The sequence below is a fragment of the Nicrophorus vespilloides genome, unplaced genomic scaffold, assembly GCF_001412225.1.
Source record: "Nicrophorus vespilloides isolate i.1.1-1 unplaced genomic scaffold, Nicve_v1.0, whole genome shotgun sequence".
In the NCBI taxonomy this organism is placed as follows: domain Eukaryota; kingdom Metazoa; phylum Arthropoda; class Insecta; order Coleoptera; family Silphidae; genus Nicrophorus; species Nicrophorus vespilloides.
The window spans coordinates 1-67,625 of NW_017095538.1; the positions used below are offsets into that span (position 1 = coordinate 1).

The window sequence follows — 67,625 nt, forward strand, 5'->3', positions numbered from 1 at the left end:
AATCCAAAAGATGCATATGAAATTTGGGGAATCCAGCAAATGTAGATACATTCCTGTGCTCTTTTCCATATTGCTGTTATGCGCGTTCCTTTTTTGAAAGGGGAGGCGCCAAATGATTACATACTTTTGAGGGAGGCGTTATAACTTCATGTTTGGAAACCACTGCCTTAAGATAATTACATCATCGACCACTCGTATGAAAGCTTAATGTCTCACCTTTCCATTGAGCCTATTAACATCTTTGTGTTTTTATCAAGTCGCCTGCTATAAGCTTTAGAAATTGTAAATTTCTCGACAACCCTTCCAACGAAATTATTTACATCTTCGTGTTGGCGTCGAGTCGCCTGCTACGAGCTGTAGAATTTGGAAGAAGTGAATAGCATTTTCTTAAAAATCGCTGTTTCGTTGTGATCCGACGAGTTTTCACGCTTTTTCTTAATTACACGAAAATTACGTATTTTTTGTTGAATTTCAGGATTGCTTAAGATAGGCGCCATTCTTACGCACCTTTTTATGAATCAAAAGTTGCGAAATGTTCGTCACGTGTGTTTATTTGGTTGTCTATAGTTGAACAATTTTTAAAACAAAAAAAGTCTAAATAATTCAGTAAATTCTCGAAATATCTATGCCAGAATTCGAAAGGTGGATGTCTCCAGTTTAGAATTCTTGTTGAATTATGTAAATATTTTGCTGGGTTATCCTAAAAGAAAATAAAACGTGAAGCGGTTACATTTCCAGCAATGAGACTTTTGATACACTTTATAAAGGGAAGACATTCAACTTAAATATGAGTACAACCTTTAGCGGTTGTCCAGTAATTCATGAAATGTTGGAAAAATCGAAAATCGTCGTTTCTGGGTTACAGAATAAACATAATATTAAAGACATAAATAAATTGTAATAGCGAAACTCTGATGAGAATGCTTTTTCAAGGAATAGGTAAATGTATAAAAATAAAGTAAAAGAGGATTTTAATTTTAGAAAAACATAATTTTAATGGACAAACATGCGCTAAAATGTCAGACATAATTTTTTCTTCTTATATATACGTTAAATATAGTAAGATAAATCCTTAAAATACATGACTTGACAATTTATTGATGATTGGAAATGCGGCGTTATTACAATACTCTACTATTTGGCCAATATAAACACAAACAGAAGTTACTTTCACAAATTCTTTTGGTAAATATATTATAAGAATGACAGAAATAGTTTGAGGGATGATAATAGATAGATGGGAGACGATGCGTTTAAATCAGTAATAGGAAGGTATTAATTATTATGTTTACAAAAATAAAACAAAAAATTAATATAAAATAATAATAATAAATCACAAAGTTTGGAGGAAGAGCTGTTTCAAAGCGGAGAAACAAAAAAAAAAAGAATAAAAATAATAACAAAAAAAAAACTAAGAATTCAAAAATATAATTTGAAACGAAATGAGGATTTCGTTTCACTTTTAAATAAATAAATAAATATACATGGATTATGCATAGTTTTTCTTTCTTTCTTCTTTTTCATTTGGGAATTGGAGTCTAGAATAGTCGTCAAAATATGAGAGAGAAGTCAGCTCCTACATGAAAATAGGAATCACTTGTGCGAACCCGGTACATAGAAAATACGTTCAAAAATAATAATATTCGTAATAATACTATGCATTTCTTTTTTCTCAAAGTGTTTGCTGCTTCAAAATCTCCAGTTTAGCTTTAACGTCCTGGAATTTCGGACGCTTTTCCGGATTCAAATCCCAAGCCTGTAGAACAAAAGGAATAATAATTATCAGTGCTACGATGCAATTAAAGCTGAGATTTTATTACCAGCCGCATAATTTCATAAACCTCAGGTGGACATCCTTCCGGAGCTTCCATTTTATAACCTTTCTCGACGTGCTTCACCACATCAGCTAATGGCTAAAAAACAACCACCTCAATTAAATTTAATTACACGCTTTACTGATGTTATACATACAATACGCGGATAGGGAACTCGTCCAAATGAATAAATTTCCCAAAGTAAAATCCCGAAGCTCCACATATCGGACTTGTTGGAGAATTTCTAAAAAAGAAAAACATTTTGTAAAAAAAATTAAGCTTTGAATATTTAATATTATTTAACTTACATTTTGTTTGAGAGCTTCGGGTGCAGTCCATTTAATGGGTAACTTGGCGGACTCTAAAGCAGTATTCTTTTCATTTCTGGCTAAGCCGAAATCAGAGACTTTGGCGACACCATTTTCCGAAATGAGAACGTTCCGCGCTGCTAAATCCCTATGTACAACGTGCATTCGTTCCAGGTATTCCATGCCTGCGCTGGTGTCGAAGGCGAAGTTAATCTGATCTCTCTTAGTAACATGAAGCCTGCCACGTGACCGCAAATAGTCTACTAAACTTCCTTTACTCATGTATTCGGTGACTAAGTAAATCTGGTCCTTTTTGCGAACCACGCCCAACAAATTAACTAGATTTTCATGATGTAAAGATCTGCAAACAAATACCATTGTTAAGATAAATTGTGCGTCTTATTTAGCAAAAGATACTTACTTCATCAAGATGGCTTCAGCTTCACTAGAATCTTTTAGTACTTTAACTGCGACCTTTTGCTTTTTCCATTCGCCCAGAAGGACTTCGCCGAACTCGCCTTTACCAATTTTCTCCAATGTCTGAAATGATTAGAAGTTGTTAAAGCGTATTCAACGATTTGAGAAATTGCTATTTACCTCCAGCTCCTGCTCAGCGATTATAAACAGATCATCGATGTGAGGAGAATTTTGAATCTGCAAAGGTTCCTTCTTCGGAATTTCTTTAGGTAGACAGTGGATAAGCTGCGTACATAACCCGTCCGCATCGTTCTTGTAATGCTCAATCAGCTTCTCGAGATTCTCAAAAAACTCTTCATCGTCTATAGTCAAATTTCTCTCATGGTACTTAACACGGTAATGTTCCACCTTATTTTGAAAGCATACACAGAGCGTGTAATCGCCTGGAAAATTCGTGGACTCCCTAACTAAAAACAGGCCATCGACGCGAGGTTGAAGTAGTAATTCGGCTTGATCACGCGATATTTTTCCATGAAACCATCTAAAACAATAAGATTGCGTTCACTGAGTTCGCACCGCAATTTTTCTTAATTACATCTAAATAGAAATTACTCCATGAAGATCATTATCAGTAATCGAAAATAATAATACCAGCAAACTAATAACAAGCGTGATGGAATATCTAAACTACTAATCAACCTAAAAGAAAAACTAAACTCTAACAATTTCTATCTAAAATAAGTGCAAGCAATTTCCTTCATTTCCTTGTCATTAATCTAATCGGATTCCTAATCTTATCTGCTTGAGAAAATTATTGGCTTTAAATGCTAAATTTNNNAAAAAACACAACACTGACTACTTTATTTGAAAATAATGAATTGTATAATAAAGAAAACATATATTAGTGCAGGTTATGGTTTGGTTAATTTCAGAAACATTTAGTTTACTAGAAAGAATGTGTTAAAACTAAAAATAAAACAATAATAAATAAAATACGTACGGCATAGAATTAAATTTAACATCAGTTCTAATAGGGCTTTGGACTCGGTTAACATTTACATCATGTCCATTGTTACCAAAATTTTTTAGGTTGCAATCGATGTTCATATTGTTTTGAGGTGCTAGTAAAAGATTGCAGTCATGCATGAGGTTTGTTGCATCTGGATTATGCTCTTGTGACTGAAAAAGGTTGTAACAAACATTGAAAGCTTCGCGTATACACAACATAGTCCAATTAACAAAAAGGGACTTAATCATCAGGCCTTATCAGAATAATAAATAAAATGGTGGAACACATTTAATCTAATATTGCAGAGATATGCTCAAGGTTGAAATGTATTGTAGTTAATTATTGTTTGTTTCAATTGCACTCAAGCACAAAATTGGTGAACACTGCTTCTTGCCAATTTTCTGTGTGCATATGGGGAACAGTGTAATCTGTATCAAATTGAATTCAATATCTTATCTAGGTGGGGGATAATCAGTTTTTGATATAATGGATAATGAAGATTACTCACCCAAGGCTCAGATGCTATGTGAGAAGTTGTGTCATGTGTTCGAATGCATTCACTGGGGTTGTTCCTCTTTATTCCTCTGGCAGGTACAATTGGAGGTACTGGTGAGGGAGCATTGCTTGTCGTCCACTGGCTCTCGACTTCCTGGAATGGAGAGACAATAGCTAGTGGTTGATACCTCTAAAATGAAATAGTAATATGAACAAAAGAGTGGCAGTGGCTAGCATTACTCAATTTTACCTGGCTGAGGGAGTTATGCAGATTCTGGCTGGTCATTCCGGAATGATTTACTTTCTGCTCAATTGCACATAATCTGGAAAGGTACAAATGGTGAGAACACACATTAGGGGTGGGCTTGGTAAGATTGTCAGTTTATGTCCTGGATGGTGTAGAAAGTGTAAAGAGTTTCAACTGCCAATTTGCGATGACAGTGGCGATATGTAAATAAGTATTTCGAAAATCGTCACAAATCGAGTGAGAATTTCTCCTGGCCTGACCCAATAAATATTCTATATATACATTGCACATACATAATATTTCGTCTTGTTTTCTGTTCTCACTCTCTCTCTCTCTCTCTCTCATACTTACTTCCTTGCACGCTTTTCTTTCTTCTTCTTTTTTTCTCTCGGTTCTTCGTTCTTTCGGGCACTTTTCTTGGTTATCAGTCGGTGGCTAAATCTAGTACACTTTTTAGCTTTCAACTAACCTTCGTTTGCTGGATACTAGACTGAGGACACCTGAGACCAGAACAACAACAATCACGACCCGAAACCGCCTAAATTTCGCACAAAAAAAACATTGACCCAAACGTCAGTGATGTTTAACCATCCACCATTTTCTTTTGATGGGCCCCAGAAGTTTTGATACAAATATATGTTGGCAACAACTGTATTCCCGCCCGTTTTGAAACTCTCACTCCCACCGTTATACAATCGTCCGGTTGTGTCATAAGATTGTTCTTTTATTTATGCTATTTCGGCTACTGTATGCACTGGATGTGGATTTACATCGAACTGCGTTTGACGAAATAACAATAAGAATCGTCGCATTACATAAACAACCGCACATGAATCATTTTCACATACACATCACCTTATGCATATTCAATACGCAATAGCGCATAAACAGATCCGGACTAACAACTTATCTTTTTTTTCAGAAACATCAATCGACAATCAACTTTTTCTTCTCAAATTATAACGAAACTTTCAAATAATCCGTCTTTCTTCCTTGAACGCAAATATATTATATTTATGAAATTTCCCCAAAAAAAATCATCATACAGGAAACTTTGTTTTGATTAATATAATCTTATTTAATTCACATTCATGATAAAACAAATAGTGAGGATTAATCTAAACCTGATATGTTTATAAATAACATTATATAATGTATTTTTAAAAACATTCAAAATCTAATCATTATTAAAGGTTTTTAAATTTCTAAAGTAATATAATTTATTAATCGGAATTATATATTAATTTTTGTTTATTTTATCTTTTATGTGACTATTGCAATAAACCTTATTATTATAATAAATAATGAATATACAATAAAAATATAGTATTTCACAAAATGAAAAAATCAATGAATCCGTCTCTGTGTAGAGCAAAATACGAAATATATTCATTAACAAACAAACATAATTGCTATGTAATCATATATAAACAGAATAATAATGCTAGGATGTCGTTATATCGTCATTTGCAAATTGAACGTTAGCATTTGTAATTATACGCCCTTCTGCATAATGAGATCAAAGTATTTCCCGAGTTAGGAAACAGCAGTTTCTTTTTTTTTCACGCAATATTCGTAATTCAAAACGAAGCTCTGGTTTCTATTACACGTGTTTTGTTATTTACTTGCTCACAATATGATCTCTCGCAGTAGAATATACGTAATCATATGCCTATCGATAACAACATATTCGTCTATCGTTTCCACGTTTCTAAACTATGAGAATACACAAAATAAGCAAATTAGTTTTGCTAATTATGCAAACAGATACGAGATTTCCATGCGTTGAAAAGAGAAAGTCTCGACAGTTTCTAAACATGTTTGTTTTGCTAATATCAACGACGTGATTCACTTTAATAAATTAGATATTCTTATACGAAAGAAATATTTCTTCAATTTTTGAAAAAATTTCAAATACAAGTTTTACATACTTTTATTTTATAAGTACTAAAGAAATTTTATAATACATTTGTAATATGTATAAATCTAGAGATTAGACAGTTTTAATCATTATTTATTAAATATAAACTTTGATTTTTACCTGCAACAATAAGTATTTTGTTTAAAAGTGGACTCTTTCCTCTTATGTGATTTGTGTAAACAAATCCGATACATCATATAAATAGACATAATGGAAAACATGTAGATTTTCTCTATGGTATTCATGTTTTATATAATTGCACCGAACAATTCTACACTGGTTACAATTAGGTACTGAAGGTGTGAATACTAAGTTAATAACTAAATTGTAATCCACATTTTTTCTTTTCAAGTGATTAATGAACAATGAATTTATCAAAAATCATGTCTTTTGCAAATATCGTTTTGACTCACCTCATAATAATGACTGTATGTAGTCCAGTATCAGCAGTTTCGTGAGTGCATATTATTTTAATTAAACGCGAAATATTTTAGCGACAGTTGTAGTTTCACTGCTAATTCGTTTTTAACTGATACCAGCTTAGACATTCAATACTTATAGAATAACGCTGACTAATCAACGTGTTTTAATCTACTTCCGACTACATTCATGAAAACCACAACTTGTTTCATTTGTACAAAATTTTCAGTAATTGCATTTCTGCGGAACATTTGACGCATACTTTCTCAATTTCTGCATCAAACCTTTCAAGGGTTAATGAATTGACAAATATTTATCATGAAAACTAATAACAATTATTACGTAAGTATAATTATTAGTAAATCCTACTATATTTTGTCGTATCTATTGTATAACTAATATTTATATTTGTTAGGGCCATGACTTTCCTCTTAATTATTACAAATCATATTTAACGTATCCATCAAATATACAAACGGATACATGTACTTGATTATTTAGAATAACTTGTGGAATATTCCCAACAACGGTTACACATTAAATTGTATAGTTGCGTCTATTTGTATCACCACTTAACAGCCTTCTGCAGCCCCTAAATATTTGGGCAGGATCATAAAACTTAGATAAAGAAACGGTTGTATTTTCCAAAAGGTCAAACCCTTACCTCCCACGCAGCCCCTTTTTGAAATGAACACATTTTTGTATTATATAATTTAGCCTTAGCTAAGGGTCGAACCGAGGAAGTCTTAGCTAAGGGGTCGAACTGAGAAGTTGGTCTTATTTGGGAGAGTCCAAGGAAGAGCACTTACTTCATAAACACTAACTTAAGAGGAGAATGTAACTCTTAGTAATAATCCATGAGATCATCTATTATATAGTTGACTTCTCAATAAAACTCCGATGTTTACAATAAAGTTAATTAAGAATATAGCATTTAATATTCATAAACCCTTCTAAGACTCCGCAACGACATAACTACGAGATAATCCACGGTGTCCAAGGATTTCTTAATCCCGGGACACAATTTGTATTTCATCTTAAGTTATAGAATGACCTTGTAAATTTTACCACGTCGACAATATTGAATCAACCTTGAAAATATTTACCTCTTAGCATCTTGAAATATGCAGATTTATAAAATTGTTGATTTCAGTTTTTCAATTTTGTAAATCTGTTATAGAACAATTGGTTATATTAAAAAACAAAATAAGTCATATTTAAAAAAAAACATATATATTTATTTATTATCTTTGTAAAGAAAAGTTGGTATATTTTTTTCTGAAGTAACTGAAAGATGGAAAATATTAATATAATACTCACCTGAACAAGAATAAAACTATTCTTTATCTGATTATGTGCACAGCATCTGGAAAAGAAGCAATTTAGAAAAATTGTTATATACGGTACTTTTAAGTAATGAAACTATGTTTTCAGTTCAGTTTTCAATTGAAAAATTAAATAAATAATATAATCAAAAATAAAACTCACCACAAAAAACATTAAAATGCGCACTGGATTTAAAATCTGTAAGCAAAGAAACAATAATAATTTAATATTGTATAAATACTTAAGCAAATGAATTGATTAAAGAATGAAACAATTTATCAGATTATTTATTGTCGCTCATGTACGATCAGACGGGAAAAGAAGACAAAATTTAAATAAAGAAATCATCATTCAATTGTCAGTTATATGAATAAAAATAAAAATAAACAAAATAAAACTCACCGGTTACAATATTAAAAGAAAGCAAAGTGGTCACAGGAAATAAACAATCTGCAAATAATAAAAGAAAAATGTTAATTATCTTGTTTAAGAAAAATATATATAAAATAAATTGTGAAACAAAAATATCAGATCATTAATTATCACTCATGTTTTTTCTCAGACGGGAAAAGAAGACAATGTTTAATGTGTGTTCATCAAATAAAACTATTTTCTATGAAACTTTGTATTAATTTAACTAGTTTTGTTAAAATTCAATTTGAATATATATTTGCATTATTTATGAAAGCTGATTAAATAATATAAATTATAACATACCAGACTATTGAATAATGGCATTTCATAATCATTTCCAACAGTTGGAATCTGTAAAGAAATAAACTAATTAAAACATTTCATTTAAAGAAAAGCAATAAGTTATCATTCTTAAGTATAAATCAGAGTTTAAATTATCAGTCATTATTTTCAGACGGGAAAAGAAGACAAAATTAAAATAAAAGTTCATCATAATAAATTAAGAGAGGAAAATTAATTAATTAACACAAGATAAAATACTCACATAAAACAAAAACGGAATTACTGAAATGAAACAATGTTTGGGCAACATTTTCGAGCTAGACTTTTTGGGTTAATCTGCTAGAAAATGTATGACCATGTTAATATTGCAAGGTTTCTACACAAATTCGATTAAGAGGTACACCGAATCTGTTCTAGTTACTTGCGGAGGTTTGGGTTTGCATAGATTACAGATGAGAAGGAATGAAACAAGTTAGTAGAGCAATGACATTTATTTTAAAAGTATAAAACCTGAGTGGTCCGGAATTATATCGATTACTCTAGGGTTTGCTTTTTTTAAATAATAAATTTATTTTTGTGCACTATGGGTGCTGGACTTGCTGTCGCGCATGCTGGCGGAACGACGCCTCTTAAGCTCCTCTTGTCTCTTCACTTTGTATTCCTTCTTGCGTTGGGCCAACAACTTAGCGTAGTTATCAGCTTCCTCCTTAGCCTTGACGACGCGCTTCTTCTTCAAGGAAATACGATGACGTTTGCGCTAAAAACAATAAGGGATGATTAGAATGTGGATCGATTTTATAATTATTTAGTTATTGACTTACTTGGAGAACTTGGGGAGTTACCAAACGCTGGATCTTGGGAGACTTGAAGCGCAGCTTCTTGCCTTCCTTAACTGGCAATGGACGCTTGACAACGTATTGACGTACATCGTCCTCTTTGCTCAAGTTGAACAGCTTACGGATTTTGGTTGCCCTCTTTGGACCCAACCTACGTGGAATAGTGGTGTCAGTCAAACCAGCAATGTCCTAAAAAAAATAATGTCTCATTTAGAAAAGCTTATGATCACATAGTTTGTAAAATTTAAGATATGATTAATTGATATGTTGGGACAATCATTCCACACTGTCCATATGTAAACAGTGTGTGGTAAGATGACACAATTACTATAACAGCATTTTTCTATCAAGATGCATAAAACAACAAACTGACGTGCAAAATGCTGTAGCTACTATCACATTGACAACAATTGAGTATTGAAGAATATTTTTACACATATTCTAATTTTTTTTGTATAATTACCTTCTCTCCTTTGCGAACAATCACTAAAGCAAGAACACTGAGATTTCCGTCAACAATGCATCCGCGGACTGACTTCCTTTTACGTTCACCAGTACGACGTGGTCTGTAGCAAGAGTGTCCCTTGGAAAGCAACAATCTAACACGACCGTTGGTGAGGACACCTTGCTTCATAGGGAAACCCTGTTTGTCATTGCCTCCAGCAATACGGAAGACATAACCTTTCCATTCGTCACCTAATGCATCGGCATCAACTTCTGTGCCCATGCGTTTCTCATAGAACATACGAATTTTATGTTCATCGACAATTTCGAAGAGTTTTTGGCATCCCGTGGCCGGGTACGAAATGTTCAGCTATAACAAAAACATAATTCATGATATACATTGTATATATAAACAACAAACAGTTATGGTATAAACAGTGCAGCTAAAGTTTGGCCCAAACACGTTTTAATCCACACTTTAGCTCATATTTTAACATGGACATTTAGACGATCTCGCGTTTCGATTTGTTTACGTGAACTCGTATTACGGACATGCAGGTTATGAAATTTCATCCGTGTTTATTTCGAACATCTCGCTGCACCAACACAATTTTTCACAAAAATTCCATTTCGCACGGTTCACATCATCGATAAACACGAATATTATCGAAAAATATCCATTAAATACACAAATATAACCAAATTTAATACATACCTTCATGATTATAACATGTATATCCCACTGAAAGCTAGCAGAAAAAGGAACGATGCCGGCAATGCAGATCGCTAAGCAACACAAATTTGTCTGGGGGTAGTGGTGGGGATATGCGTGATGGCGGCGCCGATCCGAAGAGCGGGAAATTTGAAACTTCTGGCAGTTATGTAAACTAAAGTAAACAGTAAACGATACCTGTAAAAAGTAAAGGTGGGGTGACCACTTCGCGATCGTCGGAAGCGCTATATCACGCTATATCATCAAACGGTATCATTCATTGTTGATGTGGAGTCAGCGTTGCATAACTGGTGAAAAGACTTTTCGAAATCGAAATCGAGACCGAGAGTATATGTAGGACTGGGTCGTACCATAAGGAGGATAGCATCCTCCAGTATAAAATTAAACTCCTTTCACCTCATCCCTGCTGGTACATTTGTCTGGTTATTTATTCATCAGCAGTTTCACCTATTAACCCAGACCAACCGTGGCCGCCTTCCCCGCAAAGCACGAAAATCCGCGCTTCTCATTTTCTGATTTCACTGTCACGCTGTGATCACGTTTAATTAGCTGCGACCTGCTAAACGCAACAATTCAATATCACGCCAACTTCTCTAATTGCATTTGACCATAACCAAAAACGAATATGAAATAAAAAACAACAACAATAAAAGAAAAGTGTAAGCGGAAGAAGAGAAATCGAAGAAGCACATTTATATTTTGAAATTCAATCTATGAAAATAACTTGACACAACTTCATTGTATCGATTTAATCACTTGATATATTACATATTATACTCCTTGTTTATGAAATATTTCTTGTAGATAACTCCAATATCAAAACAACTGATTGTATATTGATTAAAAAAAAAATAAATATTTATAGTAATAAAGACTTTTTGCAGCAAATCAATTTGGTTTTTATTTTCATATTGTGTTATTTTGTTGAGTTGTATTATGGTAATTTGTTGCATTTAAATGTTAATATTTTATTTAATTACTAATTTATATTGATAAAACCAAATTCTCACCTATTTATTATGTGCATTCTTCATAATACCAATGGTATATGGGTCTATCTCTTGCACGAATAGGCGACATCAATCTGAAAAAAAATGACTATTAAATTTTGAAAAACCGAACATATTAAAAATAGAGCGCATTCTTATTAACAAGTTTAATAATTGAAATATGAAAATTAAATGAACAATTTAATAATACTAGAAATAAAAACAATAACAATAAATATATATGCTCCTAAATAATTTAAAAATGTTATTGTAGCAATTTCCGATATAGTCGGGATTTTGTTACTTTTGGGATTTTGATATAGTCGGGATTTCGATAGACGGTATTTCGGTTGTCGATATAGACCCATGTTATCTTATACAAACGTCTAGTATGCAAGGTCATCGAGCAACGTTGTATACATATTTATTAATTGTAATATTTTGAATGGTAGTTAAGTATCATTGAACATTGCTTAGAATATTGCTACAGTGAAGGTCATCTCGACGTTATCATATTGAAAAATGTAATTGCAAAGTTTATAAAAATGATAACATTTTTTGATGTAAGTCTCGGATTACATGAGTGTATATGTATTTCAAATAAAAGAAAATATAATTTAATTTATTTTTTGTTTATTTTTAAAGTTGATACAGTTATATCTAGTAAAATGAATATGCGAATTCTACCTAATTTATATTGTTTTTAAAGCAATACTACAATTAGTATCCCGTTGTTATATGGAGGCATAATCAACAACAAAACCTACATATTTTTAAATTGCAAAAGCCGTTGAATACCGATGCAAGTCATTGGCAATCATCAGATATTTATTTTAAGAATATTATTTTCGAATTCGATTTGGAAAATTCAATTTATTTCTACAATTTTTATAAAAAAAAATCATTAAAACAAAAGGAGTTATAATGAATTTTATCTATGCAACGAGCGGTAAATGCAAGAGTTAGTAATTGTAATCAGCGCTTTGGTTTTGTTATCGGTATAAACTGTGAAAGAGTCGAAGAGTATTGTTCTGGTAATGGCATCCTAGATACGGTAAATCTAGGCTTGTTCCGCTTTGTAGGAGAGTAAATCACCCGTCAGTCTGTTGAGAAAGAACAGATTTAAAGAAAATAGCGTAAAGCACATCTAAAACACTGCGTCTCGTCCACTATTTAACGGTCAAAGAAATTTGAGTCCATTTGTGACATCATTTGTTTAATATTTTCAGTGCCATTTCGGTGTTCAAAAGATTAATGAAAATATCATGAATTTAGTACAACAAATGAATAATTATGATTTTTATATTGTTTATACAATTTCTAACTTTCAGATAGAGCGGATAAATCATTAAGGACATGTACATTAGCTGTTATTCGATTTCTTTCAGTATAATGAAATAATTTCTATTTTACTTGCACGTTGTTTTTTTTTTATTAAGATATTTAAATAACATAGAAAACCAAATTCATTTGTTGCAAAGGGTTACTGACAATATGTCTTTCTGCTCGGTATTTAAATAATTTCTATGAAGTTGTTCTTTAGTATGATATTTTATTGTATATGAAGTGTTTGTTATTTAATTTAAAGTAGAGGCTTGTTGTGATGACGTGTATAATTGAAAGATGGAAAGTAAGGAAAACAAGAGGAACGGACACGAAGATGATATTAATATAAAGTGATGGTCAATTGGTGTGTGAAAGTGGTACGACGAATCTGAAATGCTCCAGCGTGATTACAGACGCAGTGTAGAGGCAGCAGTTCGATTTTGAAGTGTAATAAAGAAAGTGTGTTTCTCACTTAGGTCTAAATATATATTAATAACCACCATAAACAATTCGCGTTGTTTGATAATTTTGTTAACGCAGCTTTCAATATTAGAAACTTATTATTCATAAAATTGAGCAACATAGGGGCTGGATGATAGAAAAGCGACGGTTTTCACTGCGGTTGCCACAGAGTCGTCGCGAAGTTCGCTTGAAAATATTCACATTGCAATAGAAGAATAAAAGCACGCGAAAAATTGGATAAATTCGATCGGTGCAGAGCCCGTTTTCTAAAATTGTATTGGTGTAGGAAGGAATTCGCCTCTTCCACCATAAAGTCCTATTGGAGATATAAAGATCATCCTACCGGTTCCGACCGTGACAGTATTTTCTAAACCGCCGACCCACTAAGTTACTGGCGTTGAAGACCATCCGCGGTCTATCATTATATTACAATTATGCGCTTCCCACAATCTTTGCTAGTGAGTATTAATTTAGTGCTGTGTTTTTACTGGATTATAACGACAGGAGTCTAAGTACTGTTTTATGTTATTTCTGTCCTTTTATTTTTAGTTGTTGTGCTGGCTTGTGGTCCTCGGTAAGTGCATTCCAGAGGAGGAGATCGTGTCTTCGTCAGAGGAGGACTTTGATTCGAGTATTACAAGGGCAAAAAGGGAACCTCCTATTATAATTTACCGAAGTCCTCCAAAATATTACTCTCCCCGAAGACGACCTAAACCTTACTACAGTGCTTCTAGACCGGTCTACGGGCCTCCTAAATCTAAGTACGGACCGCCGAAGTCAAAATATGGACCACCATCGTTTTCATTCTCCCCAAACTTTGTGTACAGTGCTCCGCCAACCAGTTACGGACCTCCACCCTCGTACTCGCCGCCGTCTAGTTATGGACCGCCTTCTATAAGTTTTGGTCCAACGAGTTTCGGACCTACTAGTTACGGACCGCCGTCGTCCAGCTATGGACCGCCGAGTTCGAATTATGGACCACCGAATTTAAATTACGGACCGCCAACTACAAGTTACGGACCGCCTACAGGCAGTTACGAGCCACCGTCTACCAGCTTTAGCCCTCCTTCTCATAGTTATGGTCCTCCGAGCACGAATTATGGACCACCAAATTCAAATTACGGACCGCCAAGTCCTAATATCGGACCACCAAATTCAAATTACGGACCGCCAAGTCCTAATATCGGACCACCAAATTCAAATTACGGACCACCGACTTCCAATTACGGTCCACCAACTTCCAGCTACGGTCCTCCTACTTCTAGTTATGGACCTCCTCCAAGCGGTTATGGACCACCAAGTTCTAACTACGGTCCTCCTACATCGAATTACGGACCGCCGTCGTCCACCTACGAACCTGCCCAAAACTATGGCCCTCCAACATCATCATATGGTCCACCATCTACCAATTATGGATCTCCGGTTATCGATAATAGTTATGACAGTCCTCCACCAAGTTTCGCAAAGCCATCGTCCGAATATGGAGGACCTGTGCCGAGCTTCGGTCCGCCCTCGACCTTCGATAATCCACCGTCGAAATTCCATACTTCTTACAATGCGCCATCGGCAAACTACGGGACACCTCAGGAAACCTACAGCCAACCATACCCTCCGCAATCGTACGAAATCCCACATATAGATAGCGTTGGACCTTACGATAACTCTCCTCCGTCGAGTTATGGAACTCCTGGAGCAGTAACATCATACGGCACTCCAGTGCAATCGAAACCACCTTCGAATGCCTACGTCACGCCGCACAAGCGTCAGGAATTCAGTGACTTTAGTGGAGAAAGCTTTGATTCACCACCAGACATATTTGGCTCATCGACTAACTTAAAGTTAACCACTCAGAACCGTGCAAATGAAACATCGACAGACAGATTTTCAAATCATAACTACGATGGTCCAGGGGTTTTGGAAGACACACCGATCGAAGTTTTCATAAATAACAAGAGGTATGGGAACAAGCTTCCATCCTCGAAATCCATTAAGAAACCTACTAATATAACGGACAATCCCAAGTTAACAACCGAAATTAGCGAGTTAACATCTAATGGTTTAAAATCAACCAATCAATAGTTCGCGTATTATCCAAACGTCAGACTTATTTATTATTATTATTTCTAGTATTTATATTTAAGTGGAACCAAAGATACAAGGAATATGTATATTTTTTTATGATTTGTTATATTAAATAAAGAAAGCACTTGTGTCCTTAATCTGTTTTATTACCATTTACCCAAAATAAATGAACCCCTTAAAGAGTACGATCAGCGTCTCTTGTTCTTCTTTTTCTGATTGTTTCCGCCCTTTTTCCAAAGTTTTTGCATTGGAGATGGTTCGGGAACCGAAGCTCCGTCATCTTCGGTAACATATTTTGTATAATCACTGAAAGTTTAAATAAGTAATGATTAAAGGTAAACGCATTCTTTAAAAAAACGTACAATTGGTCTGACTGTCCTGCAGCAGTTCCCTGGGAACCTTTGATAATTTCCTTGACCCTACGATCCTTCTTCTTGCGATAACCGGTTCTTTCATATTTGGGTAACCACCTTTCAGGGTCAGGCGTTGCGCTGGAATCGTAATTCTTAGGCAGTGGACCCTTGCGTTTCCTGTGCTTTTTCTTTTTAGGTGCATTATCCGATGAACTGAAAGGTTAGACAATAAAATATAAATGAAGCAATGTGATATTAAAGTAGTGAAAACAAACCCGGGAGATTCGGTTTTATTTGTAACCCCTGTCGCAGATTTCTTTGCGTTCAGCCAAATGTTACTTTCTAAAATTTTTACGTCAACGTCTTTCTCTAGGTCAGCGATGGAGCCCAACTTTGAACTGACCTCAATAGCTTTATTGTTGTCAAATTGAGAGCAAGCTATAACTAATTGGGCAGTAGTTTTCGAATCCTTGGCGTTGTTTATAAGTATCTGCTCGAAACTCTTGGCTGCCACTTGAGGCCTACCACTTCTGATATGGAAGTCACCAGCTTGTCTGAAGAACGAGGTCAGGTCTTTTCCGCTCTTCTGAAAGTATTAATACACGATAACAAAACCATCGATTACAGTTTCTTTTTAAATTACCTCGTTTGCTTTGTACCACTCGATTGCTTCCTCGTAAATCTTTAAAGCAACGTCTTCCTTACCCAAATGCATATAAATAGTCAGTAGCGCACCGATAATACCAGGTTTGAAGCGATTGTCTCCTAAAGTTTCCAAAATTGTACACGCATCCTCTTTCTTTCCCTGAGTGAGAAGCAAATGCACGGCGGTTAGCTTCAACACTAACTCGTCTTCAGGTGTATTTGCTGTAGCCGATTTCAGGCTTTGAACTGGATTCGCCTTCGAATCGATCTTAGTATCGTTAATAGCATTCAAAATTTTTAACTTAGTTTCTAAATCTGGCCATTCTTTAACCAGAGAATTGCACAGTTTATTGCTTTGTTCGTGCTGATTGCAATAATATTTAAAAATAGCATTGTTTACAGCAATAGTTTTCCTTTGGCTTGAAGGCAACTTGTGAATCAAGGCATCGTTTGTCGCCACTTTCATCTTCTTTTTAGAGTCGAAAACGTTCTGATCTTTATTAATTACAACTACGTTATTACTAGCTACAGCAGATAATGCTATATCGTCAAGCTTCAATTTAAGTACGCCCAAATACAACTGATGGGCTTCCTTAAGGCGTCCTTGTTTATGGCAGCAAAATGCTTGTAACACTCTGAAATAACAGCCATTGTTCTCATTGTTCAATTAATGCAAAATATGTATTTAATAACATTACCTAACATTGGCTAATTCTATATCAGTTTCTTCTTCAGTAGCACCATCTTCTTCAAATGCTTCTTTAAGCATAACCTCAGCAGTTTTCAATAGTTTCTCTGCTTTTACAAAATTTTCTTGTTTGACATACATCAATGCTTTGTTATAGCACATCTCATATGTTTCTTCTTGCAATTGAGAGGTAAATTTGTCCTAAAATGAGGTTTTAGAAAAAGTCTCACCATATCATTTCAATATTTACAGATTCTCTTTGATTTAGTGATGATACCACAGCTCCTAAATTAGTTTGCCTCTCTTCTTCATACTCATCATCAGGTGCATTGCGGAATATGTTTTGATACACATTGGCAGCTTCATCAAACTGTTCCAACCTGTATAGCACCTGAGCTTTCAGTTCTAAGATCCTGTGGTCAGGATTGGGAACATCATTCAGCATATTTAAGGCATCTTGTGGATTGTTTGTGCGGTAAAGGCAATAGGCTTTCTCAAAAGGCATGCAGCTGAAATGGATGGATTAGTTGTAGGACAAAACTGATATAGCTTGGAATGGAGCACTTACACCGCAATGGCAGATTGCTTTTTTAAAAATTGTAAGGCCTCATCAAATTTATTCAAGTAAATTAAACAGACTAGCTTACATTTTAAGGCAATTTTATCATCATTGGCCATCTGAATAACTATAAAAATAAATTTGGTTTGAGTTTTCTTTGAAAACCAATATAACATATGGGTTAGGTTAATGCATTACTCTTGTTGATTGGCTTTAAAGCACGATCATATTCCCCTTTCTGTTGGTGCTTATTGAATTCTGTGTAGAGAGCAGTTATAAGCTTCTCTCTGGAATTGTCCCCCATTTCGTCGATGAAAAAAGTAAACTTTTTAAGAATCACACGACACTGCAGTTGGATAATAAGATACACAACACGCAGCTCTGAACGAGCTCCGTTCTATTCTAATGGGAACAGAACAGAAATGGCCAGAGCGAGAGTGGAACGAAGACGGGAAGACAGAGAGCAATGGAAAGAAAGACGGAGAGAGATAGAGCAGCAATGGCAAATGAAGTAAACGCAAACGTGAAACGTGTAAGGGGTGATCGTGACTCAGTATTCCTCAGTTCGGTGTGTTGTCATAATTCGGGGGTACCAACATAAAAGGAGAAAGCATAGGATAGAATTTTAAAAAGCACCATGAATTTAGTTACGAGATTATGGTTGCGTTGTGTTGTGTAGTATGTTGTGGTTGTGACCCGAAAATGGCCGATTATTTTGTAAACTTAGTTTTTGTTTGTGTCTGGCACTAAAGTAGGGTTATATCATCAATATATATATAAAAAGAAGTTATGGTTTTTAAACGGATCCAAGATGATGGAAAGAAGAATAAAGCTAAGAACGCTAAATAATCATATAACATGCAAAATATGTAGAGGTTATTTAATTGATGCCACAACTGTTACTGAATGCCTTCATACTTGTGAGTCAAAACTTGCTAAAAATAAATGAAGCACCAACAACTAACTGCCCCTTTCCATTTCAGTTTGCAAAAGTTGTTTAGTTAAGCACCTAGAGGAAAACAACACCTGTCCAACATGCAATATAGTCATACATCAATCTCATCCTTTACAATACATTAGTTTTGATAGAACTATGCAAGATATAGTATATAAATTAGTGCCAGACCTACAAAAAAGTCTGTGATCAACCTAAAGCCAACCACAATTCCAACCTAGTGATTTGCATTTGTTTTGTTTTCTGTTTTGGAATTTTAGATGAGATAGCAAGGGAAAGGGACTTCTACAAGATCCGGGGTCTCACCTGTCCCAAAGACATACAGAACAACTCCAATGACTTCCATGATGAGAAATCTGTGGCAGATGTGCATGCAGAGTCAGATTATCACAGACAGGATGAACAAGTGAATGTGTGTCTGGAATGTGTTAGCAACAATTTGAAGTCACTGAAGAGGAGGTACATTAGGTGTTCAGCACAAGCAACAATACTGCATCTGAAGAAATTCGTCGCTAAGAAGGTCCTCAATGGGATGGAGAAATACCGAGATGTGAGTATATTTAACGAAAACAAGCATATACGAATTAACATATAAAGCCTTCCCACATGTTGCAGATTGATATATTGTGCAATGATGAATTGTTAGGTAAAGATCACACGTTGAAATTCGTCTATGTAACGCGGTGGAGATTTCAAAATCCCCCGTTGACACTGCAGTACCGTCCTCGGATAGACATCTAACATTTACTTAAACGCGCGAAAACAAACTCCATAACAAACAAACCATTTTACTGCTGCATACAAACATGTGATTTTTATACAAAAAGAAAGAGAAGAGATAATGGTCAAGTACTTTATATTTAATATTTCGCTTCGAATCACGGTACTTCCATGCAGCGGGATCACGCGAATCTATATTTTTATGTTCAGATAACGCCAAAATTTTGTAGTCTACTTATATGTATATATACATGTATATACGCGTATTTATTTATATATGTATATGTATATATTCGTACAAAGCTTACAAGTTCAAGCAAAGGTGATAACCTTGTATGGGAATAACGGTAGATGGTAGTAGACGAAATAGTAGTTGGGTGAATATCGGGTTCATTGTTAACACAACTTTTAACGACTTTTTCCATATATTCGTAATTTTTTTATGCGCTATACATCTAAAGTTGTAACCGGCCGAGGTTTTTGGACTATTTCTTTGAGCATACCGGTCTGTTATTGTCTTATGGAGGAGCCAACCATCTCACTTGAACGAAGTGCCTTTGATCTTGATGCAAAACGAAATGGAGCTCTCCTGAATATTCAAATTGTCCAACAAATAGCAAGAAAAACTTTGGTTTTTGTTGCATAACCGATGCTTACGAGAACTGTCCTTAAATCTCGGCGATCAAACACCACACGGGTACGATCTGCGTGCATACAAGGTGTCCTGTTTGTTAACATCAAGGACCCGCGCGTGGTCGCAGCTAAACAGAAATCTCAGGCTTTCGTGGCTTCCAAAAGAAAACTATACCTATATCAAATTCGTTTGGGCGTCTGTCTTTCTTCTAAATCGTTCCAAAAGCAAATCATTGTTGTTCATCTAGTTTTGGCCGATGTGGTAGAAAGTACCACTTGCCCGCGTATGTATATACACATTAACGTCTATAACGTGTATATATTTTTAGAAGCAATAATTCGGAAATCGATGCAACAGGTGCGGCCCAGCAGATATCACTGAATTGCCGGGTGTCCATTCGGAAAAGCAATAAGTATTTGTGATAAATGCTCAGTGGGTTTTAAAACACCCGAAAGTGTTTTGTCTGTAGATTTTAATATTTGTTGAATATTATCTACAAATCCGTTATAGTTCATTCTGTGCCTTAATATAATCGTAATTAATTAAATTATAAATAGTTAATGTGTGTAAATGATCCAGTTGAGTGAGATCGATGCTCGATGTAATGCAGGGTGCGATCTGTAGTCGCTCTCTGTTCCTTTAAACCAGTGTTTTTCAACCTAAACAATTTAAGACCCTCTCACGGTACACCAGTATACTGCGACACATCTGTTGAAAATCAATGCTTTAAACCATCGCTGTAACATCAATGGTACTATAGTACCATCATCGATCTCTGACGGTATCCGTAGTATGGATGGAGTGGCGCGCAGCCGAGGCCGCTCCACTAAATTGAAATTATTATGTTCATTCTGCAGGGAGACAATATCAATCGATAATAATTTCGCCTAAAAATTGCATTTATTGGATCGGCCTCCGCGCTTTAGAATTAATAAATGAATCGTTTGAAGCATGCTGATCATTTTATATATTTAACTCATTATACTACACAATCGCACTCGCTTTCAGTGATATTTCTTGCGCCAAACAGCCGTACTTAAGTATTTCAAATCCGTTCAAAACAAAGACGTACTTACACTTTTGGCGCTCCCATGCTAGTATACACAGTTTTAGCGCCAAAAATATCAAACAGTTACGGCCTGTTCTGCATCGATTTCACGGCGCGCTCTAAAGATGGATTGTGATAAATGCGTACATAATCATTGTTTTCATGTGTATGTTTATTTTTGAACCAAGTGCCCAGCCAAGTGCCAATTTTGGACGATTAGCATAAAGAATACGACCCCCCGACTGACAAACAAAGCAAAGTGATTAAAGTTAAAAGACAAAAAAAAAGTAAATAAAAATAGCAAAAGTAGAAATTTTATATCAAGATTACACATTAGGCGAATTGAAATTTTCAATTATAGTACATTTGTTTTTGGACCATCCAGGCATGTACTTTGCGTTCTCGCCTTAATTCGTTTGCATCGGAAAGCAAAGCGTAACGGTAAAGTTAGAGAAAAGAAGAGAGAAAAAAAAATGCTTGTCTTCCACTTAAACAATCAAAATGCAAGAAAGAGTGCATTGCTTTTTAAATACCATTTTCGAATTCATTCTAGAATTCTGCCTGTTCAAAATGTCAGTTTGTGATAACCAGAGTGTGAATGTGCGTGTAGGGGTTTTAAAAATCATTATTTTATGTATTTGATGTAATTGTTATTTCGAATACTGTCGCATTTAGCAGTAAATGGCTTTATTTTTAAATGTTTTCTTCTGTGTTCAAGTAGTTAATTTTATGTGGATCTTTTGTTCAACTATAGAAACGGGTCTTCCATGCAGTGAATCTTTTATACAAAATCAAATAAATTGAGAAAAACACACTCGGTAATTGGAAATGCATTTTCCTGTGTACTGCAGTACTTTAACAGTACCTTGATCAGAGTTTGTTCGTTTTGTTATATTATTTTCTTGTTTTTTTTTTTAATTCAAACATGTCTTGATGTAGGATTACTTTTTTTTTCTAGTCGTCACTTCTATTAACTTTCATTTCATCCCTGGTTTTATATATTGTTTTAATATTTGTTCTTCTGACTATTCATATACATAAGACTGCATTTTCTTAGGTTGTTATTAATGAAAAGATTCTCGGCGGCTCTCTTAAATAAGTAACTCGTGTACTGGAATTGAACTAGTTGTGATCTCAATCTATTCGTGAATAGAGTATGTAAGCCGTACGGGAATGGAGAGGTTTTATTATGTTTTGGCAATAGCTGCTTAACTCAAGATATTATTTTATCTATGTATGAGCTCATGTAACATATAATATATATATATATCCATATATATATATATTCTAAGTTTATTTAGACAATTCTTCGCGTTGATTATTTTATGAGGTAGAGTGCATGCGTTAAATGTGTATTAACAATGAAAATAGTGTTTTTTTTTGTATTGTATAAATCAAATTTGCAAATACTATATATAAATATTGTATAATTTTCAAGCGTAGAAGAATGATGAGTACAAATTTTTATATATATATATAAAGAAGATTGCAAGAGAACGGGGGAGGGGGGCTATAAGAAATGAAACAAAAATAATATTATATAATAAACAAAATGAATAAATTTAATACTTAAGATTTAGTGAGAGCAAAAGAGTGTAAAAAAAATGTGACGAGCTCCGGTTCGATTTGTTTATTTGTAAATATAGTCAAATATGTTTTCATTACGACACGTAACATGTTTTATTCAAGCACTATAATTGTAATAGGTAGATGATGGACGTGAACTCATAGGTGGCCGGCAATGTTTTAGTTCTATATATTATTTTTTATTTTTATTATTTCTGTTTTATATACATAAATATCAATATTACCTCGCGCAATAATAATCGTTAAGGTTAAGATAATATTTGTAATATTTATTTTCAATATTGGTTGATAATTATTAGAAGGTGCTGCCTGTATTCGATTATCTCATGTTAACTTGCGGCACGAATTGTTGATTGGTCTGTTGTCTTTCGCTTAGGAAGAAGACGACTTTGTTTATTTTTTAACTGTTGTGAAATTTCCATGAGGAAATCAAGATACGGAATAGGATTCCATCAAAATAGAAGAACATGGACACACCATACACCAAGAGGATTTACGAAGAGGAGATGAAGAACAACAAAAAAAAAAGCAGTTCATTCTTTTTTGTTTTCGAGTTGAGTTTGCTTTACCTTCAGTTATGATGTCCAGATGACTAGGAAATTAGCGAAATTTTCTTAAAAATAAAACTATTTTTTTACATTTGTCCATCACCATTTCATTTGCTTCGAGACCCATACTTTTTATTTCATTTTAGTTTTATTCTGTTATCGACTTGGAAACGTTAAATAAAGGCATTTTATTTTCAAAACTTATTTGATGTTCCTCCCCCCCATACTGTTTGCACCCTTCCCTCTGTCATTCCATACCATAATTCCACCTAGTAACACATAAGGGTTTCTGCAGATTAGTTAAACCATACGATTTTGGCTTCTAAAAGTCAATCGCTGCTGTTCGCGAACAACCAAGGATACATTGTGGACACGTCACTTTTTTGTATTATTATATTCTTTATAGGACTTCTATATGTTGTTTCAGGGAACAATTACTTTCTATAAACCATTCAGTTACATTTAGAATTTTCAGAGAATTTTATATTAATATTACAATCCTATATTCTCATATATTAAAAATTTGTAATATTGCAGATTTTACATCAGTTCATTGGATTCGAAATAAACTACAATCATCTGGATTATAAGGATAATATCAGATTTGACATCTACTAGCAAAAGTTTATTTTATCCAAAAAAAGGTATGATATTTGTAGATAGAATAAATTTAATTATTAAATTACATTTATCAAAATATAAATCGCTTAACAAGTATAATCCGTTCCAAAATTTCCGGATTTTTACTCGTATAGTGAAACATATTCAAAAATACACATAATATGTGGTTATAAGTTTTGAAAATGATGTAGCAAGAGCACAATTCGGGACTTATCTTCTCGTTATGCGAAACATCGCACGTTAAGAGAGTCATTTTTCTTACATCATTTTGTTCGTTAAGCGAGGTTCCACCGTATACTCAAAAAGACTGATGTTCTCATTTTACGAAATTCCGCATTATTTAAGAATTAGAATTTTTTGTAACAATAAATACTTTAAGCCGCTTTTATGTTGTTTTACAATAAATCTTTTTTTATTATTAAATACTTTAAATAAGTATTTCAGTAGATGTTTATTAATAAACACTAAGAATATACGTCTAGACAAATTATGAAGTCTTTTCGAGCGTTTATTAAAAATAGAGTGCGCGCATGCTGCATGTAAATGTTTGCAGGATTCACGTCGAAATGGAACAAGCGTACTTCTTGAGTGTATTTTTTCGCCAAAGTTCACATTCTTGGTGTAAAAATAAAATTAATTGAACATGTTTGAAACGCGCACACATGTGAGAAATCGGTGTATCGCACAGTACCATATGTTTACTCAAAACTGACCTTATCTAATATAACCAAAGTCAGCCTAAACAATCGTTTTATTGTTACACAGTATAAGTTATGTAAGTAATTTAAATAATATATTGTGTTAGTTTACATTAAATTTTCTTGAGTTATTTTTGTAATAATTGCGCGTGTCACAATTGTAGAAAATCAATAGTTGAAGCCGTCGTCGACGCAACAATAAAATTGATTAAGGTTTCATTTTTAAATAACAACCCAAGGTAAATTTAAGAAACATTTTCTGTTAACTTTATGACGATTCACTTCAAATAAATGTAGGTATGTTTGTACATTTTTTTTATTAGTATATTATTTACTGTTTTTACGATATTATTGCACAAATAATGCATACAAACTAATGTATGGCAGTAACAATAAAATACGCGCTTTACAGTTATAAATGGCTAAGTTACAGCTTAATTAGTGTGATAATTCGTTATATTATTATATTTGTTTCTTTATTTTATCGTGTAATCGTGTTTTAAGAGAAATCAATCAAATTACGAGTTAATGCGACCATTTTGTAATAAATGCATCCATATTTATTAAATGGCGGTAAATATGCGACGCTCATTTTAGGGAAATGCGATCATAACAATCATCAAAATCATTGAATTTAATGCATTAATTATATGCATTAACGTTAAACTGTAGGTTAATCATATATTTATCAAGGAATTTAGATGAGGTTTTATATAATCGAATCTGCATGTTTTTTGGATAAACATATGGAACTCTTCAGCTTAATCGTACATTATTATTTCTTGCTTAAATCGCGCGTAATAATTAACTGTTCATCTCAATGTATATGGGCAGTCGATAGTTTTTTTTTCTTTGTTTCTTTTACTATCGTTAATAAATTGAAATCGAAGTAATTTTAACTAAGAGACGACACAGATACACAAACATCAAGGGGTCGTTACAACTGAGCAGGCTATGAATGGGTTGCAATAGGGGATGTAAGACTAGTATTTGTACCTTGGAGGAACAACAGGTGAAGATGCAATCTGTTGCTTGTCTTGGGGGGTTTCAAAATCGGTCTGCGTTACGTCTCATCGGGTACTGTTGGGTCGGTGGTTAGGGGTGAATTATGTGACCCGGTGCAGGTGGCCAGGGCGCAAGTTTGGTGTGCGGGTGGCAGGGAGGTCACACCGCGCACGTAGGTAGGATGCCAGGGACATCATTCTGGGCTGGCTGCATCTGGAACCAGGAGCAACCCCTGCGTTCAGCACAGTCGAGCCCCGGATATTATCAACTATTGATCCGTGTACGCCGCCCGCTGCAGCAATTGTTTTGTTTTCTTTTTTGCTGTCGTCGTTGTCGCCGCCTGCAGTGAAAGATATCAACAATATTGTCGAAATTCACATAAAACCTTGACCATCATCTATCTCTTCGGCAAGTTGGCATGCAAAAATCTGGCAAGTCCACCAAAAACAAACAAGTAAATCAATGAGCCAAGGTTGTCGCTGGATCCAAACAAACGGAGCGTGGTATAAATATAATATCCCCAAATCTAAAAAAGAACAAGCAACAAGATTGTAGCATAGCCAGGATATAAATAAATTGTTCCTAGACATGCGCCTCCGATGGAGAATCTGACAAAATGGCGATGCTGTTTGCAAACGAAAACACGTTTAATTTTAATGAATTTTAGAACTAATTACAGCCAGATTACCCAATAAATGACGACAATTTCGATCGATATCAAACGAGACGTATCGAAAGGTTGACCGGATACATTTGCTGAGCGTGCGTTTCAAGGCGAAGAAACCGTTTTAAAGAAGGTGTAAGCAAGGTGAGGAATTTAACATTTAATTATCGACCAGGCCTATCTTATCTCTTTCACGCATGTAGAAGTACACAAACATTTAAATACATTTTTCCCTCCTTTTTCAGATATCGAAAAAACGCTATACTGCACGCATCCAATAGTAATGTAATAAGAAGCCACAAGGAAGGAATTATTACATATGCAGTATAAGAGAAAGTGTTTTGTGATTTCATAGTTATGTAAACCTCACAATTTTACTTTCATTTTGAAGCCATTTACTTTCAATGCTCTACAGTTACCTGCAGTATATCCAAAAACGCTCAAGCTATTCATAGCAGCAAAACCTATAGTAAGTTTAGTGATTCCATGTGCTATAGTTATTAAAATCCACAATTAATTTAAGACTCAAAATGGATGAGTCTAGTGTGAAACGAAGAACCCGACCAGCACAGAGGCTGTATGTGCCCCCAGCTCAACGCAATAAACAGTAAGTGTAATATTTTCTTATCGACAGGTTTTTATTCATTTATTTTTGTAATGTAGATCCCCCAATGTTAAACCCAGTGACATTCCAATGCAAACTCCGGAAACAGTAAGTCATCTCCCAATAAGACAAAGAATTTATAAATTACATTACAATATTTAAGGAAATACCAAAAAAGATTGAAGTTGCAAGTAATGAGCCTGTGGTGATTCTGGAAGAGGTTAAAAATTCAATGAAATACATGGAATTAGTAGATACTGATAAAAACACTGAACTAAGTACAAAGGAAAATAAGTTAGTAATAATGTTGAAAGAGCGGACAGGACCTGATATAAATGGAGACACTGTAAAAGTAAATAGGAAGTGTAGGCCAATTATTAAGCATGTACAAAATGATGTTTTGAACATTGATGTGAAAAAGCCCTCAAATAAATCTAATAAAAAGAGCCCAGTGAAACTTATGCAGGTCGCTAATTGGGAAGACTTATTCTTAGATGATGACCAGGAGGACAATTATGACGATCAAGTAAAACATACCCAAATTCCTCTATCCAAGAAATTGCAAAATAACATTTTTTTTTATAATTATTTATTATTCTATTCCAGATCAGTTTTACAAATAATGTTCATGATGATGGAGAGGATGATGATGTAATTATAAATCCAAAAATGCAGGAGTTGGAGCACGTAATAGAACTGTATGACTTCCCATCAACATTCCGGACACCAGATATCATGCAGATCTATAGTGATATTAACAAGGAATCTATGTTTATTAAGTGGTGTGATGAGACACATGCCCTATTGATACTGGGCTCATCAATACAAGGTATTTTGAAAGTTCTGTTTTTGTTATATTAAATATGTGCGCAATCTGTGACAGTCAAGTGCACGCGACAAGGTGAATGTATAGTGAAATTTGATGGCAAAAAATGAGTGGAAAGAATTTCAATGAAAGTTGATTTGCATTTTTTTTTTTCAAGCCCAACGAGCGTTGAATCTGCAACATGATATAATAAAATCTCGGCCAATGACAATGGCGGGCCAGAAGGCCTTGGAAGTAGCAGCAAAGAGTGACCTCAGACCAGCTATGAAGAGACCACAGACTAGTATGCATGCTGCGCGAAGAATGATCACAACTGCCCTGGGAGCTAGGAATACCATAAGTAGAGAGGAACAACAAAAAGAGAGAGAAGCTCTCAAAAGAGCAAAAGGTTAATTGATAATTGTGTTTGCTTAGAAGGACAATTTTAATTATTCATTTTTTGTTATACTCTTTTAGAATTGAAGAGAACCCAGCGGCAAAATGAAAGGGATGCGTGGGAAGGAAATCCTCGGCCATCGACAGCCTGACGAAGGAGATGCAACTGACACCATTTATGTTTTCCTGTTTTGTTCAATTCCTTTAACATATACATCTCAATGTTTTTATGTTGCTATACTAACTTAACAAATCACTATCGTGCCTAATTGTTAAATGTGATACCGTGAACTGGACGAATATTTAAAAAAAAAAATCAGAGATTTATATATTATAAATTATATATGTATATTCTATTAAGTTATGACAAGTTACAATTAAGAGACATATTAAGATACCTTATTTTACACTGTTCAATTGTATACGTATTAATTCTATGTAAATAATGAAGTAAATATAATATATTTCGATTAAGAATTCTGCGAGCTTCCGTTTTATTTCGTGTACAATACTATTACTTTTCCTTTCTATCAAATCTTTTACTTCTGGTACTTTCTAAAAAGGAACACACGTTACATGTTGGAAAGCGAGACAACCTCAAGACAAGAACAGCAATAAATTACAATTTGAATATTCAAATCAATATCAAGGATATACGGATGATAATAGTATGCAAATTTCGATGAAGGAATAATTGTGCTTGAGGCAATTAGTGAAGTGTTTATTATAATTGGTTAATTATCGAAAGTTCAGAGAAAAGAAATGACGAAAATTAGTCGCCTGGAACTAGAAACATTAAAATTTGAGGTCTTTGACTCCTTGTGGTAATTCCCTGTAATTTTAAAAATTTAACCAATAGAATCCTGGATCAATATGTCCGCAAGAGGGCGCAATTCAAATTGGATTTAATGATGATTGTTTTATTAATCTAGCAGCCGGTTTTGAAAATCCAATGCTAATGTAAACATTGACTAGTTAATTGCCTGATGAGGGAAACGTATTCAAGAACTGGTGTGGAAATTGGATTGGCTGTCGGCGTTGGAAAAAACGTCCGGGATCGGGCGATTGCGACGAAGGTCGTTAGAAAGCATCTGAGGTTGAGAAGTCGCAATAGTCAGCGAACCGTTGAAGCAGCAGCTACCAGTACAAGTTGTCTTCCAAATCAACAGTTAACATCAGACAAACTATGGCACAAGTATCCGGTCGCGTTGTTATTTACGGTGGACGAGGAGCACTTGGTTCCAAATGCGTGCAATACTTCAAAGCCCAGAATTTCGTGAGTATTCGCTGGACCAGTCTACAACCTTTGACCTATATAATGAAATCCCTTTATACAGTGGGTAGGTTCGATCGATATGCATGAGAACCAGGAGGCTGATGTCAACATCGTCGTGGACAAGGACAGCGAGTTCAGCAAACAGGTTAATTTACATATTAAGAATCCCAACCAGCATTAGCTAATGAAAAACTTTTAAAATCAGGAGTCCACCATCCTCAATAATGTCTCCAGTGCTCTGGCTGGATCTAAGCTTGATGCCATTATTTGTGTGGCTGGTGGATGGGCTGGTGGAAATGCCAGCAAGGATCTCATCAAGCACTCTGATTTGATGTGGAGACAGAGTGTTTGGAGCTCATTGATCTCAGCTTCAATTGCCAGCCAATACTTGAAAGATGGTGGTTTGCTCACTCTGACTGGAGCTAAAGCTGCCCTTGATCCCACCCCAGGTAACCTCACAAACTTGTCATCATTTCATAGACTAATTTGAATTATTTTTATTTAAACTAAATGTGAAGGTTAGTTGTCAGTCATATTTTGAAATTGATATTTGAATGCAGACTTTCAGTATATTTGTTGGAGGGGTAGTTCTGTATTAATCCCTATTGATTATAGCTTTATACCAGAGGGTTGTAATGCGTATTGGTAGGGGACATTTATGTGGAAACTAAGGTGATGAGATGTCCAGTTTTGAACGAGACTACCCCTCCTTAAATCCGGCTTCGTAATGGACAGACACATTTTCCTGCTGTCTGCTACATTTTATATTCTCAATTCATGCATTAAACATGACAAAATAATTAATTATATTAAAACGTTTTGAAATGCAAACGGTAAACGTATGTTAGATAATAAAAAAGGAAATTTTGTTACAACATGGGATTTCAATTTACGTGAATTATCCATCAGCAATGAAATGCGCGTGGCCTATACTATGCATTCTTGCACTAAAATTGTATTTTTGTAATCTTAGTGTTAAAGTTTAGATATTTATATTTCTCTTGGATAACTAGCATGCGCACTGTTTGAAAGTTCGGGGAAAAGTTTGAAAATACCAATTAAATTTAAATTTGGTATAACGGATAAATGGAATAGATCAACTATATCTGAGTAAACCGGTTTATGGTATTATCGCCGAAGTGTCCCTGAATATATAAAAATTCATTGATTTTACGTAATCGATCCGAGATCAGAGAAAACGGACTCTAATGACGCAACCGATGTTTTACGTTTGTTTTCACCGATTATTAAAGATATTTAACAAAATATTACTTTGAATTAATTATTTCACGTAATTAATTTAATATTTTAATAATATGAAGTTTTCATGCTAAATTGTTATTTCCAATTTTCAACTATAATTTCCATTATATTTTGTAAATATATGTATTTGAATTATTATATAATATGTATATAGCATATAAAGCGTATCGAGCAGCGTGTAATATACATTACAGAATGCAGAATTCGCTTGATGTAACTAATATTATGGTTGAAGGGATAATTGAGGAATCTGTTTTAGACAGATGTGTTCAATAGCTTTGTGAATATTAAGTCACGTGTAGTGGAGGTACTGTTGTTGAAAAGTGAGATGAGCGTGTATAATTGGAATTGTTTTTTGAAAGGTTGACAGTAATATAATTCTTTAATTTATCGGTGATGATTGCAGGAGACTTACAAGTAATAATATTTATGAATCATTGGCAATCAATGACAATTATGTGAATAGGACTGAAACGGTTGGGTTAAAAGCAAACGTGCCTGTATGTATGTACGAGGATTATCGTGTGTGATGTTGGTTTAAACTGGACAAATGGGGGGAAACAAATGTAGATGTGAATGCATGTATGACGATAGAAGTATCATACTAATGAGGAAATAAAGCTCATCAAACAGATAATACGGCGAGGGGATGTATAATATACGCTGAAGTAAATTGATTATTTGTCATTGATTAAGTCAAAGAAGGATACTAATTTTTTATGTAATAATAATCATTAGTTTGAATATGGAAATGTTATTTTTAATAAGTAAAATTGGTAAATCTTTAATTAAGGTCCTTTTTATTAAATATATATTATAGGATATCATTATGTAAATAAGTAGTGTTTATTAGTAGAATTTACCAAAAATATTTTTTAATTCCATTTAGGTATGATTGGTTACGGAATGGCTAAAGCTGCAGTCCATCACTTGGTGAAATCATTAGCTGCGGAAAACAGCGGTCTACCAACGGACACCACTGTCACAGCGATCTTGCCCATCACCTTGGACACTCCAATGAACCGCAAGTGGATGCCCAACAGTGATTACACAACCTGGACTCCTTTGGAATTCATCGCCGAGTAAGACTTTCTCCGGCGGAAAGTTAGAGTCAAATTTTATACAAGATTGTTTCAGAAAATTCTTGGAATGGACCAAGAATGAGAATCGCCCAGCCAATGGAAGCTTGTGCCAACTGATCACCAAGGAGTCGAACACCAATGTAGTACCTGTCTAGACACCAAGAAATACCCGTACCGCAACCTCCCGCCAACAATGAAACACCAACGAGATTCTACTATTTCTTATCATTATAAAATTAAACAGGGTATAGGGTATATGTGTTCGCTACCAATCAAAAACAAAATGCAACAAATAAAAACAATGAATGATAGATGGACCAACTTTATTTGTATTAGTTTATATAAATATATATATATTTTTTGTAATTAACGTTGCATTGTGCTATTTTCGATATTTGTTAGCTTTCTGTTATATATAGATGTTTTGTTAATTTTTGTTATGTGCTATATATTCGATGAATAAAGCCTACTACCAAGTTGGATGCAAATCAAATGATTTCTCTGAGCTCGAACACGGACACATAGAAGACGAGGTAAGAGGAATGAATACGTTATCGATTCATATTTGTGTCTGCACGTTTTATTCCCGCTCGCTTCTTTTTATACATGATTTCGCGAAGCTACGCATAACAACCGTCCTTTGTAGCAGACAGGTTGCCGTTGCCAACCGCCAGATTTCCGCCATCCATCAATGATGGACTTACCACAATTAGAGCTCTGCACGGATTCCTCGTTTTAATTGCTGAACCCGAAACAAAATACAACTCAAAATCAGATTGTTCTAATGACATGACCTAAGACAATTATCTCACATCGTTTATGATCATTTTCTTCCTAAATTGATTGTTCAACAATGTAAGACATACCTAATGATGTCTTCAGATGGTGTTGGTGATGACCTATTTGGTATTTGCCTCTGAAAGTACTGTTGCCAGGATGTGAGAACTGGCAGGATCTCTTGACGCGCGTAACAGGAGCTCGTGGTGGTAAAATGCAGGAGTGCATGCAACGACTGACGCAGGACGACTGAACGGATGCGCGCAGCCTGTATTAATAACAACAGTCCGTTTTTATGATAACGCAAACTCTGGAGCACCTACGATTCACCTGTAAACATATAATATTTGAGGGTGCTCGACGTAGAAGCGGATGTAAACTGCCGATCAATTAAACTATGATCCTTCTTTCAACAATCCATGCCGGAACTTTCGCCTGACAAACTTAGCACCCCCGTCCATTAATTAGATAACAACAGACGCGCCATTATTGCAGGACACGACATCATCAATTGAAAAATACATTTTATACATTTTAAAATATAATTATAATCAGTGATTAATTTAATTATTAATTAATATTTAAACAAATTATTTTTTACTGATTCAATTTAGTACAAATTGTGTGATCATCGTTAATTTTACGCTGTTTACTGTTATTGCAATCAATAATAGTAATACTTCAGTGAGCGTCCAGGACACGTTCCTAGGACAAGAATTACCTGCGTGTTTATTTTATATTAATTCTTTTATTTTTTGGTCCTAACACATTTTTTTATATGTCTAAATTCTATTACTACTTATACTATTATTAAATAAGGTCTCATTTCAAAATTACATAATAATACAATAAACACTTAGGATTTCAACGACCAATGAGGAACATTAAATCCATATACAGGTCGGGGGATAGACCTTCGAACTTACGAACAAAATTCTAAAATCTCCAACTTGTTACAAGGAGATTTATAGTGATAAAAAATTAACTGTCCAATCAAAAATTGATAATTTCTTTAATAAAATATAATATTTTTGGAAGATATACTATCTGTTTTTAAATTGTGTTATATAAAAACATATTTCGTGCATTGTTATCATGTAACATTTTACGCGTCACTTGCGTCATAAGGATTATACCGGGGAGTGCTTTTAAATGATTACGTTGCTTTTTAAGCATTAGATTTTCAGTAACCCATTAGTCCAGTAAGTGCACAAACCTTTAAATCCGCATCTCTAAATGTGTGGAAATCATCAAAATTGAAAAAGGCAATCAATGACCTAAATCGTGCATTGTGCATATAAATATATGGAACAATTCTGAACTTCAGAAAAACATATTTACTCATTTAAGAACGACAAACTTCAACAACAGTATAAGCTTTTATGTGGAAACGTGAGCGGTTTTCCGTGCAAAAGTAATCCTCTTAGGTAATTTTTAAAAATGTGTAACATTTAGAATCAATATATTAATAACTTAATAACTGAATTGTTTAAAAGCATTTTTTACAGATTATTGCAAGTTTTGAAATTTAACGAATATAGATAAATTTTGAAATTCAAAAGAAAAGGACTTTGATGGTCGATGAAGCACGAACTACTGGTATTACAAAACAGTGTTACCACACGTCCCAAAGCTTTACAAGGAGTGACCAGAAAGTTGCATACACCATTCTACCTGGTCTCCTTCTTACATAATGCTGGTTACCGTGAGGGAAAGGATTGCCGTGCCGTGCGTATTCAGGGGTCGTCAGTAGCGTCGGCAAAAAAAGTATACCATCAACCTTCCTAATGTATTCATCCTACCCACCGGATTTGCATTTCAATGGGTCGCATATCACACGTTACCTTCCCTTTATAATTGAAGAATGCAATTAATTTGTAGTTTCCTACACAAAAAATGATTTATTCTGCACAGAAATATATCTAGAAAATATAAACAAACTTTCGTAGCTTATTTATTAATTACGTAATGTAATTTGTAAATACGTATTAACTTATTGCATACATTTCTACAAATATCCATGCATCTTTTTGAGCCATTCAATCTATTATAATCACTAAAATGTGAAAACACTGAGTATTTATACAACAATGTATAACTACTCACTACATTCCCAATGTATCTAGCTTTTATATGTATCTTTTGGATTAATTCAATCTATTATGGTTTCCGAGAAAATCACGCTTTACCGTGGGCGACTTCCAAAATGTTGCCTCCTGATGCGACTATCTATTTTGCATCATAGCATCACGCGAACATTGGACTTACTATATTTGCGCAAATTGCAATTACTTGATTTCCAGTTCATCCGATAATTGCTTCACGAAGCTCAAACAACTGAACGTAATGAATGTTTGTTATTAAGAATTTAATTAGCGTGTTGTAATAATTAGCGCAACAAATTTTTAAACCGTTTGTGAATTTTTTTTACTGTTGTTATGTAAGAATCAGAAATTAATTAATGCAATTCCATCTGCCGATCTCGGCGCTGCAGATTTTGTTCTCAAGACCAAAAAAAAGGAATCACATAATGCGAGGTGCATTTTTTTTTCGTCCGAGGAAAAAAAAATGGGACATCCAGGATCAAACCGAGAGGAGTCTCGGAGGACGAGCTGCGCATAAATTATGCACGTCGTAGGTAGGAATATTATGCAAAATAGGTGATTAAGAAGTGGCCGCTTAACCCTACTGTCTTACAGGACACAGACGAGGTGAGCCGGACAAAAAAGGGTTCACGTTCCGGATTTTTTTTTCTGGCTCCACGGAAAAAAAAATACGGTAGAGGTCTTGCTTCTTTTTTTCGTCCTTTTTTTTTTCTTGTTGTTCCATCATCGAGTCTTGCGCTGGGAATATTTTCTTGCGCGCATAATTTATGAAAATTATCTACGAGGAAAAAAAAACGTGGACGTCGAAAAAAAAAAGAAAGGAGTAAACAGGATAATAGCGAAGAAGTATTAGTAATGAAAAAAAAAACTTCTCGTCGTAACGTATATTGAACTAAGGTAATTTGAATAAGCTTTTCGTTATTGCATTATGATTCTCACGCGGTTTGTCGCCTTTAGCAAAATTACGCATTACTTGGCAAGTATATACAAGTACGCACAAGTGTAGTCAATGAAGTCGTTGAATACAAGTTACTTGACAGGTGCATTTTTATATTATTATTTAATGCTATAGTAAAATTATATCACAACTTTAGAACTACTTTATTAATTTCAAAGGATTAAACCACGAATTATTTCAATCATATAGAATTACATCACAACGAACAACAAACTTTGTGTAACTAACTGTCCTGCATACCAATTATAGGAACTAGCAATTTTCACCAATTACGTGCATCAATTATTTAATTGATTTACCCTCACAAATCACTCCGATTACTGGGAATTACGTTATTCAAGGGTATGATTACAGAATGTTCCGATCAAATAATTGATTTCCCTGCAATTACTCATTCAAATATTAAATTCGCTACAAATAAATAAAATCATTAAACTTTTTGTAAAATTTTATAATTTATTATTCCTGATTTGCAGGATATTTTTGATCCTAAAATATAGTTTTATCGTCATAAAAACTAATGAAATGGTTTTTTTTTATAAAGATTCTCTAAGATTCGAAGCATGATTTATCTTATTTTTTCTTCTTCAAGATGAGTATGCTGGTTTTGTAAGAGTCGAATCATTTTGATAAAAAAAAATAAATGAAAAGAATAAATTTGAGTCTCCAAACTTCTTTGAAAACAGAGGATCGCATCTAAACCCTAAAAATTTGAATACGCACTGGACAAAAAAAAATTATATGTAAAGACATAGAGGACATACGTGGACGCAAAAAAACAATCCAGGTAACATTTAAATATCAAGGGTTAATCCTCTTTCGGGTATAGAAGTTGTCTCGGAAATCCAAACATCATTTCATTATACAATAGCCTTTGTTTTCTTCTACTGATTTGTAATTAGTCATTCATTTTAACTTTTTTTTAATTTATTTAGTTTTTTAATAATATATTATTTATTTATTAAATTATAAAAAATATTTTTTTATAATACCACCATTAGGGTGATTCTACGACTTATATAATAATAAAATATAAATGAGAAGAAATCGTTATAAATAAAAAAATATATATATAGAATCTCGAAAAGAACTACAAATAATATAAATCAATTTGGTTTTAATTTACTTATTGTGTTATTTTGTTGTTGGTAATTTTTTGGAATAAATGTTATTATTATTGTTATTATAAAAGATACGTTGAAGAAAAACGACATTTCAAGGTAAAATTAGTAATAAAATAAATATACAAATGAAAATAATTATATAACATACACGAAATATGCAAAAAAAAGTTGATAGGTAAAATGCGGGAACAAAACAAAAAATGTATTGCAACACATAATACACGGATAAAACGAATGTTATAACTGAGAAAACAGACGCAATAATGGCAATTAGCAATTATAAAAAAATGTAGAAAACAAAAATATGCAATTAACACCAAAAAACTGTAACAATAGCTGTCCGTTTAATTGCTTTGTTTATATGATTACCATTAATTAATTTCGCGAATTTGTTTTTCCGATATGTTATTTGTTGTTACTTTACTTGCTTCGAAGAACAAACAAATCCGTTGTGAATTCTGAAAATTTAATGTGATATGGAAATATTAAATATACAGTGGAGCACCTCGCATAACGAACATTTCGCATAACGAGCAAAATAAACTTTAAGAAAAATGACTCGCTTAACGTGCGACGTTTTGCATAACGAGTGACGAAAGAAGAGAAGTCCCAGATTGCTACATCATTTTCAAAACTTGTGTACACATATATGTGTATATTTTTAATATATTAACCATTTTCACTACAAAAATGTATTTTGTCCAACCATTATCTAAACATTAAAAGTATAAAGAGATCAAAATAAGTAATATAAACAAATGGCGTAAACTCTTTTCAATTTGAAAACTGTTCTTGGTGTTAGTAGTCATTCTAGTTGCATCTTAGTCTTGTTTGTGATCACACATATGTCCAAACTTGTTTTAGGACGTTATTTGTGATTTTTTTTGTAAACATTTTAATAATACTTTCATGTCTCCAATTAAAAAGCAAAAGAATAAAAATATCCATAGAAATCATTAAAAGGCGAGACCAAGTTATACTTGTTTCTTCTGACATTATTCTATTTTATATGGGAAAAATTGTTTCACTATATGAGTATAAATCCGAAAATTTTGGGACGAATTATACTCGTTAAGCGAGGTTCCACTGTATTAATAACGTCATTATTCATTTGCTATACTTATTATTAATTAGAATTATTTATACGAATTTATGTATTTATTTTTATTTGATTTATTAATATTTGCATTTTGTATGTCTATTATAAAAAATAATAAACATTATTATTGATTGTATTATTAATTAGCAGTAATTAATAAATTCATATAATTTCTATAGAATTTTAATTTTAATATTGCAATAAAATTAAAATATTAATTTAAATAATTGTGATAATTATTTTTTTTAATAGGTTAATTAATAATGGTGATTTTGTCTCCTAAATAAATTTTTAGGTAAAATCCAAATTGAATAATATATTAATTATTAAAATAATTATTAAATAAAATGATTGAAAAAAATAAATAATATGTTTGAAATCGGTGATAGGGAAACGAGAATCCTTTTTTGATTTGTATCCGAGTACGGAAGTATTTGCATATTAATAAACCAACGAAAATTTGTGAAACTCCACAGGTGTTGTCGATTACGTCTGTTCGCAGTGTTTTAGTTGCAGCGCTAATTACGAAACGAGACATCCGGAGCAGTTGGGAACGCGAGCGCTCGGTACTTCGGAAGGGGTACGATAAGGTACGGAAGGGTACGGAAGGGTTTGGCGGATGGCAAGGACGAGCCGTAGAGGCGCTTTTGCCTTGTTCTAAAAGTAGGTGCCTGACCCATAGAATCCTTCCTCGCGGCGTTTGAAAAAGTGGTGGGGTGTTGCGCGCTTTGAAAGTGGGGTAGCGTAAAGGGAAAAATAAAACAACACACTATCACACTGCAGTTTGTCGTGGACAGTGCATTCACTGCAACCACCAAACGAACAACAAACAACAACCCCGAGAGCTTGTCGCTACCGTTGATGTTGCTAACGCTGTTTATTGTTATTGTTGCTAACGTGCGAATACACATTCATCCTCCGCCCAGTGCGTGGATGGTACCACTCTCTGAACGCGTTCAGATTGATTGTCCTACCGTTATTATTAAGTTGTTGTCAAGTTCTATTTATTATTAGTTTATTTTTTTCTATTTATTGTTGTTGTTAATTAATGGTCAGTGAAATGGAAAATTGTACCAGTGATGATGTGCGTTTGACCAGTGCTGGAGCGGCGGTACCAAACTGTGGAAGTGCGCGACAATCGCCAAAAATAACGGCGTCCATCGTACCGTCGCCTCTGCCGTCGGCGTCTATCCTCCGAAATTCGGCGTCCCCTTCGATGCCAAGGAAGATCGTCAGCAAGAACAACAACAATACCAGTAAGTGTCAAAGACAACCATTCAATTTGAATCTACTAGAATTACTATCTCGGTTACTCCCATAAAAAAATTGAACCATAATAAATAAATATATATATAGTCACGCGCTTTTTTTTTTCTCACGACACTTCTAACCCACCGAAGAGGTTGGACCATAAAAAGCGAACACGTTGTTCGTAAACAACATTCTAATTGACCAAATGTTGCAAATCAAACCTGAAGACGGAGATAGACAGATGAGAAGCAGAGGAAAGAAGAACATTTCTGATCGAACGATCAATTTATGTATATATTTTTTTCTTCTTCGCCGGTATTCATTCTTCTTTGGTTCGTGTACCCACAGCTCCGAACAACAATTTTAGAAAGTATTTTAAATATATATATATATACACGTTTTAGCAGGTTTTAGTAATAAAAAAAAGCAAATAGAAAAACAACACTTCTGAGTAACGAGACAAAGCCGCACAATCACCATTACCGGACAGAATGGATGTGAAACCGTAATTTTAACAACATTGTGCAACGTCGGATTTAATTTATAAACAAAGCAAGAAGCGAAAACAATCCGAACAACAACAAGTGTTGTCTTGCATATTTTTTTTTTCTTCTTCCATTGTTTTCACTGCTTCTTTTTTACTTCAAGTCTCCATTTTATTTCGCATGAACAATCGTCAATTCTATAAATACTTTGCGAAATTTGTTTATTAGATTTCAGACTTTTCAATTTATCCACTTGCACTGTTTTTACATAAAAAATGTTTGCTTTTGCATTCGATCCAATTGGATAATTTGAAGAAAAATAAAACTTTTTGGTTCTATTTTTGATTACAAATATATTTAGAAAAACTTCGTTACAAATTTCAATTTATATTATTTAATGAAACTTTTGAATGAATGAAACGTTTATATAATAAAATATAAGTTTTGCAACATTCATGAATTCTAGTTCATGAATTAACATATGTTAATGAACAGCAAATAATACTGAAAGGTGAATGATTTAATCCAATGATTTCATTTAGAAATAGAAACACTATTATACTCAGTTTCTTAATTTCCATCTAAATAATTGAAATAAAATAAAACTTAATTTAATGGTATATAAATATTAATTAGAAAAATTGGATAAATTAATCAATGGCCTAATTTTGAATAATTATTAATAAAAAAAGATGAAATTCTTTGATTTTTATTTATTGTTATGCATACGAAAACGGATTATGAATTCAATTACGCTAAGTGCGAATACTTTATAGATGAACACGTGTTTTAACGCTCCAGAATAATCCTAAAATGACATATTCTTCGGATTTTTTTTCACTTTCCATTGACGCACGATCGTTACAAAAATTCCAATAAGATATTTTTTATGTTTCATTCAAATTCGTTAACTTTCGAAACGACACGTTTTTTATTCTACCGGAATCGATGAATTATTCTGTATATTTAATAGTTATGCCATGCCGAAAAAGGAATAATAAAAACAAAATTAAGTAACTTAAGAATGATATAGCTGTCGTTAGCATCAGTTGAGGTGCAGCAAGGATAAATAAGTAGATATTATTGAATTTGACGCAAAACTTTTGATTGGTGAAGTTTATTGTACAACCATGTCATTAGAGCAGCAACGCAAATCTAATTGCAATCGCGGTATATCATCGGAAGTTTTGGTCTAATATAAGCGAAACTAGTTTCTGTTTGTCGGAAATGTGGAATGAACTTGGTCCGATCAAACTGCGTTAATCAAAAACCACCCCCTTTGTCCATTGTTGTCGATGCAAAAGGCTTCGAATTAATTAAAACCAATTTGCATGATTGCAACGGTAATTGGCGCAAATTGTCGGTTTTGCAGCAGTTGTCGTTGATGGGCGACGAGGAAGATGTGCAGACATCTCCGCTGCGTCGGAGCCGTGCCTCGATTGAGATTCGCCCGAGGATTCCCATTTACATCTTTATAGTTGCACGAGGCTTCACTTTTATTGCCGGATTTATGGCTATATCAGACGGTTGCACAGAAGAAATTTGTTCATAACAATTACACTGCTCAGGCCGTGGAAAATTAAAGAATTCCAATCGATATTTTAAGCCCGTTTCTTCTCGAGCTCTTTTTCACCGTCTCGCATTCCATTTTTTTTCGTACCGTTCTCCATCTTCTTTTCTTCTTCTTCTTTCTTATTCTTCCTTTTTGTTGTTGTTGCTATATCCTCCACTTCTTCTTCTCGACTTCTTGTTCTTCACTCAGGGCCAAAAATCTGAACTGAACCGACAGCCAGTAGAAAACCAGAGGTAAACTAAAAAAAATATTATATATATATATATGTTTATATATATATAACCGTGAATAGTTCTACTCCATAACGAGTTTGCCGGTCTCTGAAAAAGCCGCACGTAAAAACACACGAGACAGTTTTTCATCGGGAGACTGGTTTGACTGATTTCATACCAAGCTCACGGTTACTTAAGTACATTGCGAGGCAGAAGACCAAGAAAAACCCCGTCGAAACTCCTTCTTCTAAATAACATTTATGGCTGGCTCCAACCGTTAATTTGCCTCGCTAATAACTGCGTACTGCTTTCGAAGCATTTCCAATTAGTGCCTATACTTGTCTCTTCCAAATTCTGTACATGCACTCATCACTATTTCACTACAATTACTTATTATACCAAAAGAACCTATATAAATGACATACATACATTTTCTTTATAATAGCAGTCTCGTTCGATGGTATTAACATTCCAATGATCCAATTCAATTTTATTGAACAAAGAAAACGTCTTCCACAATAATTAGTACACAGGGTAAAGCTGCAACTAAAACGCATTATGCAGGTAAAAAATAAACTGTTTCTTTTTCTCTTAAGAATGGATTCATCTGATGGTAATCGGGTATTCTTATGTTGTAATTCCAGTTTACTAAACCAAAAAAAAATCGTCCTTGAAAAATAAAAGTTTTGTTTTTTACCAATCCTTTTTGTATTCTCTTTTTTTTTTATAAGATGATTGTTTCGGTCACAAGAATACTGTTGATTTCTTAACCTTTACGAAAGCATTTCTTAAATGACGGTTATTTAAAAAAAAAATGTAACCAACGTTTACATAAACGCGTAGTAATGGTTATATGGTAATTGTATATATGTATACTTGAAATGTTACCATTTTGTATAAAATAAAAGTTAAATACCTATCGAATAAACCGAGCACAAAGAGAATAATAAAAATTGTCATTAATACTGTAATGAAAGATAACAACTTATTACGTTATCTGAGGAGCAGATGTCATTTATGGTTTCACGAGCTCCTTTAAATGTACTTTACATTAAAGTGTTGAATGATCGAAGCGAGTTTGATTATTAGAACCAATTTGAATACGAAACGGCTGCGTTTATTTCCGGCCGTTAAAGATAACAGGGAGCTTCTTATGTAACTGGGTCAATTAATACGGATCACCTTGCAAATGAAGGGAATTATTGTTGGAATTACCCGTTGCTTCTGGATAGCAAAACCAACGCATTATCCTCAAAATACGTAACGTCATTAGCCAAATCCGAAAATGATCAATTCAATTTAACTGAATCACGCAAAGACAAAAAAAAAATGAGCAATATATAAAATATTTCAAGAGAACAGCAAAAAACAGAACAAGTATCCATAATGGTAATTTAAATGTCAAAAATAATTTACATATGGAATTACTTTTTATTAAGCACCGACAAGGAAATTAAAAAAAATAACTTAATTCTGAGCTACAAATTTTAAGCATGTGACCTTTAATAATAATAATTTTTTTTGATATTGTTTTAGTTGTATTGTAGTTTTTGAAATATTTTCGGTTTTGTGGTAATTTAATCGAAGGTTTAGATACTGAGGACTGGTTTAATCGGCTAGGTCAGTGTTTCAATTGGAGCTAAAGAGCAAACTGAAATGAGCGGAACCAGTTCGAATTATTTATGCATTTTCGCGGTGCGACAAAGGCGCTTTTTGGTTATTGAGTGAGAGTAAGCACAAGAAGGGTCCATCCATCAACTAACCTTGACCCAGTTTGACCCTGAGTACGCGCAAGCAGAGGTTTCATACGTGCTTCATTTTTCAGTTCTTATTCATCTGGTGATTAAATATTAACCGTGTGGACTAACGTCGTTAATCAAATTGAAAAGTTCTGAGGTCGCTTTTCTTAGTTATACTTAATATTTAATAAGTGGAGGACGAGAAAAGCGAAGCGAACCGCGGCAAATTGCTGTGCCCGCATTCCTATTGGGACAAGCAATAGAGATCAATAAGATACAACCGGTGAAATAATAAGGGCAAAAAGGTCGGTGCGGGGTCTCGTTTTCCGTCTACGAGATCGATGCAATTTGCGACGGTAATTTCAAAATTTATTGCGACGAGACGACATTGCGCGCATACTTATCTTCGCGGTGAATTGCGCGATGCGAAGAACAAAAAGCTTCCTTTTCCGCCGCATTCATTCCGAACGCTCGGTACTTGGGAATGAGGGGGGGCGGTTTCAGAGTCCTCTGATGACATCGAGGGAGGAAAAAAAAATGGCACCCATCGGCCCACAGTGTGGTAAAGCCGTGGGGTGGGTATTTTTTTCAGCATAATTCCCTTCGCTGCCATTGGTTCCTGGGTTGAGGGAGGAGCGAAACTCACCCCTCAGACATTTTTGGGGGGTGAGTTTCTAGGGGTCGAACGAGTGAAAAAAAAAAATGTGTACCTGCCATTTTTTTTGTACGCCCTTTCGGTCCCTAAGTGGAAAGGTAAAAAGTGGGCCAGTGGATTGTAAAAAAAATGATGTAAAGAAAAAAAAAACTCGATCCAATTTGCATGCGGTGGGAATCCGTGTCTTCCTAGTTCTAGTCGTCTTGGAATTCTGATACTGGACTCGGGAGTTTTTTGTTCTGAGGGGTTGAGGCAGTGGGAAACGGGGTTAACGGACAGCGGAACGAAAACAATAAAAAAAAAATGAAGAAACGAATGAAAACTGTGTACGCAAGAAGTAGACTAAATTGATTCCAATTTAATTGGGAACGGAGTTCTTCGCGTCAGCGTTTTTAATTGCTTTGGATGGACGAGGAGAGGGTGGAGAAGGAGGAGGCGGACAAGCTGCTTCTTCGAAATAATGGAGTGGAGGAGATTTGAATAGGATGTAATGTTTATGGACAATGGGCGGAGAGGCCAAAAAAAGCATGAAGAGTGGAACGGTTGAAAGAACTTTTTTCTTCTCGCCGAAGGGCTTCATCAGTTTATCGTGTGAACTAATGAAAAAACTCTTTACATATTAACGCATAATGATGCGGTGTTTAATATGCAAGGACACGTTATGTCAATATGACCGAAGCACCCACGACGAAAAAAACGTACCAGCCAGGTACCAGCCGGTCTCTTCCATAAAGGTTCTTCCATTCTTCCCCAGCATTGTTTCTTTTTTTTATTTTCGTGCGCTCGGACTCGCTCAAGACAACCCTTTTTCTCACAGCGTTTTTATGCGGTCAGCAAAAAAAAAAGAAGTGCTCTGGAGAGGACGATGATGAATCCTTTTTAATTATATGCAAAGCGGTAATGCGTCGGCAAGAACGTAAGTTAAGAGCCGAGTAGAACAAAAAAAATAAGCACAGGGGGAGCGAAGCCTGGGCTCAGGTATATTCTGTGGCTGCGCGAAGGGCAGGTAAATTCCAATAAGAATTCGCATCTTCGTGCCGTGGAAGTCGCAGTCCAAGTCTTCTATCCCTGACCTGCACTTTTATCGATTCTTTTCCAGTGCATTCTTTTGTAGTTAGCTACAGATGACGCATCCATGTCAGGCATGCGCCACCACACAAACTTCCTTTTTGCTCTTCTGGTTTCGCCTTGCTCTTTTTTCCTTCTCTCTCCCTCGCTCTTTTACGATCTCGAAACATACTCGTCGTCGTCGTTGTTTTTCCATCGTTCTTTATTGTCATTTTTCGCTCGGAATAAAACTCTCCATTTTGGAAGGACAAAAAGCATAAAACCCGGCGACCGAAAACCGAACAGCTACTGAGAGAGATAGAAACACGAAGAAGCCAAAGAAGAGATTATATATGTGTGTGTCTGTGTTAAAAAAAACTCGCACTCACACATGAAGCTAAAGAATACCTTGAGAAAACCAGATAGATAAAAACTTGTTATTCCTAGACTCTAATATTACACAACTACATCATAAAAACATTTTAATAATCAAAATGTAATTAAGTTCAATTTTGTATATGCCTCTCTTCTACTTTCAGTGTTCCCTACTACTTTTCCAAGCAATCTGGCGGAACTTCAACTATACAGGGTGATGCAGAACGCGTCTCTCTTATACTACTATGATACTCTTCTGGAGATGGGTGGTGACGATGTTCAACAACTCTGCGATGCCGGTGAAGAGGAGTTCTTGGAGATCATGTCCTTAGTCGGTATGGCTTCAAAGCCCTTACATGTGAGGCGACTGCAGAAATCTCTCCAGGAATGGGTAACCAATCCTGGAAAGTTCAAGATTCCTTTGATACCGGGAGAAGACTTCGAGATCGAGTTATCCAGTCCGCGCGTTACCGGTGGTTACTATTGCCTGGAACCCGTCAGTGGAGATTCCACGACCATCGTCTATTCCCCATCTCCAGTAGAAGTTCTCAACCAGAGTCCTGGGCTTTCCATCAACAAGAGGCCTTATTCCCCATTAGACACACCCTCGTGCCCACCATCCTCCAGCTCCAGCCCCGGAAGCAGCACTTCATTAACCTCCACCCCCATATTACTAGAATCCCAAATAAGCAAGTTAGCTGTAGCCGCTGAGCGTCTCAGCAAACATCTACCTCAGTTTGAACCCAAACCACAAAACACTAAGAAAAAGATGTGCAAAGAATTGGAGGTACTATAACAATCAACATCATTACCAATCGATATTAATTTAAAATCTTCCTTCCTTCCACAGTTAGTTATGTCGATGCCAGAAACAGATCCTCGTCGTATGGACGAAATTCGTCGTTATGCTGCAATTTATGGACGTTTTGACTGTAAGCGACGCCCTGAAAAGCCGCTGACGCTACACGAAGTTTCCGTCAATGAAGCCGCAGCTCAAATCTGCCGTTTCATCCCAGCATTGTTGACGCGTCGCGATGAGTTGTTTCCTTTAGCAAGACAAGTAGTCAAAGACTCAGGATGTCACTACTCCAAGACACAGTAAGTTTTTTCTGAAATCAACCAAATGATTATGATTTCTAAAACAACTCTTCGTTTCACAGTTATTCTACAATTTACATGAACAGAAGCGCAAACCATGAACGTGATTTGATGGAGATGATTAGCACCGGAAGAGGTACCACGAGACTTTCCAGTATAGACAGCGAATTGCCGCCAGCGAAGCGCCAAAGGTTTGACACCGACTCCGAGAGCGACGAGGTCAAGAGGCAGGTCAGCCAATCCATTCGATCCAAGAGCACACCTCCCTTTATCATTAACACCATCAAACACTAATACATGGCTTCGCTTCTTACTCATTTTATACTTATAACACCTAAAGGACAAACATCTTAGCCAGGAAACCGGAGCAGAATTCCTGGCTAGAATGCGCTCCTAAACTAAACACTCTTCTTTTAGCCTTTAAATTTAGTTCGTTTGTATAGTAATCCTAGGTAAGTTAATAGCAGCAAATAATATACAGAACGTCACCCAACACGCTATTACGCTTTTTATATGATTTTGTTCCTAGCAAACAGGTCTTCTAGTCCAAGGTAAGAATTTGCTAGCATGCATCCTAAGAAAACGGGAAACTGTTGTTGGCGAAACTGAAGGGTGTACTTTGTTGCAGGAAAAAGGTGACGAAAACACGAGGCCTTCAATCATGTTGTATCACCCCAAATCACATCAACATAGGTATTTGTAGTTATATTTCTAATTAATTATAAGTTTATAACATAGATAAGATGAATCACAAGTGTTGCCGTTTCCCTCTGGTTTCTTCTTCTTCTTGCAGAGATAACCAAAGGTGCTCCTCTTTGGTCACAGATGATGAGACTGATTCACACTTTTCCTTTAGCAACTCAAGTTCACCATCTCAGGTATAAGACTTTTCTTTTTTTTGTTACCATTTTATTAATTTGCGATTTAGGTGAGTGGACATGAGCCGGAGAATTATCAGACTGAGAATAGCATTTGTCAGGTTAGTATTATATAGTATATCGGTACAATGAATTTAGGAGTACTGTTAAATTTCAGAGTACTGTGCATGAAGCAAACGATGCTGGTTTCGAAGAGTCTAGCAAGTTTTCCCCGAAAGTACAAGTGATCGCTGCCAGTGGAGATAACATCATCGCCGTCGCCAATCCTGCACTCGCGATGTCCCCGGCTATACTGCCACTAGCGTTGGACCACAACAAGATCTGCGATTGAACGAGAGAGAACTGCAGAGAAATCATGAATAATTACACATAAATTGATTCATATTTATGACGTTTCCGACTGCTACATATAATTTCCTCTTTTCTCCACACAGTAATCAACAACGTTTGTGATTTTATTATTTATGTTATGTTTACATTTTACAAATTTGAAGAAACACGAAAATATATTCTAGTTATTTACAAACACAATCCCATTGTTTTCATTACATTTCACCTTTTATCCTACCAATAACTATATAGTACATACAGTCGATTTTTTTTTCAATAAAATCACATTAATTTATTATTTTCAAAAATGACATTGAACTTAAAACCAGTCTTCACTACGACTAAAAAATAACAAAGCAGCCGCACAGGAGACGATGATTCATTTTATACCATTTTGATCTGTGCTGTAATTAGCTAACACAATGTGTCTGCAAAATATTTTTTTTAATTTTGTTACCTTCTGCTTTTTTTTACATAGATTAATTGAAATTTAGAACGCAGACGCAATTTATTTTTAAGTAATCAATTCATTGTTGAACTTTGTCGTATATTCGCTTCAAAGACGTGTAATATTGTACACTTTATAACGTGTATACATGAAGTTTAATCGATAATAATTCATTAATGAGAACTATGGTTACAGCAAAGGTTATACCAGGAGATCAGGATTGTTGAAGAGCTGCACATGTACAATTCTATAAAAAAAATAATGAAATTTGAAATTATAATGACAAAAATGATTCATTTTACCAATCTAATTAAAATAAATTGATTTAATAGTTGCATTTCTATTTAATTACCGTAAAGAAACCACAAGCATTATAATAATGAGAAGTTCATGGAAATTGTATATCAATCCAAATCTAATGAAAAAACAATTTATCAGAATAAAATAACTGTAATAAATAATTATTGTATTGTATTTCTTTAAAACTTTTTTTATGTTTTGAAATCATATAGTTTAGGAGAAATAATTCAAACGAATTTAAAGTGTAAATAAATATATTTAAATACTTGTTTGTCTTATAAGAATTGTTTTACTAATTAACATAGATAGCTAAACTTAAAATTTTCGTATCACATTTAAAAAAAAATAATATTGTCATGATGTGGTATAGGCAACCAAACTATGTCCGAATTTTGAGCGCTCTATTAATGTTTGTAATACAATTTTTGAATGGAAAAAAACGTATTAAGTAATTATCAAATCGATTTACAAACAATGAAAACAAATCCTACCTATGTGCGAGCAAGTATAAAGTTGGAGGAAAAATCCAACGCATGCAATTCCAATTGTGCGACGATTATATAATTAGTATAATTATGAACAAAATGTACATTGCATAATAGTGTGTTTCAAAAGAACGAAGGAAAAAAATACACATCGCACAACAGCAGAACGTGTATGCATTGATTGAATCATCGTCAACGTACGAAAATCAATCACTTCGAATTACGTAATCACGTATGGTCGGATCAGCAGCACCGTTGGTCGGTGCTCAATAAACATTGGCGATAATTATAAGAATAGTTAAAAAAAAAGAATCGTATAAAAATAATAAAATAATAACATTAATAATAGTCCTTTGATCGAATAATAATAATAATTGTTACGGTAGATAATTATGTGGATTATTTGATGTTCTCGCCAATCCATTCTATGTAATTGGTGACCCTAGTGTATATTCCTGCGAAACCTGGCTCGGCGCATTTGTAACCAAGCGAGACAATACCGATCTGATAGAACTGGTCTATGGTGTGACCAAGCATCAAAGGACCGCCGGAGTCTCCTTGGCAGGAATCTTTGCCGCTGAGCATTCCCGCGCACAGAACTCTTTCGTCAATGGTGACCTTCGCGGCAGGCAACGAATCAAAGCTAGCTTTGCATTGATTTTGAGGTACTACAGGAATGAATATCTTCATCAACGTATTACTGCTTGGACCCTCTGCGAACATTCAAAGTACAAATTAGAAATCTGCAAAGTATAACGACCGCTTTACGTACTGTAGTACGTGCTACCCCATCCGGCTACGAACATGTTAAAACGATCGTAGTTCTTCTGCCTCATAGCAGGATCAACTGGTAAGCAGATAGGCCACGCAGATTCTGCAAACGATAAGATGGTTTAGGGTCATGAGACTTGATAATATAACAGTAATTACGTCGATTGGGCTTGCGTTGCATAGTGAGAATTGCGATATCGTCGGTATGTTCTGTGGCGCTGTACTTTTCGTGAACCTTTGCCTTGACGAGCGGTATAGTCTCTGGATGTGCCCCATCATCATCCGAATAAAGATCCAGATCACCAACACGAACTACGTATCTGGAATAACATACAAACTTAGTCAATCATCTTAATAGCAAGTTATGATTCTTTTACAAAGTCTGTCTGTTGTGAACACAATGAGCAGCAGTCAATACATGTGTTTCCGTGATTAAACTGCCTCCGCACAGCCAGTAGGGTTGATTCGGATTGTTAGACCTGTAACCTAAGGCTACAATCCAAGGGAATTCGCCTAGACAATCCAAAAGTTAATTTTGCACTAAGACCACTTCCAACAACAACATACCCAATTTAGCTGGTTTTCCGCCGACAATCCTATCATTGCTGTGGTTGCTATGACCGCAATGCGGAGGTCTGAGGAAGCCATCATTGGGAGTCTCAACCACAGGCACCGGCGTTGGATTACGACCGCTGGTCTCGCCACTATTTCCGCCGGTGATTCCTCCGTTTCCACTGGTACCTGTACTAGTTCCCTGGTTCACAGGGAAACCTCCATTGCCTGTATTCCCTGTGATTATACCACCACTAGTATGAATGGTCCCGCCACCACTAGGCTTCTGCGTGGTGGCCCTAGTCTGGTAGTTTGGTTTTGGACAACAAACTAGAGGGTCGGTACCGACGTAACCACAAGAGGATTTGATCAAATAGTTTCGCACCTCCGGATCGCCACTGCGCGACCTGAGCAGATTCAGCAAGTCGTCGCACTGCTTGATACTCTTGCAAATACCAGGCTCTTGGTACGGTGTTATGCACGATGATCCATCTAAGAGAGCTAATTCAATTAGATTATTCACTCAATTTCGTATACGAAACCGGAATTCCCTGGTTCCGGCTAACTCTTAAGCGCATTTTATTCATTCCTTAAGTTGTTTTCGGAACAGAGCGGATTACGTACGTTATCGCTTCGGGTCTTTGCGAAACTCGAATCGACGAACGCGGGATTACGTAAGTTTTGTTATAATGAAGGAAATAAAAAGGAACAATTAAAAAGAAGCGAAAAGATATGAAAACTATTGCGCGGATCTGGATGGTAGGTAGGTGGTAACAAACCTTCGGCCTTCGAGATGCCACACAGGGCGACGAAGACGACGACTACAACCGCGAAGGCGATCCGCATCTTATCCTTGGGATTGTCGTCCTAAGTACTGGAAGAAGCTCCGTATGCAAAAGTACACTGCCGTAAGTAAGATTGAATACTGATGTCCGTTCACTCGCGACGTCTGCCGGATAATAAAATGTGTGCGGATTGCCCGAGCGTATATAACGAGCGCGCTGGACAGGTAGCTTGAATCAATGAATTATTTCAACATTTATGACGCAGAAGGACAACAAGAAGGCCAAACAGCATCCATCACAAACACTCGTACATTTGTGCAATCCGCATCGGATCTGCTGCTAACGCAATGGAATTCTAGTCATCGGGAAGGAACGCTTCCCCCCGGTCTTCGACGAATTCACAAATGCACACAAAACAAACAAATCACTATCCAAACATACCAATCTTCCTAATGACACTCACATTAATGCTAGTAGCCATGCAATACAAATGCAAAGCTTCTGAACTCGCACAACACGCAAAGAAATTCAATTTTCCCAAAGTTTTCCAACAAATATTATAAACCTTTGTCACTTGTATTAATCTCTACCTTCGATCGAACAACCTCAACGCATCAGCAACCTCATCGGAAATTTTGTTGAAAAAAGAAATGCATATCCTTTATCTCTAAGGACGCGGTCAACCGTCTTGACCCAAGGCTATTAATAAAAATATACACGCCAATATGGGTCACGCATTTTCGAAGAATTCTTTTTCATTCGATTGGAAAAAATAATAATAACAGCAATGTCAATGGTTATCCCCACATACATATTTCTAAAATTTTCACATATTTGTGGAATTGGTGTAACTTTTTATCACCAATAATATCAACCGAAAATCTTTGACAGTACAATGTTTACTTTTTGAAATAGTATCGCTTAACCCAAATAAACAATTTTATTTGCTAGTCATTCTGAAGAGACAACTCAAATTAGAAACTGTATTTTGAAAAAAGTAAAATTACACTTAATAATTTGCATATAATTAGTTTATAAGTGTAAGAAGAACTAAATTTGTCTACATTTAAAATACAATTGTCATTTCTGTAATTACAGGTATATTAATGGTATATTCAAGATCAACTCGTTGGTATATGGATTGTGATTCAACCAGAAGCGAGTTGCGACATTTTTTTGGTTGTGGACAAGAAAGGTTAATAGGCGAGAATAAATAACAACAGCCTCATTGGGAATTTTATTGGAAAAGATCTACACATCCTTTATATCTATTTAAAGACACAGTCATCCGTATTGACCCATAGCCTGATTATTAATAATAAAGTAGAACTTTTACGAACGAATGTAGGTCGCGAATAAAATGGAACATTATCTGAAATTTTGGGTGTTTTGTTTTTTCGTCGGACTATCGTAATCTTGTATTTCCGCAAAATATATTTTAGGCTGTGATAAGACACGATTATCATACTCTAAAATATACTGGTAATTTGAAAAGAGAAAATACAATAATTATAGTAAATTTAATAGGGGACTTTTAAGTGCGGAAAATAACAAGCAAGTTTATTAGAATTAAAATAAGCATTATGAATAGTACAATTGGCACAGCATATGTAAAACCGGACATATCTATAAAGAAGAATCTAACAGCGTGTCTAAGCACTTGTTATGTACGATGAAAAATACATAGTAAACGGGTCAATGTTTTTTGATCGGTATTCCCCGTGTGGAACAACAAAAAAAATATCGCTCCGTTGACCGAAACCATAATCATAATGAAACTAGTTTTGCAGCAAAGTTTAAATTCGGAAGAATAATAATATGTGCCCCCTAATATTAAACAACTTGAAAGTAGTTTCTGATTATCCAATCTATTTATTCTTATGCAATCTTAGATGCAACGAAAAACACTGGATAAACAAATAAAATCTGAAAATTATAACATATTTATCGACCTTAAAAATGCCACAGCCCAATTAAATGTAATATAAACAGATCTGGTCAATCCTTGTCATTGGAAAGCATGAAAAATAGAAGCATTTGCTGGAACGGTTGAATCACAAAACTTTATTTTATTTTTTATTTCATCGGAAAACGTATATATATTTTTTTTAAATAAAGGTAATTTTAGTAATTTGTTTTGCATTTTCTTCTATGCGACACTGATGTCAGCGGGACTTACCATAATCCAGCTACACGGTAAACATTTATAATTTATGATTAATTTATTATATTAAGTTTTGATAATTAATTGAAGCAAAGGTCGATGGCTTTTTTTGTGTTTATGTAATATTGCATTAAAACACGCCACATAGGGAATCCCGTTGTTTATAATTCAAGGTTTTGTCTGCAGGAATTTGTAAAATATGTACGGAACTAAATAGTATTTGGAACTATAATTATTTCCCAGATGGATTAGCTAGAATTGAATAAAGATGCAAACTGATAAAGACAATGTCCTTGTGATCTAAGGTCAATAAAAATTTGTTATAAATGTTATTAAACTGTGGAGGCAAGCATCATAGAATATGTACGTATGATCACTAACTTTATCACTTTATAAACAAGTTAAAGTTTTTTTTCCAATTAATTCGATTTACTCGTATAAATAATTGTTTCATTGTGTTTTTAATGATGAATTTAATGTAAAATACAAATATTAACAATTTTGCATGTATTTGGGCAATTCCTGTGATGCCAGTGTAAACATTAGGTCAAAACAAAAATCATTTATTTAACGACGAACAAAATTCATGTAGAATGAATTTATTTATACTGTCTGGATGACGTATGTTACTTATTACAAATTTATCGTTTCATAGAACACCCGAATGTCATATTGATTAGCATACTTTTATTCGCATCCTGTGGACAAAGTATCTTTTATTATTTACCAGCCATATATTTAGAAAATATTATTTTTTCCACTAAATTAGCTATGATTTTGATTAGTCAATAAGTTTACTAAACATGTTTACTCTGTAATTTTAGCAACGTAAATCCTGAATTTTGTAGAAAATACACTCACGTTTTTAGAAATAAATAATTGAATTTCAAATATAAATATATATATGCAAAAAGAAATCAGCAAGGTACTAAAGCAGTGTTCCATCAAAGAAGTCGAGGCCGCAAAAGACGTTGAAGCCTATTTTTCTGTACTTTTTGCTAAAGTAAATGATAAACATCAGTTTGGTTGGTTTTGGGATAACGAATTTAAAAATTGAAGAAATTCACTAAAGCAATTGTGTTTTGATAAATAACATAAAATTACATTTCATCGAGTACAAAATTATATAATTATATATTGAAAACAGACAAACAAATGAAAAAATTCCATTCGTACGGAATTATATAAGCTACAAAAATGTAACTTCAAAATAACATATATTCTGATCAAATGTATAAATTTCAATTAGTTTATCATATGTATATCCAAATGATATGAATATTCATAATGTGATTTGTAAATAACAAATAAATAAGTGCCCACACATATATTACATCACAAATATAATGTGATTTTGTTTTGTTTTTTATTGATGTGACTGTTTCAAGCAATGAATAATTTACATCTTTCAGAAATTGCAATAAAAGGTTAATTAATATCATGCGAATACATATTTTATTAAGCAGTTCAAGTAAATTTGTGGTTTTTCACGTTGACAATTTACTGTGTAAAATAGTTATTTATATAATTATAACTTGAAATTTCCTGACACAAATCATCATTTATAAATAATTTGATGATAGTTAACAAGAATTTTCCTTAAGTGTTCAAATGAATTGTGATTGAAGATGTCTGATAAAATGATGGCTGTCACATAAATCTTATTGTTATGAGCAATCTTTTAAAATAGTCGCATCGCAATTGGAATAATAATTCCACAAAAACCGAATAAATTTGAATGCCATGACTTATTCTCGTTACATCGATGCAAATTCATTTAATTCAAACGACAAAAAACAGATAAAATAAAATTATATAAGGAAAGGAGAAACAACGGCCGACACTTGAGCTTTGCAAAGTGCGTTTTTCTTGTGCAAACATGCGACAGGAATGTTAACTAGGCAATAAATGATGATGCGTTATTTAAATAATTGCTAATGGGTTTAAAATAATTTATTCAATAGTAAATGGACACAAGATGAATAGAAATTATCCAATTTACTTTGATGGTGAGTTTTTTTTTTTTAGAAGGAACGGGTATTTTCAAACACCAAAGTTTACTTTTTTTTGTCTTTTTCATTTATTTAATTTTTTTGGTTTTACATTTAGTGATACATTTATTCTGAACAACGACACATAGTTATATAGTTTGGTTTAATAAGTGAATGTAAATCAAACTAATTCGCCGGTTCCAAAAGTTTTCAGAACATAATAGATAAGTTAAATGCAAAAATATTTTAAACATATTATTATAAAATAAGAAATACAACTATAAAATATATTCTCTTTAAATACGCTTTGTAAAAATTTCATAAAATATAAAGTTTTTTTTTTTCATCTTTGGTTAAAAGTAAAATTCGACAGTCAGGGGATACACTATAAGGGGTTGTAGTACCCCTTATTCCTAAAATTTTAGTTGATATTCAAGGGACATTACTACTATTCCAATGAAATACTTATCTTAAGCTAATACTTTTACGAGATTTCATCTCTACCTTAATCATAATTCGACACATATTTCTATTTAAGATATTAGTAGAAGCTTCTATAATGATTACATCTATATAGCAAACTTGCTCTACGCATTATTAGTTTATAATTGTTAACATGTGCAAGCAAAATATTTAATATCTACTGACTCATATAATGCATATAATAAATATAAAATATTTATAGTCTATCGACTGGTTTCAATAATAATTGAAGGATTTACTGTTCCTAAACAATGGATATTATCCAAAATTTTGAAAAATTAAATAACAAAGTTTTATTGTTATTAGATTGAAGATCTAGTTTTTCTAGTTTTTTTTTTCAATTGATGTATGGAATACATATAATTTTCAGACATTTCAAAGAATGTTGATGCTTTTAGCAATAATAACATTACAAATGAAATTGTATACTTTTTTCTGTACCGAAAGATCAGTTAATCTTGGAAATACTGATTCGGTTCTTTTTGGCCAAATGTCATAATATGATTATGCGAGCTGAGTCAAATATGATCTACGTTTCATATGAATAATAAGAAAGCAAATAAAAACATTGAAAATGAGAATATGTACGCATATTCAAACTTTGCTTTAGTTATTAGCAAAAGTTTATTCGGTTAAAACTTTGGCTCTGGCTTTGGCAGTTTCCTCACGAATGTGTTTAAGAAGTTCATCGTGAGTGTGAAACATTAGAGCTGTCTCATTTCTGTTGTCGGACAGGAAATAATCAATGGCTCTTACGCGGCTATCATCTTGACTGAAATATAAAATCAGCATTGAGTGAATTTCATTTCACTGTACTTATAATATTAGATGGGAAAACAGCACTCACGTATCAGCGATGATATACTTGGTGTGTTCCGTTAGTTTGCAGATACGGCCACCATGGAATAAGAAATCTGCCTCCATGGCTGTATAGAAGGCAGAGACATTGGACTCTGGCACATTGAAAACAGCATACTTGTCAAAGTAAGCTATGATCCCAGTATACTTGTCAGTTCTAACTGGCGGATTGATTTCCGCTCTCAGTTGCGCAATTTCCATAGCGTTAAGACGCTAAAGTTATAAGTATTAAATGAGGTATGATTAGATAGAGTATATTTTCCTACCATATGATCAGACCTTAAGATAAAGGTTTCTAGTGACTTAATCTTCACCGGCTCAGTGAAAGAGTCCCCAGTTTCATCGTAAAAACACTTGTATGAACGTCTTGTTATTGGCGATGCATATAAGATTTCTTCCGGATCAAATGGGGCATATCTGCCCAAAGCTACAATCCTCAGCAACCATTCCATTTTAACCACATCAGTTTCACTGTCATTTTCATACTTCTTCCAATTTAATGGATCTCCTACAATGATACAAAATGTCGTTGGTCCTTCAACTTCAACAACACGACCGCTGTGCTGCACTATTAAATGCTCCATATCAAGGCGATATTTATCCACGCCGCCATTATAAATCAAGAACTCCAAGCCTTGCAATATCTCGGAGTAGATCTGTGTTTGAAGACGTGTGTTCTTCTTAAATGGCTGATTTATATCTTCCAAATATAATTGTTGCTTTGTTGTCTTAATAACAGGCAAGCATGAGTCAGTCATACACATCAGATCGAATACAGTTAAGCAACTGGTATAGATTTTATCAAACCTTATACTCATGACTCTTGGAAAACGTAGAGTATAATCAGTTTTGCAATGGGGGTGACCAGCTTTGACTAAAGTCAATTCGGTACCTCTCGCCTACGAGATATTAGTTAGAATCTAATATTTCACACACAGGGCTTTCCAAACTTGATGTTTTTTAAATTATTATTATTCAAACATCGGGTTTGGAAAGCACAAGCGATTAAAATAATACGAACAACAAAAACGCAGGATACGCGAGGATCAATCCAAACGTCCGGCCTCACTATACCGAACTCTAAATTGGAATGTCTGAATTCGGGATCCTCGAAGTCATCGTTAAAATATGGTCCCAACTTTTCGTTAATCAATTCCAAATCTTTCTGAGACAAACCAGCTGATATTCTGCAGAACGCTGTAACTTTCCCTGTAACATTAAATGATTAGGAATTTATTTTCTGGATACATGATACTGTCTTACTGCTCTCGTCATTGAAAACACCGCAAACAAAATGCACAACTTGCATACTGCAATATGCTTCAGAGCGCAAATCGCTATAATTGCCACCCATTACAACTAAATCCAGATCAGTTACGAGTCCGTCAAAGTACTAAAAGAATAATCATTAAGTATAATTAGTTATAAATATGATATATAATAATTAACGTCTGGTTTTAGCTTGTACCATCCCGTTCTCTCGTTGGGCAAATACTTGGAATCATGTCGTTTCATTACAATGCCTTCCTGAGCATTGTTCATTGCCTCATTCATAAAATTAATGACATGAGCCTTCTTCTTTGCTACACTGTAATCACAGTAAAGATAAACACCTTCCTTATTTTCAATCATATTTTCCAGAAAGATTTTTCTTTCGAAAAGAGGCTTATCAATCGCTGGATATCCATTCCAAAAGATCAAATCAAAGCTGACGAAACATGCTTGATATTCATCTTCAGGTTTTAAGTTTTTAACATCGACACGATAACCTAATTTAAACATGAGTATGTTAAAATATTTTCCAATCTTTTAAATGAATATACCTTTAGACGCGAATTTTTTTTCGGCCTTATTCCAAAGCATCATTTCTCCGTCTATGATGAAATTCCTGGCATTCGACTTTATAAGTGATGGCAGAACATCAACCAACTCTTGAAATTTGCTCGTAAAATCAAAGCCGTTTCGGGAAAACAACTTTACAACATTATGATTATAATGTATCTGGAATCTTTCGCCGTCATATTTTGTTTCCATGAAGTATACGTGTTCTCTTCCAAACAGCTTCGAAAAAATATCTTTGCAGCATCGCTTTGATAGCATAGGGCGAACGCATGAAAATAATTGAACTGCAATATCACCTTCTATTGGGTTCTCAGCAGACAATATGGTGCATATCTACAAATTAATATTATTTAATAAATACTCAATTTTATTAATGAATATTTACTTTTTCCAAACTACTTAAACGGTTAAATAGTTTTGGTGCAGTCCAATGAAGGCTAGTTAAGATTTTGTTATACCCCAACCCCAATTTAAGATCTTTGAAGATGATCCTTATAAACCATTTTTGCTCTAATGGCGTAGTTGCTGATATTACACTCAAAATAGTATCTTCTTGAATACCTACATTTATAAAAAATGTCAATTATTAATTAGTTGATGAGATTTGTAGGATAATAGATATTTACTTTTATTAGTCGAATAGAACGATATGTTATCCAAATAACTGTTAAGTTCATATATACTCATAGAGCCTTTATCGAAAAAACGCTTGCTCAGCATCTCAGATGCGACATCTGCAAAGTCGCCCGCCTTTCTGGCTGTATGAATATCTTTATATTTCTTCAATAGCGTTGCTTCTTCAGCAGTCAAAGACAACTTGTTGATCAGTACTTTTATGAATGTACTTTCTTGTAATTGATAGGGATTGCGATGTCTCTCATATTGAGGCAACAACAGCCTGATTATGGGAAACAGCGATTTATCTACATCCCGGTTACATAATTTGGCTTTGCTCTTAACGCTCTGCATATACTCATGCAAAATTGTTGTTTTACCAACTATATCCGGGGAGTTTTTGATCCCTTCGCAAGCCCTGCAGAAGTCGTTGAAAGAGTTCAGAGTAGCGATGTTGTCACCTATGGGTGCCACCGCAATGCACCCTTTAGACATTATGAAAATGGGAAGAACAATGTATTAAACACTGAACACTGCGATTTAGCAAACGTAAATTTACAGCAATGCACTCTCAGTACATACAACCACAAAGGGCGTCGTTTTATAACTAACTTCAACTGACTTGAACCGGCTAGTCCAACATCCCCTCTCGATCATTCCCGCACGTACTGATGCGCATTACGAACGACGCCATTTCGGATGGAATATTTCCATACATTTTCTTCCTGTATTCAATATATAATATATAATACGACTATTTGCAATGGGAACTACTAGTTTTTGAGATAAAAATATGTAATTTCATTAATTTTCTTACAAGTTCATCGCATTATAACAACTTGTACTTTATTATATTAACATATATTATTTTATATAGAAATTTTGACAAAACATGATTATCAAGTTAAACATTGTTACGTACATTACTAACATAATTTATTGTAAATTATTCGATTTCTGGAACATTGATTTCGTTTCACGTTATGTTTATCCTTTTCTTAGTTTACCTCATTCGTAAAATAAATAAACACTGCTGAACTTGCTTCCATATTTGTAATCAAACACTCTACAGCATAAAACAAATATATACGTATGCAGATTTTATTATGTCCTTAAATTTTATGTTAGTAATTAGCCATTGAAAACATGATCATAAATCGCTATCGGATTTTTTTACAATAGTATAATAAAAATAATAATGTTTATTGCATCAGTCGTACAAAAACAACATATACAGAAATAAAAAGAACAAAATAAATAAATATTATTTCAAAAAAGTCAACTGATACATGGGCTATTCCTGCTCTGGTAGTATATTTATTTACAAATGGTAAACATGCTTCCTCTCATTTTACTTAATAGATAAACAGAGGAGATAAATCTAAACGACTTATGTAACACAATATATTGAATAACATGATCCAGAATGAATCATCTATGACTTTTTATTTTGGAGATAGAATTCTTTGCCATCAGCACAAATGCATATAATAACTATAAATTTCTTAGCATTCATGAATATTGGATCGAGATAAACCTGGTAAACTAACCTATCCCACATTTCCTTCCCAGACCCTACAAAAATATGTCTCCGACCTGGAAAACAGCTGTATTGATCTGCTGCACAGAGCGTGCGTGCAGAAGCTGGAACAAAGGAAAATTCCGGATGATGTTTTGGTTGCTATGTGCAGAGAGATGCTGCAGCTTGCATTGTGGGAGTGCAGCTGGGATTCGCTGAAATTGCAATCAATACTCAGACGACTCGAATGATCAATACATCTATTTTAGGTGGGGCAATTGCATATGCCATGCGCTTCTGTAATACATCTTATTTCTCGTATTTGAATTTATTGATATTTAAATTTTTATTCGTGCTTCAGCGCACCAATAGTGAAAACATTGAACTACATTGGTAAACAACATTGATTTTGGTATGCAAATAAATAACATTTTCAAAACACAATTATAGGAAATGAGAAATATTTAAAGTAATGGTATAAGACGCAAACATAAGAAACATTCTTCTTTTATGAATTTACAGTTGACTACATCTACCGGTCGATGGTTTAAGTAAAGCAACAGCCTATTATAATGGCGGATTTAACGAAGTGAAGTTAGTAACATCGAGCACCTTCAAGTGATTCGTCCATGTTGAACTTCAGGTGAAGTCTCCAAAAACAAAAGTATTTTATGTATTTACTTGATGCTCTTCGAGTGCCAATTCGAGAAGAATTTGTAAATGAAAGTAGAAAGATTGTCTGCAAAAGCCACGTCCAACGAAGTTGATATTATTTTAGGTGTTGTTTTTTCGTTGTTTTTTTTTCTCGTTCTTGCAAAGTAAAATGACATTTAATAGCAAATACATAATACTATTTGTATACATATGACACAGGAGAGGAACTATTTAGTGGTTGACATGGAGAAGGCTGCTGGAGAGGACTGTGGAGACCCTCCAATACTTATTGACAGTGGTACCGAAAGCATAAATGAGAGTCCAATTGGTGAAGACAGTTCACATCACTCGTCTGCTTCAACATCTCAGGTTGACACTGATATCTGGGATATTGGTAAACAAAATATAATATGCACAGACACACCTTCTAAAAATCATTGTTTTAGATGATACTATTAAGCAACCACATGGTGTCAAGAATATTCTGGACAAGGCTATCTCTGTTGATGAAGATAGTCTCATAAAACCACTAGAACCTACCATCTGCTGCACATCGCAAAATGTTAGCTGTGACATGAATTTATTGCATCTGGACAAGCCTCTGCTCTCCATCTTGCGCAGAACTCCAGCAAATACTGATCTCCATAGACGTGTATCATTTCCCACTGACTTTGGAGTCTTGGCCATTTACAAAGAACCTGATCTTAAGACACCATATAAATTAGGTAAAGTCAAATATCCTACATTTCATGGTATTGATTGTAGAATGCTTTCAGACGAGACCACTTCTGAAAAGATGATCACTTGTTACCAAGAATCATGCAAAAGACACAATGCTGTTGAACTAGATACCATCAAAAATCAGATTATTGTAAGTAAAATACTCTCTGAGATCACACATATATTATACAAATTGATTTGTAGGAAATCAAAAACAATACCAATTTTTCTGCAGTATTGAACTTGGCTGGTATAAATTTGACCATGGAAGTATGTGAAACTCTAGAAGACCTCTTGAAATTGTCCAATTTCCAAACAATAAAAATTAAAGATTGCAAATTCAATGATGAAAGCATCAGGGAGTTTTTGAACATCCTGGAATACTATGACAGTGCCTCAGAATATATTACCACTGATTTCTATAAAGAGACGGATACGTGGAACACTTTTTGCAGCATGCTCTCAAAGAGCTCTGTTTTAGAATCATTGACGTTGGAGGGCTTCCTGTTTAACGATAATTATATAAAAATGCTTCTGCAAAATATCAAGGTTAACGATACTCTGATCACTCTAAAGCTGAGTAACTGCAACATTGGTTTCTCGCCAATGTCTCACTTAGGTAATAATATTTATTTAAAGCATCGAACTCGATTTTCAATGAATTATAATTTTCCAGTGGACACAATACAAGTGAGCAAATCAATCACCGAATTGTATTTGCCGCAGACCGGCCTCTATACCAGAGAAACCGAACTCCTCGGCAAGCTTCTGAGTAACTACCATGACCTGAAGGTGCTGGACATCAGCAATAATTTTATTGGTGACAGAGGCCTTGAGGTGCTCGCCAAAGGGCTGTGCAATCAAGACGACGACATTTGCGGACTGAATGTGTTCGTGATTTTTAATAACCAAATTACAGAGAAGAGTGGACCAATAATCTCTAATATTATTGTAAGAGCAATCTGTGTTAAAGATGTTAAGGATTTCAGATCCAATTGACTTATTGCTAATGTTTGATTATAGGAAAAGTGCAGAACTTTGCACACCCTAAACATTGGGTACAATAATTTGACTGATGCCGTGGTCACGGCGATGGAGTCTGGCCTTAAAAAAACGACTTCTCTGAATTGGCTGGGCTTGCAATCTACCGTTTTAACCGACAAGGGTGTTATGAAGCTAGCAGAACTTATTCAAATGAATAAGTCCTTGACGGTAAGTCCATTACTATGTAATGTAATATGTGTATCTTAGTAAACAGGCTAATCTCGAAATGATATAACACCATTGATAATTTGATAGTTTTAAATAAAAATTGACGCAACAGTAAGATAACGAGAAATCAGAATATTGTTTTCCGGTTACTTGATACTTGTTACAATACACATTCTTTATTTAATTTACATATCTATCTTAATCATTATACTTATTTACTGTTAGATTATTTTTTGTTTCTTTGTTTTGTTTACAAGACCTGGTTTTGCATTAGTCATTAGTATAAAATATTGTATGTTCAAAATAATGACGTGCATTTCGGTTTTCAGAAAGTTAATTTGAAAGGAAACAGGGCGATTCGTAACGAAGGTTTGGAAAAACTTAGCCACGCCCTGACCAATACAATGATTTCCCGCGTGGAACTTGATGCAAGCAGCAGAAATTCAGATGTAAGTTGAGTTCAGTGTAGGTAATAATAGCAATGTCGCTAATGTATTGGGCCTAGGATCCGCAGGGTTTTATGGAGCTGGTGAAGAAGATTAACGCTATCTGCACTGTGAATAAATCGAAGGCGGAGCAGACGTGTGATGAGGAGGTGCTCAATTGGACCATGCAGATCTCGCGAAAGGTGTCCTTGAACTGTGACCCAATCTATCCATCGGCGCCGGCGGACTCTCTGCACACCATGCAGAAGAAGTCTTCAGCATCGATCCCGGGAAGCAGGTTTGTAGTGTCCAAAGTGACAGAGAAGAAGCCTTCGCGCTTTGTCGTAGTGCCGGTGCAACATCACGATTCCAACGAAAGCCTGGCCAGTTCTCCGCCACAAGACGAAGAGGATAATAAATTTTCGAATGTTAGGAGCAGTGTATCCTCAAATGATAGCGTAGAGTCGAACAGCGTGTACGATTCCACCACTCCCAGCGGGGAAAGCGATTAAGGTCGTACTTAAAAAAAAAAGAGAATGGATGAGAGTAAAACACATTTTCTTTATGCACTTCTGTGATACCTTTTGTGTTAATATTATGATTAGTTTCTTTCTATATATATACATATACAAAACATCTTCTTTTTTACCGTTTAATTTGATTTGTTCCCAAAATTTGTGATAACACTAAATCCGTTTAACGTCGCCGACCCTAATCCGGGAAAGCGAAGACCAAATAGATTAAATTTAACCCATTCTAAATAATTCCGCTCATCAACTGCCATCCAAGCATATGTATTATAACTTCACTAAAGCCAGAATAGTAAATACGTATCGCACACTTAAATAAATGAAAATGTTTGTATATGTATAGATATATGTTGTAGCTTTTAAGTTTTCGTTATAAAAGAAACAAAATCAAGTAAAACGAGAAAAAGAAAACACGTTTACAGTACAAAAGGAATGGAAAGCAGCCTTATTTAATTTTTGTTACACTACTGTGATTTTCGTTGTGTGATACGCAAATGAAATTTACAAAATTTCAGATTTGTTTCTTCCCATCCCATTAAATGGTGAATGAGGAATAGCTTGTTGATCAATTAAGTATTTTTTTTCCTTATTATTTTATTTGTTAGTTTATTTTAGAAAATTATAAACCGTAAAGAAATATGTGTATGTATATTCACATATATATATATATAAGCAACTACCTAAGCTGAATCAGGGATTTGCAATTTAAGTTTCTCTACGAATGCAGGGTTCACCATTGTGTGTGTATTGTTTTTATTTTAAACCGTCGCGTTACATTCTGAGTTAGATGCGAATTGTGTGAACTAGTCAACAAAACAAATAGCACGTTTCGGTTTATATGAATTACTCTCACGGACCTTGTTTTAGCTGTATTTAGTACCTTATTCGTACTTTGTTCATTTCGTTAATCTAAGCAAAAATTTCGTTATTTTTCGTTTTTATTTTTTTTTATATGTTTCTTCCTCAGTTCATTATTATTATTATTAATAATGTAAGAGAAACTTGTATTCGAGCTCCTAGATTTTTTTATATCACATTGATATTCTCAATATGCCAAGCCTTTAATATGTTCAGCTGGAGTACAAGTTTCGACACCTAAAAACAATATTACAAAATAAAATAACAAAGAATTATATATATACAGATTATATAGTATGTTTAAAAAATATATATATTTAAACATATACCGGGTGTGGAAAGCTGCCATTTACAAGGCACGGATTTTCCGAATACCAACATTTCGCGGCATGCACTATATATTTTTTTGTAATAATTTAAGGTCGTTACAATTTATTTATTTCCGTTTTGTTGTTTTATAACGTTTACCAAATTTTTTGAAATTTACCACTATAATTATCAAACACATTTCCATTGTATAAACCTATATGCGAAAGCACCGCAACATTTGACTGATTTTGTTTATAAATGTCCTTAGTACTTATGTCGTAAAATTGTTGTTGTAACTCGAAAGTTATGTTTGTTAATAGTTTTTTTTTTTACCAATTCAATGTTATATATATTATTATTTTTGTCTGTTTATATGTTAGTTGTAGCGTATTGTTAACGAACAGAGAGGCATTTACAAGTTATTATTAGCATCTCAAGACAAACTGCCCGGAAATGTTATTTATTAGGTTTATTAGGATGTCCGCCTTAAGAGACTTTCACACCCCGTGTATGCATTATGTTTAAAATGAAAAGCAACAAAAAAAAAACAAAGATAAATAATATATATATTTTTATATTAATGTTGGAAACATATTCAGAAGTATAGATGAATAACGTATATAGACTTAGATTTTTGGTACAAAACAAAGAACATAATAACTTAGTGATATAGTAAACAGTTTTTTTTTTAATTATACATATATATAAAAATTATATTTGAAGAAAAAATAACGTTTGTGAAACATTTAAATTGTCTTGTCAATGCCTGCTGGTACAGAGTTCTTGCGGGCAATTCTCCGAAGATGTTTGATTTTCCCCCTCGTTATTATATAACCAGTTCCAACGATTGTATTGTTTTGATTAAATGGAAATTATTTGTTATATTATTATTATTTTATTATTGTTTTGGAGCTTGTGTATTGATGTCTACAGCGATTTGGATCGATGGGCGATTTCGTGATTTTTTCCGTGATTTCAGCGATGCCTTCATTCTTCAGATACGGATGAATTAATAAACTGCTGCTTGTTTCTAGTTGAAAACTATATATTTTATATAACTTATTGTATGTATCTAAGTGTGCGTTTGTAAGAGCAGCATTTTATTAGTGCCAAAAGAGAATTTTAAGAAAGTAAAAATAAATAAAAACGAAATCGCGCTCGTCCAAATTCAAGCGAGTGATAGAATATGTAAGCAATTCAAATTACTATTAGAAATGTTTTGTACAGATTTATAATGTATATTCACATGCACTTTAGCATTTTGTTGAAAAGATGTTAAATATATATATATATATACATATATATATCTATATACATGTGTAGACCGTGATAGTTGGATTAATAATTTCAAAGAATCTTCCACTCAATTGGAGAGCATTTTCCGCATGCCTTTAGGAAGCAACCAGCAGAAAATTATTAACAGTTAATAATAAAGTTCTTGCATTACGCTTCCAAATTAAAAAAAATAATTTAATATATTTTCTAGTTTTTACAAATCGCTTTTATTTCAACCCTCATTTCCTACAACATTTTTCAGAAAATTTAGAAGCGAGAGATAAGAAAAGTTGAATAAATAATTATAGACTATACAGTGGAACCTCGCTTAACGAGTTTAATCCGTTCCAAAATTTCCGGATTTTTACTCATATAGTGAAACATAATAAAAAATACACATAATATGTGTACACAAGTTTTAATAATGATGTAGCAGGCGCACAATTCGGGACTTGTCTTCTCCTCGTTAAGCGAGTCATTTTCCTTACAATTCGTTAAGCGAGGTTCCACTATTTCAATTTATTCAAATTCTAAATCTTCAATTAATCATTTTTCTTAAATATTAATTTATATTTATAACAAAATGTGGAAATACTTAAATCGTATTACTCATTATATTTATAATGAAATTCATCTAACTATTAAAACATAAAGGCATACGTTTTGTTGTTACCTTAATAATCTAACTACTACTGCCAATTACTCATGCATCTAAATAAGACACGTATTATTATTTTATTACCAAATTTTATACTTAGCAAATGATAAAATTGTATTGATTTGTTGCTCAAGTCACTGCATATTGGTTATTCCTAGGCAACTTGAATAGGCGTTTAAGGGCTGAATAATAATATCCTTATATCCTATATAATTTATAGAGATTTAAGAAACTTACCATAAATTTAATTAATGTTTTAATACGAACATTTAGTATTAAAAATCAATTTTATTTACACGTTATAATGGATGTAGTGGAAAAGAAAACACAAATTTACTGTAATATTGATACAATGTGTTAATACAAATATGATAATAACCATTTATTGTTATAATACAAATAATTGTTTGTATGCAAATCAAGTTACACATCGTAAATTATCATAAACATTCATAAAAATCCAAATAAAAACAATAAACATATTTAATAGAAATAAACTTAGTGTTTATTATTTTAAGTATCATTAAATAGTATCTAGATCAGAGTTCAATAACCTATGACCCACTGAAACAGCAATAACGTATGTTGTTAAATCTGCCTATTTTAAATATGATTGTCGATTGTAGCTCAGCTTCTGAAAATCCTAGTATCTGAATTATGCAACGACGAAGTTTTGTTGCAAAATAAAATTTGAAATTAAATCAATTGTTTGAAATTTAAAAATAGAAATGTATTAAATTCCAAGTATTATGACAAACTCAAATCAAGAATTCGCGTGGGTAGACAGGA

The 67,625-nt window shown here is 34.1% G+C and overlaps 11 protein-coding genes across 24 annotated transcripts; 6 read left to right on the forward strand and 5 right to left on the reverse strand.

Moving 5' to 3' along the window:
- Positions 1-1,452: 1,452 nt before the first annotated feature.
- On the reverse strand, positions 1,453-6,712 carry LOC108556288 (tyrosine-protein kinase CSK). 6 transcript variants are annotated; one of them, XM_017912330.1, is made up of 10 exons: positions 6,625-6,712; positions 4,294-4,366; positions 4,057-4,197; positions 3,540-3,718; positions 2,720-3,080; positions 2,544-2,662; positions 2,123-2,483; positions 1,972-2,058; positions 1,821-1,913; positions 1,453-1,756 (listed from the first exon to the last, which is right to left on the reverse strand). In XM_017912330.1, exons 1-10 carry the CDS (start codon positions 6,627-6,629, stop codon positions 1,673-1,675), a joined length of 1,503 nt encoding a protein of 500 aa, XP_017767819.1. In that variant the 5' UTR covers positions 6,630-6,712; the 3' UTR covers positions 1,453-1,672. The 6 variants fall into 6 exon arrangements, with proteins under 6 accessions (XP_017767819.1, XP_017767810.1, XP_017767853.1 ...); XM_017912321.1 differs by having other exon boundaries at positions 4,057-4,233; XM_017912364.1 differs by lacking the exon at positions 6,625-6,712 and adding an exon at positions 4,760-5,179.
- Positions 6,713-9,129: 2,417 nt separating this feature from the next.
- On the reverse strand, positions 9,130-10,743 carry LOC108569967 (40S ribosomal protein S6-like). The gene is made up of 4 exons (XM_017931766.1): positions 10,649-10,743; positions 9,953-10,303; positions 9,475-9,678; positions 9,130-9,410 (listed from the first exon to the last, which is right to left on the reverse strand). The coding sequence occupies exons 1-4, from the start codon at positions 10,652-10,654 to the stop codon at positions 9,222-9,224; spliced, it is 750 nt and encodes a 249-aa protein (XP_017787255.1). The 5' UTR covers positions 10,655-10,743; the 3' UTR covers positions 9,130-9,221.
- Positions 10,744-13,402: 2,659 nt separating this feature from the next.
- Positions 13,403-15,584, forward strand: LOC108569946 (extensin). 2 transcript variants are annotated; one of them, XM_017931742.1, is made up of 3 exons: positions 13,403-13,901; positions 13,993-14,204; positions 14,271-15,584. In XM_017931742.1, exons 1-3 carry the CDS (start codon positions 13,878-13,880, stop codon positions 15,520-15,522), a joined length of 1,488 nt encoding a protein of 495 aa, XP_017787231.1. In that variant the 5' UTR covers positions 13,403-13,877; the 3' UTR covers positions 15,523-15,584. The 2 variants fall into 2 exon arrangements, with proteins under 2 accessions (XP_017787231.1, XP_017787223.1); XM_017931734.1 differs by having other exon boundaries at positions 13,993-15,584.
- Positions 15,585-15,653: 69 nt separating this feature from the next.
- Positions 15,654-32,688, reverse strand: LOC108569934 (signal recognition particle subunit SRP72). Of its 3 annotated transcripts, XM_017931703.1 has the most exons (8): positions 17,969-18,228; positions 17,780-17,897; positions 17,462-17,720; positions 17,222-17,412; positions 16,522-17,158; positions 16,154-16,464; positions 15,888-16,091; positions 15,654-15,831 (listed from the first exon to the last, which is right to left on the reverse strand). In XM_017931703.1, exons 1-8 carry the CDS (start codon positions 18,072-18,074, stop codon positions 15,714-15,716), a joined length of 1,944 nt encoding a protein of 647 aa, XP_017787192.1. In that variant the 5' UTR covers positions 18,075-18,228; the 3' UTR covers positions 15,654-15,713. The 3 variants fall into 3 exon arrangements, with proteins under 3 accessions (XP_017787192.1, XP_017787211.1, XP_017787201.1); XM_017931722.1 differs by lacking the exons at positions 17,780-17,897; positions 17,969-18,228 and adding an exon at positions 32,543-32,688; XM_017931712.1 differs by lacking the exons at positions 17,780-17,897; positions 17,969-18,228 and adding an exon at positions 25,578-25,642.
- On the forward strand, positions 18,437-23,353 carry LOC108569985 (polycomb group RING finger protein 3). 2 transcript variants are annotated; one of them, XM_017931788.1, is made up of 4 exons: positions 18,437-18,690; positions 18,754-18,906; positions 18,986-19,275; positions 19,323-23,353. In XM_017931788.1, exons 1-4 carry the CDS (start codon positions 18,582-18,584, stop codon positions 19,464-19,466), a joined length of 696 nt encoding a protein of 231 aa, XP_017787277.1. In that variant the 5' UTR covers positions 18,437-18,581; the 3' UTR covers positions 19,467-23,353. The 2 variants fall into 2 exon arrangements, with proteins under 2 accessions (XP_017787277.1, XP_017787284.1); XM_017931795.1 differs by having other exon boundaries at positions 19,341-23,353.
- LOC108569962 (coiled-coil domain-containing protein R3HCC1L) lies at positions 26,023-28,437 on the forward strand. Its single transcript, XM_017931753.1, has 7 exons — positions 26,023-26,394; positions 26,496-26,857; positions 26,914-26,962; positions 27,018-27,380; positions 27,461-27,683; positions 27,838-28,068; positions 28,137-28,437. The coding sequence occupies exons 2-7, from the start codon at positions 26,781-26,783 to the stop codon at positions 28,205-28,207; spliced, it is 1,014 nt and encodes a 337-aa protein (XP_017787242.1). The 5' UTR covers positions 26,023-26,394; positions 26,496-26,780; the 3' UTR covers positions 28,208-28,437.
- On the forward strand, positions 29,106-32,164 carry LOC108569976 (dihydropteridine reductase). Its single transcript, XM_017931776.1, has 5 exons — positions 29,106-29,331; positions 29,393-29,476; positions 29,537-29,780; positions 31,484-31,676; positions 31,732-32,164. The coding sequence occupies exons 1-5, from the start codon at positions 29,242-29,244 to the stop codon at positions 31,829-31,831; spliced, it is 711 nt and encodes a 236-aa protein (XP_017787265.1). The 5' UTR covers positions 29,106-29,241; the 3' UTR covers positions 31,832-32,164.
- A 5,816-nt stretch (positions 32,689-38,504) lies between the features above and the next one.
- On the forward strand, positions 38,505-47,547 carry LOC108569999 (NGFI-A-binding protein homolog). Of its 2 annotated transcripts, none has more exons than XM_017931806.1 (8): positions 38,505-38,995; positions 45,241-45,863; positions 45,927-46,174; positions 46,237-46,405; positions 46,803-46,867; positions 46,968-47,052; positions 47,103-47,153; positions 47,210-47,547. In XM_017931806.1, exons 1-8 carry the CDS (start codon positions 38,788-38,790, stop codon positions 47,381-47,383), a joined length of 1,623 nt encoding a protein of 540 aa, XP_017787295.1. In that variant the 5' UTR covers positions 38,505-38,787; the 3' UTR covers positions 47,384-47,547. The 2 variants fall into 2 exon arrangements, with proteins under 2 accessions (XP_017787295.1, XP_017787301.1); XM_017931812.1 differs by having other exon boundaries at positions 46,237-46,401; positions 47,210-47,239.
- Positions 47,548-48,649: 1,102 nt separating this feature from the next.
- On the reverse strand, positions 48,650-51,064 carry LOC108570015 (venom protease-like). Of its 2 annotated transcripts, none has more exons than XM_017931824.1 (6): positions 50,718-51,064; positions 49,954-50,439; positions 49,764-49,899; positions 49,546-49,706; positions 49,388-49,489; positions 48,650-49,328 (listed from the first exon to the last, which is right to left on the reverse strand). In XM_017931824.1, the coding sequence occupies exons 1-6, from the start codon at positions 50,782-50,784 to the stop codon at positions 49,015-49,017; spliced, it is 1,266 nt and encodes a 421-aa protein (XP_017787313.1). In that variant the 5' UTR covers positions 50,785-51,064; the 3' UTR covers positions 48,650-49,014. The 2 variants fall into 2 exon arrangements, with proteins under 2 accessions (XP_017787313.1, XP_017787322.1); XM_017931833.1 differs by having other exon boundaries at positions 49,954-50,430; positions 50,718-51,063.
- A 4,666-nt stretch (positions 51,065-55,730) lies between these two features.
- On the reverse strand, positions 55,731-59,311 carry LOC108556284 (DNA ligase 4). The gene is made up of 9 exons (XM_017912308.1): positions 58,688-59,311; positions 58,447-58,622; positions 58,043-58,394; positions 57,669-57,988; positions 57,483-57,612; positions 57,241-57,428; positions 56,486-57,118; positions 56,209-56,432; positions 55,731-56,133 (listed from the first exon to the last, which is right to left on the reverse strand). The coding sequence occupies exons 1-9, from the start codon at positions 59,169-59,171 to the stop codon at positions 55,986-55,988; spliced, it is 2,655 nt and encodes an 884-aa protein (XP_017767797.1). The 5' UTR covers positions 59,172-59,311; the 3' UTR covers positions 55,731-55,985.
- Positions 59,312-60,790: 1,479 nt separating this feature from the next.
- LOC108556315 (protein phosphatase 1 regulatory subunit 37) lies at positions 60,791-66,523 on the forward strand. Of its 3 annotated transcripts, none has more exons than XM_017912393.1 (9): positions 60,791-61,013; positions 61,069-61,243; positions 61,296-61,574; positions 61,626-61,720; positions 61,774-62,188; positions 62,246-62,520; positions 62,593-62,781; positions 63,111-63,230; positions 63,287-66,523. In XM_017912393.1, the coding sequence occupies exons 2-9, from the start codon at positions 61,093-61,095 to the stop codon at positions 63,716-63,718; spliced, it is 1,956 nt and encodes a 651-aa protein (XP_017767882.1). In that variant the 5' UTR covers positions 60,791-61,013; positions 61,069-61,092; the 3' UTR covers positions 63,719-66,523. The 3 variants fall into 3 exon arrangements, with proteins under 3 accessions (XP_017767882.1, XP_017767873.1, XP_017767866.1); XM_017912384.1 differs by having other exon boundaries at positions 60,791-60,973; XM_017912377.1 differs by having other exon boundaries at positions 60,791-61,243.
- Positions 66,524-67,625: the final 1,102 nt, after the last annotated feature.

Bases quoted from the DNA above. Each gene is read 5' to 3' on its own strand.
- LOC108569967 (XM_017931766.1), bottom strand. The intron at 9,679-9,952 runs GTAATTATACAA...TATTTTTTTTAG, and splicing joins TTGTTCGCAAAGGAGAGAAG to GACATTGCTGGTTTGACTGA. The intron at 9,411-9,474 runs GTAAGTCAATAA...TATTGTTTTTAG, and splicing joins TAACTCCCCAAGTTCTCCAA to CGCAAACGTCATCGTATTTC.
- LOC108569999 (XM_017931806.1), top strand. From the start codon at position 38,788: ATGGTCAGTGAAATGGAAAATTGTACCAGTGATGATGTGCGTTTGACC. The intron at 46,175-46,236 runs GTAAGTTTTTTC...TTCGTTTCACAG, and splicing joins TGTCACTACTCCAAGACACA to TTATTCTACAATTTACATGA. The intron at 47,154-47,209 runs GTTAGTATTATA...GTTAAATTTCAG, and splicing joins CTGAGAATAGCATTTGTCAG to AGTACTGTGCATGAAGCAAA.
- LOC108556284 (XM_017912308.1), bottom strand. From the start codon at position 59,171: ATGTCTAAAGGGTGCATTGCGGTGGCACCCATAGGTGACAACATCGCT. The intron at 58,395-58,446 runs GTAAATATTCAT...ATTAATTTGTAG, and splicing joins GTTTAAGTAGTTTGGAAAAA to ATATGCACCATATTGTCTGC. The intron at 56,433-56,485 runs GTAGGAAAATAT...TTATAACTTTAG, and splicing joins TCTTAAGGTCTGATCATATG to CGTCTTAACGCTATGGAAAT.
- LOC108570015 (XM_017931824.1), bottom strand. From the start codon at position 50,784: ATGCGGATCGCCTTCGCGGTTGTAGTCGTCGTCTTCGTCGCCCTGTGT. The intron at 50,440-50,717 runs GTTTGTTACCAC...TAATTGAATTAG, and splicing joins TGGCATCTCGAAGGCCGAAG to CTCTCTTAGATGGATCATCG. The intron at 49,490-49,545 runs GTAATTACTGTT...TATCGTTTGCAG, and splicing joins GCAACGCAAGCCCAATCGAC to AATCTGCGTGGCCTATCTGC.
- LOC108556315 (XM_017912377.1), top strand. From the start codon at position 61,060: ATGACACAGGAGAGGAACTATTTAGTGGTTGACATGGAGAAGGCTGCT. The intron at 61,575-61,625 runs GTAAAGTCAAAT...GAATGCTTTCAG, and splicing joins TAAGACACCATATAAATTAG to ACGAGACCACTTCTGAAAAG. The intron at 62,521-62,592 runs GTAAGAGCAATC...GTTTGATTATAG, and splicing joins CAATAATCTCTAATATTATT to GAAAAGTGCAGAACTTTGCA.
- LOC108569985 (XM_017931788.1), top strand. From the start codon at position 18,582: ATGATGGAAAGAAGAATAAAGCTAAGAACGCTAAATAATCATATAACA. The intron at 18,691-18,753 runs GTGAGTCAAAAC...TTTCCATTTCAG, and splicing joins TACTGAATGCCTTCATACTT to TTTGCAAAAGTTGTTTAGTT. The intron at 19,276-19,322 runs GTGAGTATATTT...TAACATATAAAG, and splicing joins GGATGGAGAAATACCGAGAT to CCTTCCCACATGTTGCAGAT.
- LOC108569934 (XM_017931703.1), bottom strand. From the start codon at position 18,074: ATGGGGGACAATTCCAGAGAGAAGCTTATAACTGCTCTCTACACAGAA. The intron at 17,159-17,221 runs GTAATGTTATTA...CTGTTATTTCAG, and splicing joins ATAGAATTAGCCAATGTTAG to AGTGTTACAAGCATTTTGCT. The intron at 15,832-15,887 runs GTACGTTTTTTT...TTAAACTTTCAG, and splicing joins GCAGGACAGTCAGACCAATT to TGATTATACAAAATATGTTA.
- LOC108569946 (XM_017931734.1), top strand. From the start codon at position 13,878: ATGCGCTTCCCACAATCTTTGCTA. The intron at 13,902-13,992 runs GTGAGTATTAAT...TTTTATTTTTAG, and splicing joins GCTTCCCACAATCTTTGCTA to TTGTTGTGCTGGCTTGTGGT.
- LOC108556288 (XM_017912321.1), bottom strand. The intron at 3,719-4,056 runs GTGAGTAATCTT...AACCTTTTTCAG, and splicing joins ACATAGCATCTGAGCCTTGG to TCACAAGAGCATAATCCAGA. The intron at 1,757-1,820 runs GTAATAAAATCT...TTTGTTCTACAG, and splicing joins TTTATGAAATTATGCGGCTG to GCTTGGGATTTGAATCCGGA.
- LOC108569976 (XM_017931776.1), top strand. From the start codon at position 29,242: ATGGCACAAGTATCCGGTCGCGTTGTTATTTACGGTGGACGAGGAGCA. The intron at 29,332-29,392 runs GTGAGTATTCGC...CCCTTTATACAG, and splicing joins ACTTCAAAGCCCAGAATTTC to TGGGTAGGTTCGATCGATAT. The intron at 29,781-31,483 runs GTAACCTCACAA...AATTCCATTTAG, and splicing joins TGCCCTTGATCCCACCCCAG to GTATGATTGGTTACGGAATG.
- LOC108569962 (XM_017931753.1), top strand. From the start codon at position 26,781: ATGGATGAGTCTAGTGTGAAACGAAGAACCCGACCAGCACAGAGGCTG. The intron at 26,858-26,913 runs GTAAGTGTAATA...TTTGTAATGTAG, and splicing joins CCAGCTCAACGCAATAAACA to ATCCCCCAATGTTAAACCCA. The intron at 28,069-28,136 runs GTTAATTGATAA...ATACTCTTTTAG, and splicing joins AGCTCTCAAAAGAGCAAAAG to AATTGAAGAGAACCCAGCGG.